This window comes from Acanthopagrus latus, chromosome 21, assembly GCF_904848185.1.
Source record: "Acanthopagrus latus isolate v.2019 chromosome 21, fAcaLat1.1, whole genome shotgun sequence".
Lineage (NCBI taxonomy): Eukaryota > Metazoa > Chordata > Actinopteri > Spariformes > Sparidae > Acanthopagrus > Acanthopagrus latus.
This window is the reverse complement of record NC_051059.1, coordinates 17,931,321-18,002,094: the sequence shown is the minus strand read 5'-3', so window position 1 is coordinate 18,002,094 and position 70,774 is coordinate 17,931,321. Positions and strand designations below refer to the sequence as shown.

The following is a 70,774-nucleotide window of genomic DNA, read 5'->3' as shown; positions in this document are numbered from 1 at the left end:
CTCCCAGCTGCAGCATGCACAGACGCCTGCCATCAACCTTTTTCCGCATATGGACACAAACAAATGAGATTCCTCAAGAGGCTGTACAATGCACATGAAAAAGTGTGATCATGCTTTTTCTAAACAGCCTTCCTCGCTCCACACAGCCTCATCATCGACAAAACCATGCACTGTAACCTGCTCCATCTGTTTTCACCCAAGCAATTCATAGAACGACACAAGCAAATGAGCCCTTTAATGATACTCAACCCTCTTGAATAGCCTGTGAACACAGCTCCTGGTGTCCATGGTTGTGCCCTTCTCACAGACAGCGGAACTCTGATTTTTACACTAGACATCCAGCTGAGTATGTAATCAAACACTAGTCTCTTTGCAATAGCATTAGCTCGCCACAACACTTGTTAATATGGATAACGAATTCCATGGTTTGTTTGTTTGTTTGTTTTGTAAGAACTTACCATATCTTTTAATGTGAAAAGCAGTGAAGTTGCTGAAAGAACTTTTTAAAAACAGAGACACATAATCTTTTTATTATCAATGAACTATGTCGAATGGTACACCAGTAATACCACACTTAACTGTTGTAGATAGGGCACTTAAAATACTGTATTTCTTCAGTAAATCATGGCTCTTGGCCCGTAAAATGGCATAGAAATTTTTTGTAGAAATTTTAAATACTAACTCCTAGGAGTTGCATACTCTTTATGGTGACTCAGTCACTTTTACTAATCTTCTCTGAGAGAAATGGTGATTTTTTTTTTTTTCCAATGACTGTAAATAAGAGAAAATGTTGTATACTGATGCTTTTTAAAGGAACTGCGTACCTGTATGTCGGTGAAGGTTTTTAGTGGCGGGGGAGGATGTGAGGTTCACTAAGAGTTTGCTGTTATGGAGGCGTCACCCCCGTTTTTATCCTACAACGTAGACCCACAAATACACATGCACGCACACACACACACACACACACACACACACACACACACACACACACACAAACCCACACGCATACAAATGTACGTATATGTGCAATTGCAGGTCAGAAACAACATTCCATGCAATTTAACTTTCACGGCTGCGATGGTTTGCTCCACTTTGTTTGATTGTGATGTCCTGTAGTCATCACTGTATCTACTGAACACTAATCAGATGGAACTTTGCATGCACGCACGAACACACACACAGACACACACAACCACACATACATGCACACTCAATATTAGTCCCACCTCCCTCCTACAGTAACTGTTATCACCGGCATGACTGTGTCAAGTTCAGTAATACAAACAAATATATCCACAAGGAAAAGAGACAACACAGATGTTCCTGTCTTTGGTATAATAAATTTTAAATTTGTGAATATAAGACATGGTGTCTGGGGTTTGCTTTTTAATAATTCGTATTCACATTTGATTGTAAAAATTGTTCACATAAAACTTTAGAATTACACAATAATCTTATTTACAATAACATTCTTAGTTTGCGTTTTTTCCACTGGATGACCAGAGGGGGGCACTCTCATACAATGTTGTGATCTGAAGTTTATGATGGGTTAGGGTTAACGCTTGAGCTAAACATCTCTGAATCCAAAACCCGCTCTACAAGATATTCAGCATATTCAACAGGTGGCACCAGTGTTTCTCATGATGACACCGTCATCATTGGCACGTTTCTTATACTTCTTCTTCAAACAGATGACAGTGACTAATGTGATGATCAGCATTGCTGCCAGCACAGACAGAGAGGAGGCAAGTGCAAGGGTGGTCTTATCCTTGATGGAGCCCTTGTTCTGACAGCGGTTTCCATAGTACCACCAGTCATCACCCACATCACACCTGGAGAGTGAAGAAAAAGGATGAGAGGGCGAAAAAAATCAGACTTGAACATATTCCCTTACAGCATCTACAGAGTGATGGAAATCTCTTCTGGGGTTTCATCTAGATGAAGTGCATTATTGGAGGGTCAAATAGGTGATACACAAACAAAACTTCTTTCTAATATTGGATGGCAGAAGGCCTTTGGAGGAATAGTTTGACATTTTGTAAACTACAGTGTTTATGCATAAAGTATCCCAAAGCCATACTAGTAAAGTAAAGATATGGTGTAAGAATATAACTTTGATAAAAGTGAAAGTCATCCATGCAAATAGTATTTAAGAAAAGAATGAAAGTACCTGATATATTCTTGCCATAAATGTACAAGTATCAAAAGTAAAAAGTCAATTAAACATATATTTAAATGTATGTATGTATAAACTGTATACTTGGTGTTGGCATTATTGGTCTGTTCAGTTATCAGATCTGATATTCAGCATTTTTCTGATTAGGACCAGTGTTTTTATTAAGGCTAGCTGTTTCCCCCAGTTCCTTTTCTTTATGCTGCACTGTAACATTTCAATTTAGCCTCCCGATTTTTCATTTATTTAACGCTACATAAACATATAAGCTGTTCATATTACATAATGTAGTTAAAGGCTGCATCTGGACACTGGCAAGTATTTTCACCAAAAAAAAAATCTCCTATTAAGACATATTTTATATAATTACAACAATTACTTGTCATTATCTATGATATACCAGCCTTCAGTGATGGGGAATCTGCATGGGGGATTAAAGTTATTGAAAACTACACTGATGAACACTTAAAGCACTTAAGTCAGACAGGACCCTTTTGATTGCACCTCGAGAACCTTAGTAGCCAAATGGTTACACTGCGCGCTGCGTCATCACAACCATTACTGGTTCAATTTCAGACCTCTGTCACACGCCATACCCATCTCTGTCTCTCAGTTTCCAAAGAGCACACACCTGCATTCAGGCATCCCCCCGTCCACCACGCAGACTCCATTATTCAGACATTCCACATTTGAGCAGACGCCAGGGGCTGCAGTGGTGCCGGGGGCGGGGCTTACTGACGGTGGAGGCTGCACCCCTGTCAGATGAGACACATCTGAAGAGGGACAGAAGATGAGAAATTGGTCAAGTGGATCCATGTGGAGGAGCATGGAACAACAGGCAATGATTGTATCGCATGATTGACTGTAGTGTTTTTTTTCTGACAAGAGGGCATTTGAATCATGGATGGTAGAGATGAGTTTATAGCATACTGATGAAGTGATTCATATAATGTCTGACAGGATGAATGGCTTGCTTTTCGGGCATGGTGATTTGATGTCTTTGAACAAAATATCTTTTATGTGATCTGGAGCTTTTACCCTCCATGGTGAGGAGAAAGATGGCGTCTCCTCCTTTTATAAAATCCCTGCTCTTTGCTCTGAGGTGGGTGAGATACACCGGGGTGCCGGCGCCTGGCCCTCGGAAGTACTTGGACCCATCTGTGTCTGTGACCTCGACCCCCACCTTGCGCGGGTCATCCCAGAAAAACTGGTTGGAGTCTGTTGAGAAGGATATTGTTACATTATCACAGCAAAACAGCATTTTTTTATTGTCTGAATTTGTTTTTTTACGTAAAGAACAATTTAAATAGTTTTAACACCTGTTGCCGTCATGTTGGGGTCAGTGGTGACACTGCGCTGGTTAGACATGCGCTTTTGGATGTGTGGGTGCTGGTCCATCAGCATCATGGTGATCTGTTTCCAGGGACATGGCCATGTCTGTCCGGTGTCACCTTCACGGGCCACCAGATGAGCGTAGGCCGACAACTCACCAGGGTAGTCTGCCTTACCGCTGGGGTAGAGCCCCATTTGGAAGGTGTAACCCTCCTTTGAGGTGAACGGGGGGCTGAAGATAGGTGTGTCTGCCGGGGTCTTATCCATGACATCACTGAAGTTCTTCACTCGCCATACAAACTCTGGGCAGGTGGTCTCAGAGAGGTTGATATCATCCAGGGACATTCCTCCTGTCGAGGGCCCCGAACCCTCTTTGGCCCCTTGGAAGACAACGCGGAATTTCTTTTTGGCGTCTAGACTGACGTGGTGCAGCTGCCAAAGCTCCTGAGGGGATCCTGTTACAGCACATCAGGTGAAGCACAGAATTGATCGAACAGCAAGTTGACAATCACTTGAATTCAGAATTGAAATTGTTGTTTTGAGCTCCAGTAGAATTTTAAGTCACCATCTATGGTCTTTATAAGACGTAGTGTTCCACTGAGGTTAGCGCTGTCGTACTCTCGCACGTAGATCTTCAGTGTGTCGCTGGGGCCGGCGCTGTTGTAGTAGAAGAACTGAAGACACTGATATCCTCTTTTGGGGTAAACAAGCCTGCTCTCCAGTAGAGCTGTATCCCCAGTGTTTGCGGTGCCGGTGTTGAAGTGCATAAAATACCCCGAGCCTAAAGATCAGAGTTTCACTTGATTAATAATCTCATACCTCAGCATTATTTCGCTACACTTTGCACAGTGGATGATTAGACGGACCAATAGAACACATAGCAGTGAAACTCTGAAGTCTGTTTCAAAACAACCGTCACGTTCCTTATTGTACACCGAAACAGTTTTTTGGTAGCTCCGGCTCATACTGGCTGTGAAGGGCGCCCCTCCTAGTCAGAACATAAAGGTGCAATATGAAACAATTTGATTTGAAAACAACCAAACCCTACAACCCAAACTGAAGTTATCCTCAGAGGTCAATACAAAAAAAAAACAAAAAACAATTTTGATGTATTTTTGCAGATATTTACAGAGGATACCATGCTAACCAGCTAGCACAGGCCTGTCACAGTCCACAGTCCAGGCCACTAGCTACATGGCTAACTGGACTAACTAGCTACTGGTAGCTACAGCAATTAATGTTCACTCTGGTGATATGCTTTGGTTAGGAGTAGGCTAATTCATTAATGTGAGAGAAGGGGGGCATAATCCTTACTGCTTGATTTGTTTTAAACTGGAAAGAGACAACTTTGTTGCTTCTCCTTATCATTCTGAAGTAAATACTGATTTTACAGTGTAATGGCCTTAAAAAACATGACATCATCTGCATAAAGATTGGTCCTCTATAAACTATGCTAGTCGGCCTGCCACCAGGCTCAATTTATCCCACAAAAATTAAGGCAAAATCAGAAAGTGTAATTATTTTCCCTGATCTCCATCCCCATGTGACAGTGGATCAACTGAATTAACTGTGGATGCTGTACACTGGAAAAGAAAACAAACCCTGCTGATGGAGGAGGCGCCGGTGTTGTGTCAAAGCCTGAACCCCCTCAGTATGTGTTCCTCTGTACCGCCAGGACATGAGAAGGTTCAAAACTGGCAATGAGGGAACTTAATACAAAAAAATTTCTAAATATAAAAGATGCCCACTTGATTTGATTTGGGCTCCTGATGTCTTCTTTGATGATTCATTGCCCACCTACGTAGTTATTGCCCTTGAAACATATTTTGTTGGGGGGGAGCCAGTGCTGAACGAAGCAAAAATTGCAGTAGGCGAAAACTTTATCAATATACATCTGTGAATTATGGGCTTGTGTGTGTTGTTCTTAGATAAACGTGGTAAATGTCTCAACTAATCCGTCAGTGCAAACATTTGTATCTGTCATGTGCATTCCTGAAAGATCATTCTCACCAGTGCATTTGCCCATGTTGGAGTAGTCGGTGCTGGGCCCTCCAGCAGCTGTGGAGACTCTGATCCAGTCTGCCTTATCCCCCGGGCCCTGGATCATACCGCAGATGTTCTCGCGTTCAAAGTCACATGAGTCCAGGAACGTGGAGCCTTTTGCTGGAAGACGTTTCATAAACACATTCACAGGTGTGAGACTTTGAACCTCTATAAAGCGGTTGCGCAATAAAGAGAAATCCACTCAATTGCTCATCCACACTTTTCCACGTGGCATGAAATAAGAAGATAAAGCATCTGACTGACAGCTGATATTAACTGAACTATTAATCTATTAACTATTAATCATAATTAGCTGACAGAGCACTTCTTCCTGACACGTGTTGGTGGTTGACGCTTACTGCAGTTGTAGAGGCGGTGCAGCTTGAGCAGGTCGCTGTCACTGAACTCCATGCGCTGGCCGATGACGTCACTGAAAGCGGGGATCTTGGTAACGATGGTGGGCTCGGTGCCATTGCGGAAGGCGTTTTTACTGTAGTGCATCATGGATCCGTAGTCGTAGGGCACGCCCAGGGAGCTTGAGGTGGTGTCATCGTAGGTGTTAAAGTTGTGCTCCTTCCCTGCAGATCGGATGTATGCAGAGGTGTCGGCGAGGTTTGAATTCAATATCGCATCGTCTAATTCCATTCCTCAAACGTGGGACTTGTAAAAGTTGCTTATTAACAGTTGACAGTTGTAAAACGATTAAAAAAAAATACTGCTGACATATCCAAGCCCTCTTTAATCACACTTTGATTTGACGATTTGTTGAGCATAGGTCAATGCTACTCATACACGAAGTGTGATATTCCTTTATTTGCTGATAATATCTTTAGTTTATCTTTTGTTCAGATAATGCAGGCAGGCTAACAACACATGCACATGTTTATCACACAAGCAATAAATCAGTAGCTGCATGAAGTGCTCTCCATTGAGTCCTGGAAAACAGGCCTCTTGAAAAACTGCGTGAACTGAAGTGATTATTCTGATTGATTAGAATGTGAACTTTGTGAAAAGCCTTTCAATCTGACATGCAAGTGGATGTCATGAAGTAAGCACGGCATGGAGTGATAAATGATATGAGGGAGCATGAATGAAAAAAAAAAAAAAAGAATTATAATTCAGCTGGCTGAGACGCAGCAAAGAGGTTCAGTACCCTCTGAGATGCGGTCCCACATGATTTCGACGTAATCGTCGCGGTCGGCCCTGGACTGCTCATGCCAGAAACCAAGAGCGTGAAGGAACTCGTGTTCGATGGTGGCGATGCGGTCACAGTTTTTCCCTATTGACAATCTCTGCTTCCCAACTTTACGGTTTCCAACAGAGGAGAAGCAGCTTTTGAAAGGAAAAGAAAAGAAAACAACACGGTGTATACAACGCATCAGTTCTTGAGAAATTACAGCTTGTCTGGCCATCTGGTCGCACGAAGAAAAGATGAGGTTTTTGTTCCTACCCACTCCCTTTAAAGATGGAGATGTAGTTTTCCTCTCCGCTCCAAGGCTTGAAGTCGATGCAGGTCTTGAGCCGGTACTGCTCGAAGGCCTTCAGAATCACACCTTTGGCATTGATCTCTGCAGAAAAAGAAGACGTATCAAAGGTGGAAAAATATGTCTTCCAAATTCCCTTTCAAGATCGATCACGGTGCAGCGTAAATTCATAAAAGACCTATTGAGGCGGAGGATTACCTCCATGGGCCCCACATGTAAGTGGCTGAACATCAAACATAGTATAGACCCAGTGGCGCACGTGTTACACGTCTTCTCAACTGACGTCTCTGAGGTGAATTTGAGTCAGTGCGGGTTGATATGTACAGTAACGGAAAACAAGGTTGCACCACTGAGATACAAAGTTGCTAGTAACAACATGCACTCAAAGAGGAAGAATGTCACTGTCACTGCTATATAATGGTATAATTCCATTATTTCTGATGCGATGAGCTGCGGTTTAACATTCAATTCATAATATTTTGATATGTAAAACTTGACATGAAACTTAACTATGAAATGAAAATACTGAAGTTATAACACCTGCAGTTAATGCCCAGCACTGCCAGCACTAGACAAATAAAGGTGAATGTTTTGTATAAGTCCATCTGTGTTCCCCAACAGGCTGTCTTACCCAGGTCATCCTCCATGTAGTATGGGATCGTCTTCGGCCACCTGTACTGATCCCCAATAATGGAATTCCGTGTTTGCGTCTGTGGCATTCGATGAAAGCAATCACAAAGATTGGAACAACATAATGAGGTAACGGTAGGTGGTGAAAACTAAATTGCACAGGAAAGGATGAAAAAAAAGCAGTTAAATTAACATACCTCATCAAGCACGATGTCTCCCTCCACAAGATTCAGGCCTGCCTCTGTGGAGACCAACCACAAAAAACATTGGTTTATAGGTTTATATATATATAAAAAAACAAGTCTGGACACTTTTGTATATTTTCCCTACTTTTTACACACCTTCGTTGATGTCAAAAATGTCGAGATCCCTTCCACCATCGACATCATAGTCTGGGTGAGTGGATATGACAAACAAATGTGAAGACACTTAAACTTAAAGCGACAATAGGTTTAGTCTTAACCATTCTTGGGTGAAAAATCAACCACTTACCTGGTAGTTTTGCTCTGGGCTATACAAAAGACAATTAAAATGTAAACGTTATTGAAGTGTATAAAGTTCATGTCAATGTTTTCTTGCATTCTCACGACAGTATCTTAACAAAACAAACACACGTTTTCTCACCGAGCAAAGGGTAGAGCCACATAAGAGGAGGACGATGTGAAGAACGAGTCCACCAGTAGATTTTCTCCCCGCCATGTCCTAACAGTGTCCCTCTGCCTGGGACAGTGCGCTTGACACCTAATGAGCTCTGACAGACGCTCAGAAGAAAATTGGAGAGAAGCATACAGGGAAATAAAATAAAAGACACGTGATTACAGGTTGATAATTGACAGAGGTGTGAAGGGTCTGAGTTATAGAGCAACTTCAATCCTCTCTATCTGCTCACACATCTTTACACATTTGCAGATTACGGCATGGCGCAGTGAGTCGACAGCCACAGAGCCTGCTGAGCTGCCAGAGAAGGTAGTAACGTGCTTCATCTGCCTGGAGTCCAACAAGATCCACTTTGAGTACAATCTGAAACTGTAATGTTTTGTTTTTATGGAACCCTTTCGTGGTTATTACAGTGATAAACTGATGCTGTTTGGAAAATACAGTCCCCATCTTTGCAGCATGCCAATAATACGCATCCAAAAGCAACAGAGCTACTACCACTTCCTGCATATTGATCCAGAATAAATCGATGTGTGTTCTTTCTTTCCACTGTAATCGTTCGCTGTGCAAATGAAAACGCAGCCTCCTGTCGGAGCAGTTCTGTTTTATTCTCAGTGGCTCCTGCGACAGTTCAAAGTTTTTCCTCGTCGTAGATAACCATTACCTCAAACCCCATCAGAGCAATACTTCATAAGCGTTCTGGTAAAAGGCAGCTGCATCAACACATAGTCTATCCTAAAAAAAAAATCACAACATGGATTTGTCAAATTCCTCTACACTGCCAGACTACACTCCCCTGCCGTCCTGGTAGTAAAAGCTTGTGACAGCTGTTTGTAGAGTTTTTTGTTTTTTTTTCAGTTTCCTTGTGCGACATTGACTTTTTTGAATGCTGAGACAAATTGAGATGCTCCAATCCAGGTAAACATGCTGAGAAACACAAAAGAATTACGTCAAGACAGTCACCACCAACACTGTACCGACTCCACGACTCAACAGCACAAGTCATTGAACAGAGAATGACATTCACCCAATCTGACAAAGAATCCTGCTGATTCAACCTTGAAAAGCTATTGTCTACGTACAGTTCAGTGAATGCGGTGACAACCTGTAGTGGACCTATTGACTGTTCTTCTTCTTTGTCTTGTTGCAGCTGCATTAGAAAATGTTCTCCTGAAGTGCTCAAGATAAGTTGATTACAAAGTCCTGTAATGTAAATGACGTTAGTAGAAGTATGTAGGGTATTGAAAGTACGGAGGTAGCACTCACTCATATTATTGTCCATTGCTGCAGCACCTCTATTCATCTTCTGCTGTCTCTTTAACGTGCTTCTATATTGCTCTGATTGGTCAGCTCTCACAGGCCTGAGCACACATCGACCAACCATGTTTTTCAACATGAGCTCCACTGGTGTTTTTGCACCCAGGGCTGTGGCTGAGGGTGATGACTGTACAGTTACGACATCATAATGTCACAGAGGTCCTGACAGCTCGTTTGAAGGAAGAGTTTCTAAACACGACCAACACGACCTGCTTTACTAAATACAAAAACATGGAACTCAACTACAATATAGTGCCTTTAAAATAGCCATGCACCACCTACTGGGTGTGAATGCTACTACTGTATTTCTACTAGTGTGTATGAAACCTGCACCACCTGTTTAACTAGATGGTGCACATCATCTCCACATCTGCACATCTAACTGACCACTTTTGTTTGGCCAGTAGGTGGCGCAGGTTAGACTGGAAGAACAGCAGCTCTGTGAAAGGTGATGGCTGGGCTGGTTTTGGATGCCTCTTAGTTCTTAATGTCTCCACAGCAAATGCGTGTTATATCTGTACTGACCTGCAGATGGTAGTAGGGATAATATCAACCTGTTATGCTGATCATAATGGCTCCTTCATACTAACCCAAATTACATTTTGTCTCAACCACTTTGGTCCAAGGAACAACAGCACACACACTCCTGTGTGCTCTCTTAGCCCCGCAGGCCCACAAGGATTAGTCGATTCTTTCCGATCAAAAAGACGACCGCAGCATCAATTCCAAGCGCTGACATGGCTGGTGATGATCCAACTCTTTCTACTTAAAAGCTTTTGTCTCTGACGCTACGATTCATTGTGCCCTTGATTACAGTGGAACTGGGACAAAGCAGGAGGAAACGATCAAACACAGCTGTCACATTCAAACAAACTCTGGGTGGTTTGGTGGTGTCATATTTTAGGCTTTGGTGATTACTTATTGATATTTCCTGGCCTCTGCTTTATAATACTTATAAAATTGATTCAAGGAATAGATGGGGGCTAATGGAGCTGAACTGATGCTGTTCAGGCTCAGGCCATATTTTTTCCAACCACCGAGAGGATTTGATACACATACATATTTTAGAGCACCTGCGAAGATTTGACAAGAATAAGAAGAATATAAACATGATACACAGTGCTGGGATGGAATCTGAGTGCACGTTACTCACCAAAGAGGTTCAATATGTAAAGCAAAGCATTATTTCATTTGTTACATTAAAGGGGCACTATGTAGTTTAGGAGAAGAAATTCAAACTCAGAATCTTGATATTTACAGTATTATTGAGGTGATAACACAAACTCATACCGATAAAGAAACACGCTGTTCTCAGAGGGAAATAAGGTCCCCAGAACACTGTTTGAAGCTAAAAAGGTGGCCGGGTCCGCCAAATATAAACAAAGTAAAACAGTATGAGATTGTGTTGTCCTGTTTAAGCATTAAAAAAATCAAGCTTTCTCTTCCAATACCTGTGAGGAGATATGTGACCTTTTTCTTACAGTGGACTCTCGTCCTGCCCAGAGCACATTTCTTGTGATTTACTCAATTTCACACCTCTGATAATTTATTTTCCCTGAGTATTTTTCACATTTTTCTTCCGCTGGGGAAAAAAACCCCCAGCATGCTCGTGGATGAGGTGCGTCACGATCGCACGGTACCGAAAATTGTACCATGGCCACTTCAGCAGACGATCTCCATTTACTGGCTTCACGACTTGAGCGTTTAACGGCCAGCTGCTGGATCAGATGTGGCCTCAAGGGGAGGGTGGAAAATGTTGGTATGATACATTTTTAATCAAGTTCTGCTCTCTGGTTCTATACGTGACGGCTGTAAAACATCAGCACTGTATATATACATATATAGCATATACATGCCTGCAGGGGGGTTAACTGAATGGATTTATTGCTGTGCTATAGGCCTCTCTCCTGTATTATTTACTGTTCATACCTGCATAGATTTATGACATTTTTTTTATTGCCAAAGAAGACGGAGCTTTTTATTCATATGCTTTTTGATAGAAGCTTGAATGGTGCAGGTGCAGCTTTACACCCCAGTGACTGCAGAGACGTTCATATCTCAGTGCAAACACACTGCACTGGTCTGTAATTACTTAAGCTTCATCACAGTTCGCGCCCAAGCTCTTAAGATGTTAAAGATAAAATCAAACATTTATTAAATCTAAACTCATTCCAGGACATTAATACGATGCTAATGTTATCACACCCACCCATCACATGGGCATGTGTGACTTGTGTAGTCATATGTGTGTGCAGGCGAGGAGGGAGGGAGCACTCCCTGAATACAAATTCACTGTCATTTCTGCTGGTCTCCTGCGCCAATTCTCTGTCACAGCTAATTAAGCTTAAACATGAGCGCAGGTATACACATGGCAAGAAGAAAACCAAGAAGAATGAATTTCACAATGCAACTTTCTGTGTGAGAACAGGAGTTAAAGAAGATGATATGAATTCAGTGACAAAAGACCAAGGTTGAGTCAACAGCAGAGAGCAGAAGGCCGCTTTTTAAATGAGCTCATCTGACCCTCTGTTTCCACCCTTTAAAACTTCCTCACATTCTCCTCAGATTAAAAACTGCCCTGGTGTTTGAATTTGAATTCATGTGCAGTAACACCGGCTGTTCTCTGGCACATCAGTCCTGCTGTGCGCAGCTTGAGCGCAGCGAGGCTTCAGTCCCGACACCACCACATTATTAACAGGCTCGCTGTTCTCATTGATCTCAAGATCAGTGGACGCTTGTCCTCCGTTCATTTCTACAGCCTTTGTGTTTTGTAGTTTAGGTATAGATTGAAAACTCACGCAGAGTGCGGCACTGAAGGCTACAGCAACACGGCATTTTGTTACGTCGTCACATTCAAGTCCACTCAAGTTCTTGGAGCTTCCGGCTATTTCTTGGTACTTGATGATGCAGATTGCCGGAATAACTGGATGAATCAGAGTCATTATTCACTGTTCACTTGAGCTCAACTGCTGCATGTTTTCATTCATCATTTAGCTTGGGTTTTGTTTGTGAACATTATGTTTTCAGTCATGCATGGTCTTATTGATTAGCTGTTCTACCTTTCATGCTTTTTTTTATTCACTGTCTGTTGGGACTGAGATCAACGTGATAAGAAACAACTGTGATTTACTGGACCACACGCCTGGCAGCTCAGTCTTCAGTGTAGAGGTGAGGCAGGTGAGCCGAGGGAGAAGTGACACAAGCGTGACAAGAGACAGGAGAGGAGTTTCAAACACAGCACGCAGGTTAGCCCGGAGTTATAAGACCGACGGTACCAGAATGGACACAGAGGCAGAGGTACCTCAGTGCATGTTACAGACTAATGCTGGTTAGAGAACGTCACACTGTTGTATTGATCTGAGCTTGTTTGCCATCAAAACTGAAGTCTCACCTCAAGGAGCTGAAAAAAGGGAGTGCAGAGGAAACATAGAGCTATTGATTCTGTGTGTGTACTTACTCACACACAGTTGAATATCAGGTTCAGAAACACACTTCGGTGTAGGCCTTCCTACAATCCCAGAGCGTCATCATTTGATAAGTTGGGAATGAGACCGATAAGACCTTTACTCACACTGCCAAAAGAAAACACTGCTGCGGACAGACTAAAGTGCTTTTGTAGTTACAATACCACAAGGCAATGCAAACAAATTGCATTAAAAACCATCACAAACCACGGCATGACCGCGTGGTTGGATGAGCCATAAAGAAACATTTGCTGTGGTTCTGGGAAAGGTGTTAATTCAATCTGAGCTGGAGATCAGAAAATGCTGTGACGTAAAGAGCTCCAGTCGGGTGTGCATTAAACTTTTATTGAACGAGCTGCAAAACTGTGGTAGTGAGAACAAATGTCAGAAGAAATCTGTGTAACACAGGTTAAATGAGAGATGGACCATCCTGAAGTTGTGAATAAATTCCCTTTAAAGTGGGAGACAAATGGTCAGATTGTGAAGTAACAACTGCGGTAACTTTAAGGATAAACTGGTAATGGACATGATGACAAAAGCTCTGTCCAACCAAAGGTTTACAATTAGGTAGAATCCACTTAACCTGCTAGTGCAAGCGGCATGGCTCTTGGGATGGCAGTGCTGGTCGATCTAGCACTTTGGCTCAGACTGAAATGGCTTGACAACATGATGGGTTGCCATGATATACAGCACAGATACCATGTTCGCCAAAGTCCCTAATGACTCTGCTGCTCGCATGAGGTTGGCATTTGCTGCTCTGAGTGATGTAGATGGAATCATGCCATGGAATCATGCGCTCACAGTCTGAGTGCCGTGATTGTTCCAATAAAGCGAGAGTTCAGCCGATATCTCCAAAACTTGAAGACACCAAAACAATCTAGACAGATAAACAGCACTACAGGTAAGAAGGAAAATATGTTTGATTTTGGGGTGAACTGTCCCTTTTCCAGTTTGTCACCCCATTTCTGGACTTGTTTATCAATAAGTCCTTGTGGTTACTGTCAGCTATTTATTTTCCCCACATTTTCTTTTTTATAAGCAGCGTCTTTTATAATTGAACTGAATGACGTGTGTTACAATACTTATTATATTTCCTTTTGTTCTATTTATTTCCAAGGCTGCTGATGTCATTACTCCCCAACATAAACTCGAGCTGTATCTACAACACAAGTTTTTGTTTAGTGTAAGACATTATGGTGAGCCGTTTGTAGCTACACAATGTAACACCAGCCTTGGGTTTGTGTTTCAGAGTCCCAGCTCCAGTGATTTCCAATAGGTAAATGGAAGGACATTTACTGCGTTTGCTCCCGATCCATCCCACACTATGTGATCAGCCCGCATACTGTAAATTAAGAGTATTCTTCAACAGATATGCCCATTGGTTCTTTTGTTCGGCATCCAGCTGGAGAGCGTTATGCAGTAAATGCATTCATCTACCACAACAACTCAAAATGGAGGATGCATGACAGTGACGGCGACGTCCCTGAAACTGTTGAAGGTCGATGTGCTGAAGAGCAAACGATAAATAACACAGGTGCAATACACAATATTCAAGACTCCTGTTGCTGGTAAGAAAGCTGAAGTGCCTGGCTAAAGGTGTTGATCCTGCTGCTGCTGCTGCTCCTGCAGCCATTGAGTCTGCTGGAGGTGGCGCAGCGAGGTGATGGTGAGCAAACAGAGCTGTGGGCCATCAGGCCACACATCACGCACTGGAAAAAAAAGGAAAAAAACACAACTTGACTGGCTCACACAGGTTGAGCACACCTCAGCAGAGTCCTTGGTCGGAGTGGTTTAAGTCACCTCGATTGGATGCTACTGATTGGTGACTTTTGTATTCCTATTTCGAGGTTGCAATGGCAGAATCAACATACGGTCTTTCTTTAATGTAGGTTTTCTAAATGTGCCAATGACAGAACAAATGTATTTTTTTGTATCTTCTCTTATGGAGCCACCACATGTGCACAAACACCGTTAGTAATAAAAGGCACCATGTTTTTTAAAGAAGGAGTGATTCATATTCTGCCCGTTTCTCCGCAGGCATGACTATCTACAAGCGAGGCGAGGTTTGTGTGAAATGCTTATTCTGTATTCCCATCAGGCCACTTTGATGTTCACGCTGTGTTTTATCTTATTGTGGACACTCGTTTCTTTCTACCCTCTGTGGCCATCACAATTAAATCTTTGACAACACCGTTACACCTCCAATACAGCTTTCATCTTGAGCTTTTGACTCAATCTGTTCCAGCCCCCAATCTGTGTGTGTGTGTGTGAATATTCACATGTAAGAAAAGAGGGAGAGCAAGGCAATATTTTCACTACGTGTAATCCTTTTGAAGATAATTCATCTCTGCTTTTAAGGTGTGTGTTTTTCTTTTTCTTTTTTTTTTTTTTGCCTTTTCTGAGAGAAACTCAAAATTAATTTTTAAAGTGCCACCACATGTGCCTTTGACTCACTGCGAATGATCGTGCGTGGGATTTAGGATATCAAGTTTGTAATTAAAAGCAGCACGCCATCGCTGACACGACGTCACAACTCATGCTAGAAAAGAAAGGGGTGTTTTACGCCGCTGAAAGTGACACTGATCCCACTAAGCACCACACTGTGAAAACAATAAAAAATTCATATTCAACTCTTTGAGACCCTTCGGCAAGTCCAGTGATACAAATGTGTGTGTGCAGAAGAGGACCGCTCATACTAAAAAAAATCAAAGTAGATTCTATTAAAAACTGCAAGGTCTCCGAAGATGACACATTACATGCTTATTTTGTGCTGAATTACCGAAGAATGTGCAGAAATGGACCTAAAAAAACATAAAAATTTAGTTTTGGCTTTGAATGTTTCACCCGTGTACAGTGTGCAGCGTTTGTTGCTGCAATTTAAAGCAGCATTATGCAACTTTTTCCTTTAAAATAACAGTTTCAGAATTATTTTGATGATACAGTGTCTTTGTTACAGGGTGAATGGTGTCTCTATCTCTGCCACTCCACATCCATGTGACTTGTTTCTGCATTACGTAACTTCAGTGAGAGGGTGGGATCACAGCCTTACACACACGTTTACTTCAACGTACAGGTTTTAAACATATAACATTTTCATGACGCAATGAGTTTTGTTTGTAGTCAGCACCTACATTATCTGTAGTCTGACAAATGCCGCTTTTCCACCACAACGTGCGGGTCTACACAGTTTTTTCAATCATGGGTGCGATTTTATCCCCATTCAAGTTAGCCGGGCGCTCAGTTGGTGATCCAGGTGTTTTCATAGCCGGGGAGTTGAGTTTTTTTTAAAAAAAAAATTTGATTCAAGTTTTTTTTCCTTCTGTGCCCTTATGTCCCCACCACTTTTCTTGGCAACTGTTATATATCTGATATTTGAGTTTTTAAATGACCTGTTTTTAATATCATGTATTTATATTAGATAATTGTATTATTTTTGTTCAGCTATACTCTCTGAATCAACTCTTAACATGAACGATAAAGCACACTATGTTTGAGCCATGTTTGAGTCGTGAGAATGCACAGCACTTCCAAAATCAAATAAAACTCCCGTGGGAAAAGAGAGTGCAGGTCTACATGGCGTCAGGTGTGAATGGGGGGGAACCAGAGCATGTGGCTTTAGTGAATACCTGAATAAAAAAAAACAAATAAAGACGCACTTTCAAGCGTGATGGCATTTTAGCTTTGAAGACTTTTGCGCCACTACAACATCTACTATCATCCCACGTGACTGAATGTGTGGTGCGTTTTGAATGAATGAATTATAACCTGACGTCATTAATTGATCAGAGCAGCTCAGTTGTGCGGGTCCGGCTCATCACTGTGAAGCCCGCTGCCTCTCTGTCTACACACGCAGCGGCGTCCAGTGCGATCCGCTGTCTGACTTCATGTGTCTGTGAGTGACTGTGGAGAAGCTGAAAAGTGGCAGTGGACACTTACCGGGACCTTAATTGGATCAAGCACCGCATTGGGTAATTCAGACCTTAATCGCCAAGGTAAGGCAGTTTTATTCGTCTTTAACTAAAATCTATTAGAGGAAGTGGTGTTGTAGGCAAACTCTAAGTGTAAAGTCTAAATTTTGTGGGTCGTTGACCCAGATAATGTGCGCAAAATACGCAACACTTTACTCATTAATAGTAACAAGGCCAGTTTTGAGATAGTTAAAGGGTGTCACACACAGAACACATAAATCTGATCATAAACGACGACTCTTTTCTTTGGGGATCTGTCAATAGGCTCAAGGTAAACCACCTAAAAGTTCGGGGTAAAAAAACAAAAAACAAAACAAAAACAAAACAAAAAGCCAGTCTGACCAGTTGCCACTGTGATCGCGTGTATAGTAGCTCACAGATGCGAGTGACACAAACTCTGTGATCTCTGTTCTTTTTCTTTTGTTAAAACCATTTAACCAAATCAAATCTCTCAAACATTCGGCTAAATAAAGCGTGCGTAACAGCGCGTCTGGATGAGCTTTACGCGTCGTCTGTTATACTTGGCTGCATTTAAACGGAGAATAAAGAGAACACGCTGTGACACAGTCAGATTCATCATCCGCGACGACGATTAACACGTTTTAAATCTTGATCCCCTGATTTGATCCTTTAATAAAAACAGTCCGGAACCGATTTGCAGCTCTGTCTCAATTTGTAATGTTTGAAGGGTCATTCAGACATTCCGCTAAAAACAAAGAAAGAAAATGAAAACAGAGAAATAAAAAATGATTGCGCTGTGCTTTCTGATGCACACAGCATGTGCGGTTCAGCAGCCTATAGCTAACCACAGAGCGACAAATTGAGACAGATGCTGAAGAGGCTGCAGCTTGGTGTGAGTGTGTCTCCTGTGTGCTGATATATATATATATATATATATATATATATATATATATATATATATATATATATATATATATATATATATATATATATATATCCCAGAAGAGACAGAAGAGAGAGTTTGTCAAACGGTGAGAATAAGTCAGTTTGTATTGTAATCCCTGCTAATCTGACATCTGGAAAAGAGTTTAAAAAGGAGTATAAATACAAAGATTCAGCACAATACGTTTGTTTGAATGTAGTAAACGTGCCACATATCAGGAACTGTGTTTCTGTCAGTACACATTACTGTTTTGCTGTAACAATCGGTTAAGGTTACACCGGGATGTGTTTGAGGTGCATTTCCCCATAACCTATTATTAAACCACCTGTTTATTGACCCTTATGCCATTTATTGATCTATGACTGTCAGTCACCATCTGACTTGAGCTGCTGAAGCAGAATGAACACATAAAAATAGACTGTGCTTATGTCATCAGACAGCTTTAAGGCACAGTAAAGCATCAGCCCGCTCCTTTAAGTTAGAGACACTTATTCAGGTAAGGACAATGGAAAGGTAATACACTTATTCAAAGACGTGACAGCCCTCTGACCTCATTAGCTACCTGTTCACATGTGAAACATGCGGCAAGTTTCTTTTGTCTGAGGTTTAAACAACTAAAAAGAGGAATTACAACTGTGGAATCAACATTTAGACCCTTGTCAACGTAAACATCTCACAACTCAAGAGAGCTTTTGAGCAAATGAACAGAGTTTAGTCAAATTTGCAACGCTTTAAAAGGAAACTCATCCAAAAATGTACATTTATTGATTATCTTCTCACTCCTATGCCCATGGAAAGCAGTGTGAAGTTTCCTAGAGGCCTTGAATACACAGATCATAAGTAACTGCATTATCCTTAACATTGCTCTTGAAAAACGGATCGTTTTTCAGATGGCGCTGTTAGATGAAGACGTTGCTTTCCACTCCAGCATACCTGTTCCACTGGATATAACGGTGGCTGTGGTCTACTCCGTGTTTGGTGAGTAACAGAAATTTAAACACATTTTTTTGTATTCCTTAACAGTCGATATAAAGAGTTAGTGACACTAATGACGCTGTCAATTAATTTTCCACATGTTCTGTTCGGGCTGAGACGAACAGCATCAAACAAAAGCGGCACACTGTGAAGCCTTGCCGGCATGTTTTTGAAGGAGCTACTAAGTGACATGCAGTCCTCCTTCACTTAGAATACATAACTAATGAGTGTGGTGCTTTACCCATATTAATTGTATGTATATATGTATAAATTCCATATTCTCTTGGACATACATCAATGTACAGATCCCCGTGAGGCAGTCAGTGTGTCAGCTGTTTCCTTACTATTGGTGCCTCTAATACAACCACATAAAGGGCCTCTGATAATTAATTCTATGGTGGGCCAATGACCTGGACTTCATCTTTTCATCTCAGTCTTTGATCTTTGGCAGCATTACCGGAGAATTCTTACATTAGCAGGCTGCACACTGTAGGAAGGAAACCAAATAGACACAGTTTCAACATGAGATTTATTTTTCTGAGTACCCCTTGACTTTACTCATTTTAAAATGAGTGGGCCACTAGAGCTGTTAAAAGCTTTCACAGATTTCTAGTATATCAAAAGTTACATGTAGTCCATTTCCAAAGCGCAGACTGCCCTGTCGCAAAAATAACAAACTAAAATTCATGACTGAGATCATAACTTAAACATTAAATGAGCGGTCTCATTGCCTATACAACAAAGCTTTAGTCTAACAAATGTCCAAATTAACCAAGAGGGACTTGTTAATCTAGGTGGACAACCCTGAAGGTTTACATGTTGGGCTAACATGATGGTTTTAAACTCTTGTTTTTTCTTGAAGGAGAAACCTAAACTTGATGTGATTTTTCTTAAAGGAATAGTTCAACCTTCTGCAATATATGTATATTTGCTTTCTTGCCTCTGAGATGAGAAGATGGGTGACAGTGACGTCTGCAGCCACCTAGCTTAGAATGGGGAAAGAACTAGCTTGACGTATCTCATAGTTACAAATGCTCACCAGTTAACACGTTACATCTCATTTCTATAATCCAGTGTAAAAAAACAGCTCCCCGTTTACAGAATGTGTCAGGTGACGGGAGCAGTAACTTCATCTGTAACCTTTTTGCCTTAAGATGAAGCAAGGCTAGCTGTTTCCAGTTGCGATGCTAAACTGACCGGAATAAATGTGAGCAATGTGTTTCTGCAAACCACAGATATGTTCAATCTCCACATTTCTGTATGTTGCAACTTTTTGTTTCTTTCGCTGCAATTTTCAACATTATCATTTATATTTGTGCTGATGGAGAAACAGCTTGGTTAGGGTTGGCAGAAGTTCATGTTTCAGATTTAAATACCTGCTGTGGTTGCCATAAACACAGTTGGAGATTTCCCAATATATTGTCAAAAATATCATTTTTTTGTTGCCACAAACACAGCTGGAAGCTATCCAAAGGTCTGTTGTTGAAATGTTGAAATGCACTCCTGAACTGCGATTACTCTTCACCTAACCCCACCATCATTCCCTCCGCCTCCAGATATGAAAGTCAGGTCTTTAACATGTAATCTAAATGTGATCTGACAAATATTTTAGAAATGTAATTTACAGACGTGAACGTATCCATAGTTTGCAGAACTTTTAACCAGGGCTGCATTCTGTTATAAAGGTATCTTCTCTTCTCAGTCTTTACAAGAAAGCAAATAAGTGAATATTCTAAAAAGTTACATAACTATCGCTCTATATACACAATGTGATTCTGACATTAGCACATCTGCCTTGTGAGCCACAATCAGCACTCCCTCACATTCAGGGGTCGGGGTCTGTTTTCCCCTGCAGGAGTGTGTTCACTGTTTGGCAACAGCACACTTTTGTACATTTCCTACAAGAAAAAGCACCTTCTGAAACCCGCCGAGTACTTCATCATCAACCTCGCCGTCAGTGACTTGGGCCTGACTCTGTCCCTCTACCCCATGGCGATAACGTCGAGCTTCTACCACAGGTACCGCACGTGAACCGACTGCAGCATTGAATCAAAGTGGAAAAACAAAGACAAAGTGGCTGTTCTCACCACCAGAGAACAGGGCACTTTCATGTGCTGTAGGGAAGATTGTTTATAGGTATTGCCTTTTTAAATCAGACTCCCTTTCATATTTCATGGTTCATTAAAGTGTACTGTACGGTTGGTTAGCAGTATGATTGCCTGTGAGTTCGCACATACGGAGTGTCACGCTCATGCTATTCTGCTCTTTGCCCTCCTTCACCCTGTCCCTCATTGATCTTCTGTCTCTGTCTTTGCTTTGCACTTCCGTCTTTTTCTTTCTCACACCCCCTTACCCTCCTACACAGGTGGCTGTTTGGGAAAACGGTCTGCTCCATATACGCTTTTTGCGGCATGTTGTTCGGCCTCTGCAGTCTGACCACTCTAACCCTGCTAAGCATGGTGTGCTTCGTGAAAGTGTGTTATCCGCTCTATGGTACGTCTTCAAAGAAGCTATTTTTTGCCCAATGAAATGACACAGGATTAACCATCACATCCCTAAGTGGCTGATTGTTGATTTATCTGTGCGAGGAAACGGAGTGATAATCCCCCCATAAGGGACTGCACATCAGCCTTCCTTTGATGCCTGACACGTTCAGGGGCTGCACTCAATAAGAATTACGTGTGATGTTGGGTAATGCAGTGTGATAGGACCTCCTGTATGACCCCAAGAATTTGCATTTTCCCAGGCAGTGTGTCACAAAAAGGTCTCTCAATTAGAAGCATTTCGTTTGCTTACCCAAGCCACACTTCAATGACCTGGTGACCCAACTCAATAACTCACAAAATTTAGTGATTGTTGAGGGAGTCTGGGGACACAGAAGTAGTTTGTATTAGTTACTGTTGACTTATATGTGGATTTAGTTGATTTAAGAAGGGACAGAATACAATAACAGAAAGGCTATTTTTCATCTGATGTCCCATGGCCAAGGTATTAAAAAGGCTTTAAAAACAAAAATAAAGCAAAACAAAACTATCAGGGAGGGTTGTGTTTTCATCAGTTACACAAGCCAGCATGCAAACTGATAATCTGATGATGCACCTCTCTCTGTGACTGCAACACATACTCCTTGATCTGTTATCCAAGTCACAGCATTCACCATTCTTTGGCCCAGCCCACAAAACTCTCAGACTGGAAGCACTTGCACACGAGAGGCCTTGCATTCTTTACTCTGCCTCTGTTCAGAGTTGGTGGAAAGACCACAATCTGCCAAGCACACCAGCTTCTGACTGCAAATGACCAATTACAAGAGAGTATGCACGGTTCAAATTTATGATTCTTCACTCTTCACGCCTTCCAGGAAAGACTGAAAATTACGTCCGTTTGAATGAGTAGCTCACCTCCCCCTCTATAATGGTAGGTTTTTATAAAAACTCTTTTGTTTCCAGCAGATCCAGTACTTAAGTGAGGTAAGTGCCTCTGAGAACATGCCTAGGAGGGCCTCAGCATGGTGAAACATCTCACTCATACTACTCGGAAAACCAGGGTTTCACACAACCTAATAATGTCAATCCCCTAATTGTGTCAGAATCCTTTATCTACATGAATTATAAAATATAAACTTAATGTGTTTTCGCAGGAAACAGGTTCAGCCCTGTTCACGGCCGTCTGCTCGTTGCCTGTGCTTGGCTTTATGCCCTGTTGTTTGCCTGCTCCCCACTGGCCCACTGGGGGAAATACGGACCGGAGCCTTATGGCACTGCCTGTTGCATTGACTGGCGCTTGTCCAATCAGCACACCACAGCACGATCTTACACCGTGGCACTATTCATCTTCTGCTACATCCTCCCATGCTGTGTTATTGTAGCATCCTACACAGGCATTCTGGTCACAGTGCAGGCATCTCGCAAGAATATGGAGCAGCACACATCAAGGCAGACGCACATGAGCAGCATCCAGATAATTATTGTTAAGGTAAGAAGAAAGTTTGATAACAACAATTATCACCTCTACCATGCCAGAGATACCATTTAGCTCATATGCTATTAAGTGACCTTACTCTGTCCACTAGAGTCTCAATTTGAAGTATGATTTGATGATAATAGTTCTGAAAAACCTTAGAACAAAAGCACCACTGTGGTGGCAAAGACATTTGAGTGCTTTGCTTCACTTCTGCAATCTGGCGCTCGCAATCTCTTTATACCTGCCCTCATTGTCTATAATCACATCTACACTATCATTAATCCACTGGCACTCTTTGAACTTCATACAAACATATACACCTAAATTAGTCCTTAGCCTGAAAGGTAACTCTCCTCTAAGAGTCATTTGATTGCACCTGCGGTTGCAAATAGAAATCTGTTACTCTTCACCCACCAAATTTAAAGGCCGACTGTAACTTTTAAACAAATGCAAGAAAACCCCTCACATAGTTGTACAGATACAGTAACGTGGTAGTGGTTCAGGGGTAAAATATCTAAGAGCCTCCTTTGAGACAAGTTCTCTGGAGAGCTCCTCACTCCTCCATTTGTGAAGACATTGGCAGTGACCTCAATAGATACTCCAGTGATGCAGCTTCTCATTAGCTGGAATTGGCTCTGGCTGGACTGTGATGGATGAAAAGCTCCTGCTGCCTTTGCTGATAAATGGTGATCATCATATACCCTTCCTCTTAAGAATAACTCTGACTCATGCAAAAAAAAAGGATCACAAAAATTGTAGCATCTGACTGACGTTGGTCAATACACCTTTCACATAGTGAAGATACATGCTCAAAGATACATGCTCAAACAATCAGTCATAACTGCCAGTCTGAGGATATTCTGTATATCCGTCATCAAATACCCTGAAAAGACCAAACCCAAAGATGAATTAATCCAAAGTACTGGGTGTTTGGCCATGCACTGCAGAATCAAGGTCTCATAGACCTAGTCTGAAGAATGTGACCAAGAGCTCAAGGTCTTGACCGATCAAATGCAATCCCACCTTACATCCCACATGACTCAATCCACCACCATCACCCTGGTGATGAGACATGACAGGACACCCTCAGAGGTCCTGTGTCCATTTCTTGATGGGTCAAGTCCAAGCCTGATCTTGGTGGCCACCATGGATTGGATTCTTCTAACACACCCCCATAGGATCATGCTCGGGTCTGGGGAATTTGGAGGCCAAGTCAATGCTTTGAGCTGTATATCACATACATTGGGATGCAAGTTTCCCAATATAACACTGACTTTTAGATAAATGTTAACCACTTCACCTGTCAGTGGTTATCATGTTTTGACTGATTGGTGTCTACCATCCTGCAGCCGTAAGTACTCATTAGAGCATGAAATGAGAGATAATCTGTGACTGACAATCGTCCCAAAAAATACACTAATTAACAAATTCTTGTGTTTACTTTGACTGACATGTTTTAGGAAGCTTCTTGGCCTCTTTGAAACATTAATGAATGTGTTCACTCTATGATCCATCTTAAAAGACGTACTTGTTAGAAATGTGTGTGCTTGGGGCTGAGAGCCACAAACAGGCTGGGAGAAGTCGAAAAGTATTGACAAATGCATTAGTGGTTTTCTTGGCAATGTTTTTTCAATATCAATGACACTTTTCTCCACCGTGCTTTATTTCCTGCAAGCTAAGTGTTGCCGTCTGCATCGGTTTCTTTGCGGCATGGAGTCCATACGCTGTGGTGTCAATGTGGGCTGCCTTCGGACACATTGAGAACATCCCCCCTCTGGCATTTGCGATGCCAGCCATGTTTGCCAAATCCTCCACCATCTACAACCCAATCATCTACCTGATGCTGAGGCCGAACTTCCGCAGGGGGGTGTGCAGGGACCTGGGTACTCTACGCCACACCTGTCTGAAGGGCTGCCTCTGCTCCGACGGGCTGGCTAAGTGCTGCTGCAAGCCAGAGATCAGGGTCAGACTTCGCACAATCCACGGACAGACCAACCAATTCCCTTTATCCAACTCATCTCCTCAACCTCCTATGGTAGCATTACAGAACCACAGCTGTGAGAAGTGCAAGGATGCTTTCGAATGCTTCAGACGCTACCCTCAAATATGCGGTGTCAATAACCCTGCAGCCAATGGAGACTCGTCTAATCCATCTAAGGATCAAGACACTCTAGTTTCTCAAACACATAAGCAAAAGACCCAAAGCATGAGCCACAAAAGGTCTCTGCTGGCCACCATGTGCGCAAAAAGAACTTCAGAAATAGACAACTTCCATATTAATTTAGAGATGGTTCCAGGGCAGGCAAAAGTGGCTTGGCCCTGACATTTTCTTTCCATTTCTATGTTTATAGAATATCTCTGGACATATTTAGCAGGTTGTGTTCTGTGAGATGTAAAACGACAGTACTTAATCTATTTTCAGGAATTCAGGAATGCACCATATGCTCCCTAAGCATTTGGGCAGCAGCCATGCAATTTATTTATTTTTGTGCAGCCCACTGTGCTTTATTTTGGTTAATGTGACAGAACAGCTTTGAAGTTAAACACTGACAGCTATAATTTGAATGGTATTTTGTTTGCAACCTAGTTTGCAAGCCATAAACAATCTAATTAAGTTGCTATTGTAATATATGCACTTAATGTATCTCTGAAACGTTATTTGTGGCTTGGCATTGAGCAGCGTATTGCTTTTTGAGTCGAACAATCCTCTAAATCATTGTGCCAGGGCTACGTAACTTAAGACAGACAGGTCTGGGAGTTTTCCAACTATTCCCTTCCAAATCAAAGTTGTCAGTGCCAGTGCTTAAGCCCTTGTTCACATTTATAAAAGGTCTGTAAGTATTCAATCCAATTGGTGGAGTTTAAGGTGTTGCAGCAACTAATGTTCTGTTTAAATCAAATGTGTCCTAACTTAAACCTTCCTTGAAGCACTGCTGGCAGCATCATATGCCTGAAAATGTATACATTTATCTATAACCTTAACACAGTTCTATTTCAGGAGGCCTCCCCATTTTACTTTAAGAACACAAGAAAAACATTAATTTAACTTAACAAATTCTCATATTCTTAATTAGGACTGTGTAGATGTTGTTTGCAGGAATCATGTTATCCTAAATGTGAATAAATCAAACCTGTTTTAATTTTGTAAAAAAAAAAACAAAAACAGAAAAAAAGTATTATAAAAAAAAGAGTAATGTTTCAGCTGTTAAAACAGCAATTAAAGTTGGCCCCTCCTTCTCGGCTTCATGGGCGAGACAGAGAGAAAGAGCAGCGGTGGTTCAAGAGCTAGAGAGGGAGCAATGATTAGTGGGAACAAGGTGTGAATCAACATGGACACATCCCTGCACAACCCTCCAGATTTTGTATGATTTCATCCAATCTACTGTGTGTGTGTGTGTGTGTGTGTGTGTGTGTGTCCAGAGCTCAGCCCCACCCCCTGTCAAACAGAAACACAGACTGCAGCTCTTCATGATGGACCAAGAACTGAAAAAGGAGGAGGGGCAGCTATGTGACCCTGTGTTTATTCCGTCCCAACCTCACACTGTTATTGGCTGGGGGCTACATGCCTCTGCCCAAAAGTTGACACAAAGAAAACATCCTGAACACGGCAAAATATTAATCAGAAAGAGCAGGCAGAAGGCAGGGTCTCCTCAGAGATACACAGTCACATAGCTCTAGTAGCTTGTAAGTGATTACTGAGAGAAAAACTTTTTTTTTATGAGTCTTTAATTTGTTTTTATGGGATCTCCTGCATATCATGCCTTTAAAGCTGGCATTCTGCACTTTCAACATATGTTTTTGTTATTATTATCGTTGTTTTTTACTTAGTAAAACCTGAGTTCAGCCTCAGGGAATCACACTGGCTGGGAACAAAATATGATAGTCACTGATGTACATATTTTGGTTTCAATATTACAATGGCCTACAGGTAAGTTTACTTGAGAGCTGAGCACCACCTCCTTTCTAAAACTGGTAACAATTCCTTTACTATGCCAGCCCAAGTATTGTTTACACTTGACAATTGCAGGTATATCACTCATGGTGCTTTTTCAGTCATCTAACTACACACTGTACAGTATAGCACACAACACTGTTGCATAATGCCATTATCATGGCATTGCACACTAGGTCTATCTAAACACGTGAGAACTTTGAGTCCTTCTTTATGAAGTGTACAGTGAAAATGTGGTATTTCTTGTCTTCACTGCCCAAAACATGGTACAGATTTATTAACAGGGGGAAAGAGAAGAAAGCTAGATAAAAACAAACCCAAATAATGCAGCTGTATATAAATGCATTAGTGGATCACATCCATGCTGTTTGTATCTGTTGTTGTAACTGTGCCTACTGTGTAAAGTAAACATGACTTGAATGGGATTTGGGCAATCACTCAGGAGCAAATGCGTCTTAGGTGACTTCATTGTTTCAATTTCTCAGGCACTGACAGAAGTGTTACACTCATAAGAGTGTGTAACCAAAAAGCGTACTGCCATTTCATCTGATCTAATTAAGAAATGTATTGTTGTTTTATCATTTTTCCTAATTACTGTTCTATTGTAAATGTTTCATGTTGCACTTTATTAGATTTTATCTATCAATCAACAGGGTGCCACATTAACAGCGTCTCTGAATCTGATAGTAAATGGATGTAATTACTGTTGAGAAACTGGAAAACTTAATCATTCATCAGTGATGGCATGGAGGGGATTAATTTTCTTGCAGTTGGCAAGGAGATTATTAAACTCATCAGGTGAAAAATGACTGGCTGTTTGATTTGCATAAGCATACTACTGTCACATATGCAATCCATTAAAAGGCCTATTAAAATGTAATTTAAACAAGTCTTTTCAATGACAATGGTGAAAGGGAAAATGTGTCTTCCTGTCAGATGTAAACAGATCATCTGGAAAAATCTTGGTTACTATATGCAAAGTGTTTCAGGGTCTAATTATTGTCCATATTAGGTCAGAATATAAACATCATATCTGGCCGTACTGCAGTCTTTCATAGTGTTAATTCACTTTCAGACATTACTGGGCTGTAATTGATGGAAACTGACAGGGGTGACCAAAATACATTTTGAGCACTAATACTAATTGTATATTGTAAGTACCAATTGTCTTAATGTTTTGTCTTTGTAGGTTTTATACAAGAATATCAACATCAAGTCAAACAGGAACTTCCGATATGCCAACTAAATTCCCCAGTACATCAAGACTTAAAAAAAACCTTTTCTGTGCTCAAATGTTATGTTTCTGTGCACACCTTAACATTTCCTTTGTGCATTGCATTGTGGGAGAATAGTGTCCAGTTTCTTAATTTGACTACTAAGATTTTCCACTAAAATATATTTTTTACAACACAAACTTGACTTTAGTCTGTAGTGTGGATTTGGGATATGAACTATTGTCTTGTATGTCATGTGTTCAGTATCTTGATATCCAATAATGTGTAACCAATTAAGATCTGAAGATAATATTAGACAAGAAACAATACCAGCTCAAGTTATGTAGTGACATCTATGACAGCCATAAAATATGGATTATTTGGGGATTTTATAAACACATGTGAATGTCTGTATGTCAAAACGGATTTTCCGGTAGATCAAGGTTTGGGTAAACAGTGAAGAAAGAAAAATGCGAAAAGTTTTTTTTTTTTTTTTTTTTTGATGCAGGCATATCAGTCTTATATTGTATAAAGAGAAATACATTCCACATGTGAGACCCAGAACACATACATACAATTAATTTTGTAATGAAATATAATCACACATAAACATTTTGCCAGGACAACGTGATCTTCAGATTGGTAAAAAAAGTAACCTGTAATCCAAAAATGCTCGATCCAGTACAGCACAGCAGCTCATCATTAGAGAGAATACTCTATACTGAACACAAGTGGCTATGTAGCAATAACTCATGCACTTTGTTGTATTTACAGACAATGAAAGCCCGTCATCTACACCACCAGGTCCAAAATTAACGGATACAGAGTTTGATTTACTCGTGAGCATATTATCTGCTGACCCCTATTGGACACATGAATCACAGCAATAATGCACATTGATTTAAAACTACACAGAGGTTTATGTCCATTATTGACCTTACCTTATCTGTGTTTGAAGTCATAATGTTTGTGTTGTGCTGCAATAAAGGTTGTAAATGAAAATCTTAATTCACATGAATTACATATAACCAACCTAGTCGTCCACAGCTGTGATAAATGTTTACAACCCACCATTTGATTTGATTTGTCCCCGAATAGGAATCTGTTATTCAGTTAAAGCTACAGTATCAATGTACTCTTTACCCAAACATCATCACACTAAGATCAGTTTCTTATAAAACAAATACTTCACCATGTTTGTATTCAAAATATTACCTTTGAAATAATTCTTGTTTTGACATGCTACACGTCACTATAGAGGAATCTGAACACTGACCATATTCATCTGTACTTGCCATTAAAGATTTGGTTTGGTAGATTGAAATGTCAAAATAATAGACAGATCGATCATTCAGTTCAGTACGGATTATGAAGTTTTCCCAGCTAATTTCCCCATGGAAATGGTTGACAGCAAGCTTTTTCATGAGAAACTGTGATATCTTGCTTGGAAAGGTACAGTTCGGTTGAGTGGTTCAGTTTTCCATTTGCTGTTTTGAACACTGCAAGTAACACAGAAAACATTCAGTGTCACTTGTAGTGCACTTGTTTGAGATGACATCTCAAACCGGTAGCACATAAAACCAAAATGATGTTTTGGTTTTGCAGCCTTTAAATTTTACAGACAGCTCAGAAAAAGTCATTTAGAGAGGATGAGGCAAAACTGCCCAAGTTCATCAGATCTGGGAGGAAAAACCACAGGTGTCCAATATTTTCTGGATGACGTCTACCTTGATGTGGCCATCCAGTGCTCGACACAGCTTCCCAATTGTGCAGCCGATGCTTCCCTCCTTCATTTTCCAACGATCCAGCATCTGGTACACCATCTCCGGAAGGCCATCGCGGTGATAATCATGCTCAATGGTCTCTATTTCCACATTAGTCAGGCCCAGTCGCCGCCCACAATGCTTCCATTTGTTCCCGATGTTTTCCCTCAACAGATCCAGGTGCTCCTCAGTCACAGTGTGGTCCTCTAAATAACACATAAGATACACCTGATAGATGCTGTTTTTTCAACTCTATTTGTTGAACTAAAAAATGGACAAGTGTGGACATATTTACTGATCCACAACATGAACTTGTAAAAGTTATGAATTCTGGGGTGCGTTTGCATGGAATCAAGCTCATGTGAAAAAAAAAGTTGTTCTGGCTTACCGTATTTCATGATGCCTTCTTTGATGGGAGAGAAAGCCGAGCCGTTACCAGGTTGAGACAATAAACTATGTGAGGAGTCGTAGCCTCTAATACTCATCATGTTGTTGCTTCCAATCTGGATCCCACTGGCATTTTGAATGTAAAGGGACGCTGAAAACAAGCACAAGGCAAGCATGAAAGCATAACATATATGTCAGTCAAGGTTGAAAGAAGCAGCTGTGAACATCAGAGGCAAATGTGTGTACCTGGATCTTGTGGAATGCTGCTCTTGGAAGGAGCCAGCAGATGCCCAGGGCTGACTTCAGGAGCAGATGTCTCAGATACTGGGTAAGTTGGCCAGGACTGCTGGCGGCCGTAATGAGACTGTGGATGTTGCTGGTTAAACTGTGGTAGACACGAGGTGCTGGCAGACATTGGCAAGTGTGATGGAATAGGTGTGGGACAGTTCACGGACTCATAAAGGTCAGGAGTATGATACCTAGCCTCCTCCTGGCTCGTGGGCTGCACTGCCTCAGCTTTGGTCCAGGAATGGACAGAGGATATATAAGAGGGTCTGTCCTGTTCCGGTTGCCTTATGATGTGATCTGACGTGACGTTTTGCAGGAAAGGATTTGAGTTACTGTGTAGGTGGCAGTAGGCGCCGTCAGGCTGGTTCTCATGGTTATAGCTACCATGTTTGTGGTACTGAAGCTCCCGATCCAGTTTCTCCTCCAAAGGTGAAGGGATGCTGACTGCCCTTGCGTCTGTCTGGACAGACCCCCCAGACGGCTCATAGTCGATGTCATGCAGGTCCTCAATACTGGCTTCAACTGGCACAGATGCACTTCTGTCTGAACTCACCAAAGAAGCTGGGTTATCTGCAAGGTAAATATGTATATATGTATATATATAAAATACATTTTTAACTTTTGAAACATTAGAACATTAAAGGTAATACAGTCTAATGGACATTAGAGTAAGTACAGCAGCCCCAGGCCATCGTGATTATCAACAGTGCTCACCTGCTGAATAACATTCAGGGGTCAGTGATAAAGATTTCATCTTCTCAACAAGGTCATCTGGGCCTTCATATAGTTTCTGCAAAAAAAATCACATGGGAGAATCATGACACAAAATGCTCAGAGTGTGTATTTATTTGGCTTCAAATATACTGCTTGGTGTAAATAGTCTCACATAAAATCCTAAAGAAAATATATGTGGGGCACCCATTAGCTCAGTTGGTAGGCTGGGCCTCTCATGTGCAGAGGCCTCGCTGCGGCAGATGTGGGATTTGAGTCCGATCTGTGGCTCTATGCTGACATCTCTGAGCTGTCCTATCAATAAAGTCATAAAAATACTTGAAAAAAGAAACATATTCACCATCAGCTCCAGTAAATCTTCCTCTACATGAGGTTCAAGTTTTTCCATGTAGAAAGGAAGGAAGAATTCGTAGCTCTCTGCAAAAAAAAAAGGAAAAGGGGAGGGAAAAGGTGATAAAACAATTTGCATAATCCAGTGAAGGATTGTGCACACACACACACACACACACACAGAAAGTGCACCTTTAAATGTTGGCCGTTGCTTCGGATTGTGCTCCCAGCACCTCTTCATCAGCTGAATTATCTCTGCAGGCGTGTCGTCTGGAATCAGGTCCTCTGCCGGTCGGTCACCATTTCGTACACACTGGCAGATGTGGTCTTCACACCTGGCATCTTACAGCAACGTAGACAATACACTTATTTAGTTGTCTGCATGCAGGTGGTAACCCAGAAAAAGACCCTATTCCTGGATAAGATGTGTCTGTCTGTTGACCACCCAACTCACTTGCATATGGCTCTCCCCCTGTGAGGATGACCCAAACCACAATTGCAAAGCTGTAGACGTCAGACTTCTCAGTGGAGGGGGTGTGTATACTCTCCAGGTGCTCAGGGGCCATGTAGCTCAGTGTGCCGGCACCCCTTGCTCCAGCCGATCGCCCCTTACGGCTCTTCCTGCGAGACTCCTCCTTCGTGAGTCTACTCCATGCCCGGCAGGTGGCCAGGCCAAGGTCAGCAATCTTTTTTCCACAAGGGAAGAAAAATATATAAATCATCAAATGAGGGATTCGATGCCCTCTGCAATTAGGTGGAAAAAGTTTGCATATATATATTTATCTCACGAGCCATAGTGTATGATATACCTTAATGTGAAAGTCCTTGTCCACTAAAATGTTTTCTGGCTTGATGTCCTTGTGTATGATGTGTCTCTCTGTGAGGTACACCATCGCTTCCAAAATCTCCACAATGACTCTGCCCTTGATGGAAGTTGGTACAGAGACCTGGAAATAATTTTAGCATATCAATCCATTAAAAAAAACTGGTGGAACTCCTGATGTTCTCACAGACATGAGTTCTGAAACGTTCCCTAATCAGTGTCATTATTATAGACATTGAAGCTGCTGACCGTCTCCAGCATGACCAGCAGGTTGCCTCTGGGGATGAGTTCCATGACTAGTGAGCAGTCTCTATCCTCCATGATCACACCCAGCAACTTGACCACCCGCTCATGGTTCAAGCTCGCCATAATGTTCCCTTCCTCCAGCAGTGACCGTTTACTCTCCCTGGAAAAAACATTCAAAAATAATGAGAAACAGATATCCGCCAGACAATTGCCATAACTTGCATCTTGTTTAGTCTTATAGTGTGGCAAGCTGTTGTGCCCAGCTCTCTTCCTGCAATATTTTAGACAGAGGATGTGGTTCACTGTACAGATTCTGAAGCCCACTGAGGTGGTGTGATTTCTGGCTGTATAAATACAACTGATTTGATAATTCTCCGTCTATTAGGATCCATGTACATGTAGCTGGTGTCATTATAAAAAAAACAGCAACAAACATTCAGAGGAGTTGTGCCTGCAACTAACTTTCAAGTGCCACATACACCCACGTCCTCATGTCATAGTTCCACAAAGTGAAGTGAAGATTTCACATTGAGGAACAAGGAGCACCTGTATCAGATCCGCACACGAGAAATATCCTAATGTTTAGCTACAGCATCAGGGAAATAAAAAGTTGGATTGATGCAGGCCTTGCAGGATAAACAGTGAGGCCACAATCATACAATTTTAGGGCAGAGGGGGGCTTTAAACGCAAGTAGTGCTCCAACACAATACAACACTGTTCTGAAAAACAGATGATTGCCCTACATCCGCATTTCATGTGGACCCATGTCTCCTTTCTGTCTGTTACAAGGAAGTAGTGAGGAATCAGTGCATGTGTCATGGACATACATTGTTATGTAACGCCAAACTAGACGTACACATCATAATGTTAATACATGGAACATCGTGTTACATTACATGAGGAATTTTACTTTCTAAGGTTCAAAACACATCAGAGTTTTGTGTGGGGAGGCTGCCTGAAGTGTCGTGTCTGGACACATGACTCAAGTTAGCATCAGGAGACGGGGAATACCCCGCAAACTCCATACAAAAAGAGATACACAAGAGGACTTACTCGTTACGAAGAGGGCCAGTGTATATAGTCTTTAGAACCACCTGGCCGAGGGTGACATGGTAGCACAGGTAAACGTCTCCGAACCCTCCGTAGTCCAGCGGCTCTTTTTTAATGAGATCCGTCGATCTCATGTGAAGCGAAGGCTGCGGCGCGGTGGCCATCCCTGTTAATAAGGTCACAGTAAAACAGCTTAACAACACATAAAACACATCAATAAACATGCGAAACGTGACTAGAACGCTGTATAATGTCAAATACAGCAAGACTAAAATGAATGACAGAAGAGGCGAATCAATCATCCGTAACTTTCAAAACACTCCCACAGGACAGATGTGAGCTAGCTTAACATGTCCGAAAGTTTCGGCTACGCTACAAACTTTAGCCGTCGCGCCGTTAGCCAAAGTCTTCGCCCTAAAAACAACAATGTACACATAATTATATGTCAATGTCGACAACAGCTGGAGTAAAACGGTTACCATAAAGTGATGTTCAGCCCAAACGGAGCACTTTCTTTGTAGTTCCGGGGTTTCCTCGACGTCGTTCAAAAGTGAAACCTGCCGGGGGACGTAAAAACTACAGACAGCCTCACGAGTCGATGACAGAGCAGGACGGCTAGCAGATACTCGACACATTTGTGACTGATAATCAGCACTAAAAACGCCTTCTGTGACCAACACAAAAGTGCTGGGAGTTATGTCACGTTGCATTCGTTCTGGGGTTTGTAATTGTTAATTGTATTCATGGCGTAAAGAAATGCTCGGAGGTAGGAAAGTTGTGAATCTTGTCGTGTGGCGTTGTCGCCACCTACTGGTGTAATTAAGTATCGCACAGTAAACACACTTGCATTGCTCAGCAGCGGTTGGATTCAAGATGTGGTGGTGACAGACTGTTCTAGTTGCTGTACTGCCACACACACACACACACACACACACACACACACACACACACACACACACACACACACACACACTTTCCAGCTACATCTAAACCTCATCAGTTTTTTTCTAGAGACCAAATCTTTTACTGGAAGCAAACTGTGATGGTTTGATATTTTGGAAGTAGAGCAACAAACCAGCTAAAGTGATGCTTAGGCCTAAGGGAGGGGAGAAAAAAAAGGAAAAGTTCATTGATAAAACAAGCATTTATGTGAAACTAGAGCGGGAAACCACCTGAAGTGTAGCCTCTGACAGCGTGGGCGATGTATGAAATGAAGGCCTACTTCTTGGGCAGCCTATCTGAGAGCACCCACACAATAAATTCCTCCCTTTGCACACTAAAGCCACAACAAAGTAGTATCATATGTACCTGTCGTATATTGTCTCGACAGTTTTTTTTCTCTCTTTCTCCTTCTCTATTATTCATGCCTGTTGCTGGTAATCTTCAGGTTATTTCGAAAAAAGTTTCCAGCTTATTGAATACTGTGACATAATTACAGACAAAATTGATGAGTCACATTACCTCATTTACAATCTTGAATAATGAATGATTTATGACCAGATCAAGTGGTCAGACCCATTTTCATTAAGGGTGCTGTATTAGTCAGCTTTGGCGTAAACTGCTCCCAAATATGTTGGCAAATTAAGAGTCCCTCAGTCATTTTAAAAACTAATCGAGGCACGAGTAAGAGGAGTGCTCATTCAAGCTGTTGTCTGGTGGTCTCACACGCTGTGCAGAGCAACAATAGCTCACCGGGAAGTTAAACCAACTGGCGTCTGCGGTGTGAATGTGCTACCATTGTGGGCAAGTGGGTAGCAGTGCTTCCTGTTGATGTTTTTAACATGACGATGATCAGTTCAGAACTGCCAGGTGCCATCGTTTCTCTGTAAAAAAAACAAAAAAAACAAAAAAAAAAGGGCCATCCATTGGCTTTTCCCAGGTAATTTTGCTGGTTGGTTTTTCTGTTCAGCTGCCTCTTGGCTGGAAGAGTTATTGGCGATGGTGGTGGATGAAAAGTGCCTCCACAGAGTTGGCGTCCTGCAATAGGCTGGTCTGAGTGTCTGAACTTGTAAGGTCGACGAGAAAATCCCCGGAGATGGGTCCAGGTTGTAATTCTCACTGGTACCACTGTCTGTTTCTGTCCCTGAGGTTTGATAAGCTTCTCAACGGAGGTCCTGATGTCCCGTTCTCATACAGCCGCGCTGACAGCTGGATTTTCACCCGCTGTTGGGAATGTCCCTTGGGCAAGGCCTGCGTCTGGACGACCCTTTCCGATGGTGTCAAGTCACAGATGATGCTCTGATGGTGGAGTGGGCGACCATCCAGGGTGCAGGGAAGGTAAAGGCCCTGAGTGTGGCTGATGTGACCAATCCTCCCCATCTCCTCACTGACACTAGATTCATTTCCCTGCTCCTGAGAACTTCAGGGTGCTGAAGGGGGCGGACCCTGGTGCCCTCACATCCTTCAGGCAGATGCATCATCAGGGAGTTTGGAAGACTCTTAAAGATGGTTGAAGATGAAAGCTAATCTCATCCTCTGAAGCTGGCATTGCCTTAAATGCATATTCCTTTTAATGTCATTACAATATTACATCATATTTTGGCCAGTTTTCTATTCTATTTTATATTTTGCTTTTAGCTTAATTTTATATTTTACGGTGCTATTGTTTTATACCAATATACCGAGGAAAATTCTTTGTATGTGAAAACCTTCTTGGCAATAAACCCGATTATGATTCATACCTGAACCAAAAGCTCATCGTCTCTTCCCGTCTGGGTCATGGCGAGAAAAACATTAAAGATCAGATCCTTTCAGACTTTTACTAAAGTGGCATTTGTATGGGTGACTTTCACTTTTTCCAAACTACTAGTTTAACACGATATTGTTACTTTTACTTATAGGTACTTTTTACAGCACTACTCACAACCCTGTAACTGCTTTTATTTCTTATTTTCGCTTTGTTCTTTTCTTGTTTCGTATCTCACATTCTCACATGGTTTTGGCTTTATTTTCTGTAAATGGCCGTGTGGAGTTGGACGGGAGGGATGGGGGATACAACCACTCAGTGTAGACCTGCTATGATGCTGGTTTATCCACTGATGCTCATTGGAATAGGTCACATGATTGTATTTAAGTGTAGAGATTTACTGGTAACCTTGTCTGGTTGAATGCAAAGACAATTTCAGATGGGCAGAAGGTTCATATCTTACTGTTTGTGCATTTCCTCAAAAACATTTCTTAAAAGTAATAATCCCATTTCTTTTCCACCTCCCTCCAGGGTGGCCCAGCATGTCATATATTCCCACTGGGTGGTTGGTACATTTTGCTTTTGAGTATTTGCTGTCATGCCACGGGAGCAGGAGGTTTATGTTCTCATCATATATAAATATGAGCCATTGTTGGGATTAGAGCCACACCTGTATCCACACGACACTCGTATTTAAAAAACAAAACAAAAAAACTACAGGAAACTACAACTCCCAGAGTTCCGCACGGGCGAGCTCGGACAGCAGTGCTCGGCTCTCCCTGGACGTGGAGCTGCTCCTGCAGCATTCGAGCCCCTACAGCGGGTCTGGGAAGCCGTCGATCCGCCGGGAGAAGCGGGGTTTTTTTTTTTTTTTGAAGCGACGAGGAAACACAGCGTGGCGTTTCTCTCTCAGCGTCTCCCTGACGGGCTGCTTCAGGATGGGGAATGGCATCAACAAGGTACGACTGTCATCTGTTGCATGCGACTGTTGTAGTGCTGAGTTGACGCACCCGAGTGGCGCACGGTGTTTTTTTTTCTTTTTTCTTTTCTTTTTTTTTTTTTTGAGTGGATTTGAGGAGGTGATACACACCTGTCGTCTTCAGTGGAGACTTTGAGATGTGCGGTAAAGAGTCCGCCTGACATAACTGAACATCAACCTCGTTAATTTTAAGTGTTCTGCCCATAAATATCGTGGTTATTTTTTATCCAACTCGCATGATCTGAAGTTTAGATTTAAACCATGAAGCTGTTATTTTCTAATTAGCACCTCATGTATGCAGGGTGTCATTTGAGTCTGCTGTTTGCTGTTCACTCAGCTGTTGTGTCACCTCACTGTATATATATATATATGTAGCTTTGAGTATGCATGCTCCAAACTTCTGCACTGATCTCTGTCCCTGCAGGTCCTGCCTGACTTGTACTTGGGAAATTTTAAAGGTGTGTATAAGTGTTTTTTTTTTTTTCCCCCTCTTGAATCATTTGGATTTCCTTCATATGACAGCACATATCCACAGTCACTCCATCATTCTTTCATTCTGTCTGCCTTTGTGTCTTCGCTTCTTCAGACGCGAGAGACCGAGAACAGTTAGCCAGGAACAACATCACGCACATCCTGTCCATCCACGACAGCGCGGCTCCCATCCTCCAGGTGAAACTCCCTCCATCTCCTCCTCCATGACGACCTTTCTCCCCCCCCCCCACACCTCTCGTATTTCTCATCAATTTTTTAAGGAGAGTGATGAAGCAAGGGGCCCAAACAGATCTGATTGGTTGAGCCCCGACCCTCCTCCCTCCTCGTATCAGTGCACATGACTGGAGCTCTGACACAGTCCCATGAACCGGTGTGTCAGGTTTGCTCAGGAGGAAGCTGCGTCTTTAACAAGCCAATCTGTCCCCACAGTGAACAAACAACAAGCAGTTTCTCTTCCTCGCTCATGTGATTGTTGGGGGAATGAAATGCCAGTCAGCAACAGTTGGTTAGGTCAGTGTGCCGAGTTGTGTAGGCTACTTGTGTGGGTTTTGCAGAGTAGGCGGTTGTTCTTGCCTCAGCCACTGTGGACTGTGCAAGTCTCGCTTCATTGTTATATATTTTTTTTCCAGGTTATTGATGCGGATGTAAAACTTTCTGCGTGAGAGCAGCGTCTGTTATCAGTCATTTAACAAAAAAAAGGGATGTGAACAAATCTGACTGCGAATCAGCTCAAAAACGCCTTTTTTTAAAATACAGAAGTGCTGAAACACAATATACTGAAGCCGTCGCTGTGCAGTGGCATTTATCACCTGCTGCTTATTGATTTGTGCTGAATGCATTGAGAGCAAGTGACTGCCGACTGTGTAACCAGTGTGCTTTGTCCCCTCAGGAGATGACCTATCTCTGCATTTCAGCAGCTGACCTGCCCACACAAAACCTGTAAGTACCAAACTGTGTAGCACAGAACAATGAAAGGCTGAGGCGCACACACACACACACACACACACACACACACACACACACACACACACACACACACACACACACAGAGGGAGGGAGGCTGTGCTGCGTGGGCGTCTGAGGTTCATTTTCTTCAAGCTAACGTGTAAATGATATGCTTTCACCCAGACTCAACGTTTAACTGTGAACTTGTTGTCTGACTGGATCACAGTAGCGCGGCTCTCGTTTGTTCTTTTGACAGGCACAAGCACACGCGGGGGCTTTTACCTTTTTTATGTAACGTGAGAAACTGGCAGAGAAAGGAAAAACATGAAGGGTGGTTCGTGCAATTGCCAAGGGATACCCTGGTTTTGACACATACAAATCTTCTTTGACCAAATTTCAGGCGGCCTTTTTCAGCAGGAAGGAAGTCTCGCAGCTCCGTTTCTGCAGAACCCCCTCACCCCTACACACGCATGAACACACACATGCCCTTTTCACTCTTTATGCTCTGGTTGCTTCTTACGCTCAGTCTCGGAGGCATTTGAAACCTGTTTTGTGACATATGATACCAACCCTCTCAAACCTGAGCAGAGCACACACCCCCACCCTGATCCATCCAGGATAAGGAATAAGACGGTCAGGTTCAAAAACATACACAACAATACACAACCAGGTAGATGCATACAGGAGCTGTAAGCCAGGAGTCAGTGAAGACAAAGTAACAGCACGTAGTCGCAGTTCTTGCAGGGTTCTTGCTGTGTTTAATGTGGTCACGACCTATTCTAACAAGCAGTTCTTTATGCTCCACAGGTCTCAGCACTTTAAACAAAGTATAATGTTCATGCACGAGTCCCGCCTGAAAGGAGAAGGCTGCCTCGTTCACTGGTGAGAGAACATGACCGCTGCGAACCGAGCAGTCGTAGACATGTTGGATGTGTAAGATCGACCAAGTACATGGGTGAAGCCATGTGTAACTGCTGCACAGACGAGATTGAATGATAAGCAAAAGCCTATTCTTGAACTTCCCAAAACAGAGTACAGTAACACAATACAGTCACATTGTGAGTTTGCAGCGTGGTAGCTGACCATATGTTCACAGGGGAAAGTTATATTTGGTTAGACGGAGGGTCTTCTCAGAACTACAGGGGAACAAGAGGCTATTTATAGGACCCGCGCCGCCACAGATGTCTCTACAATAACTAATAACCACAGAATGTAGGTTTTATATTATACCTCACAGCATTGTATTCTCTGTCCATCTGTCACTGTATTCTGGTTGATGTTACCTACAGTGTCACCTACACCCAGGGAGGAACAAGTCTGTATCCCAAAGCTACGATAATGGCTCCAACCGATGATTGTTTTCATTAGCTATTAATCTCTAATCTAATTTAAATATGTCAAAAAAGTGTGGAAAATGCTCATCACAATATTCCAGAGCCCAAAGTGATGTCTGTGAAGTCCTTTTTCTGTCCAACTAACAGCCCAAAGCCCCAAAATCTCCTCAATTACAAACATAAATCATCAAGAAAAGCAGCATGTCCTCACATTAAGAAGCTGGAACCAGCAAATGTTTGACATTTATGCTTGAAAATGACTCGGACTACAAATCGATCATCAACACAGTTGGCAGTTCATTTTCTTGGGAGCTGGATAAGGTGTTTACAGTACATGTTGCAGTATCCTGGTTTCTGGCGTAGGATATAAATGCTTTTCATCCTTTCTGAAATGAGTATGTGAACATAGTGACATATTCTGAACTTAACCAGAATACACAAAAACACGATCATGACTTATACGTTTATGTGCATGTTGACATCCTTACTGATAACTGTGTATTTAAACACATTACACTAACATCTAAAAGTGCTGAGGAAAAATTATCATGTCAAGTAATGTAAAAGTTCAACTGTCCATCCTTTGCCCTCTTACAGTTTGGCAGGTGTGTCCCGCAGTGTCACCCTGGTGGTGGCCTACATCATGACGGTCACAGGTCTGGGCTGGCAGGAGGCGCTGGCTGCGGTGAAGGTGGCTCGGCCCTGTGCCGGCCCCAACCTGGGCTTCCAGCGACAGCTCCAGGAGTTTGAGGCCACTCAAGCCGATCAGGTGAGGGGAAAGATGGAGAGTGTGGAATATATAACTGCTTTACGGAATAGATGTGGTTTCATTAAAGTCGTAATATGTAAGATATGGCCAGATGGTCAGATGATATCTGAAGTTAGCATGCTAGCCAGTTAGCCCCGGCCTGTCCTGTGAGATGTGCGCAAGCCGTATCTAATAAATAAACAAAATAAACTTGCAACATTTCCAAAAAGAGTTATTTTTAGATCTGTGCATCTGAAACACCCTTTGAATTCCAGATCTCTCTTTTGCCAAACTAAGGCGGGGCTCATTGCTTTCTTAAGTCATCGTACAAGATACTTCGTTCAGACTCAACACACACCAAAACACTTAATCAGAGGTCAGAGCTGCTGTAAATCACCTCTATACTGTGCCTGCCATTTTCAAACTGGTACCCAGAGGCTGCGTTTAGTCCCAGTCCAGGTTGTAGTCAGATCTTCCCAGTCATCCAAGGTTGCAATCCAGGCAGACTAGGCCCACTCAGCTGCATGAATAGCTGTCAACAGCTTGCTAACGGCAGCTATTCTTTACAGCTAAAGATAGCTGCAGCAAAGATGGATATGGATAGTTGGCAGCAGTATTTCTGGAGCTACATCTTACAAGTTACACCTTTTTATGAATGAGTAAACTATTTTCCTATTTGGCGAAATGTGTATCTTTTCTTTTCGTGTAGTTCAGAAAATGGCTCCAGACGGAATATAAGGACAACCCCTTCAATGACGAGGCTGATATACGTGACTTGCTCATAAGGGCCTCGAAAATCAACAGAGAGGAGGAGGAGAAACAGCCATCCCCCCCGTCTGGAAGCGTCTGATCACACCTGTTGATACGTTTTGCAGCTCGGTCTGGAGGATCACACCACTCAGGATCTAGCTGAAGGTCTGAGTGGACTAAAGTCAGGAATGATCCTCTAAACATCACGGACGTGAACACTGGAAGAAACCATTAAAATGTGCAGCACATATAAATTTTTTCTAAGCACCTATTGATGTTTCTGGTTGTTTTGTTTTTTTTTTTTTAATTTATGAATGTTGTGAACTTTTTTTTTGTACTGTGTGGCGACAATTTCAAACACTTAAATAAAAAAAAGAGTGGAGTCAAGTGCTGTTGTGAGTTTGTCGGTCGGTGGGCTGCCATATCGAAGGTGATAAAACACATTCTGCTCTGTGTTTATATCTGTGTTTCCTGGTTGTCTTCCTGTTTGTCTAATGTGCAGGGGAGGTCATGCATAGTGACACCAAAAACAACCAAGATCACGTTCATTTGTCACCCTCAGTCTCGTCGACTGTCCTTAGAGACTTTAAAGCATTAAGATACTTTAATTTCAGAAATGTGAGATATTATATAGTAGTCTTTTTAAATACTGCAGATCTCTGGGTATGTGCATGGATAGCCACTGGAGGGCGGTAATGAAGTAGAAGAAAAAGGCCTTTTCTGACATGAGCTCATCATTTCGCACCAGAACATCATAAAAAAAAAAAAAAAAAAAAATACACTGTACAAGTTCCTTGTCAGCAGTTTGTCACTGGAAATTAGGCTGAACTCAGGCTTTTTCAGAAAAACAAAAACATGTAGGGGGAACATTTTAGTGTCACAGGTACCATACAGGTTCCATTTCGTCCCAGTGTCTGCTCAGGGTGTCACTAGAGGGATTCCCCACCGCAGTGCTGCTTGTGTGGGCGCTGAATTTCAGAGAAATGAGCGCCTGACTGCTGCGCATCTCCTCTTGAACTTCTCAGAGCACTTCTCAGAGGCTCCTCCTTGTCAAAAATCAAGATGTGATAACATTTAAGAGTAGGACACTGAGAGAGCTTGAAAACAGATTTCAGCGGGGGAGCTCATATGATCAAAGGTAAGCAGCAGCAGCTCCTTCTTTTCTTTCTTTTTAAAGTCATAAGTAAGAAATAACCTGTAGCAACCTGTCACTCGAGAATCTTAAGCTGTCATTAAGTCTAATAAAAAAGTTTGTCACAGTTTACACAGTTTTTTTTTTTATTATCCGGTCACAGTAAGTTAAAGGAACAAGTGATATGGTGTCATTAGAATCTGTTCCGCCATGCATTGTGGTTGAGTCAAAACTCTTTCCTGTATTTTAATTATATCTACACGACTGGTGGTGTTGCTATTCGTGCATGTATCTCAAATGAGTCACATTTCTTTTCTCTGGCAGAAATGAAAACAGATAAACGTGATTAAGACAGTTTGAGTATATACACTCATGCCCTTGCTCCTTGCTTTCTAAATGAGTATAGCCAAAAATGTCACAATCATGGCTAGATTACAAGATAAAAATGTATTTAAAAATGATTATTACAGCTGCAGGGAAGCAGCCAAGTTGCGCACTAATGAACCCTTTCTCAAGCAATTTTGAGCTGAACCTAACATTTGTCTTCTCAGGTGCATTTAAATGAACAAATCTTCCATTAGAGAAAGAGTACAATCAAACATCTGTGTATTAGCATCTCAGTTAACAGGCTCTGTTTTAACCTGTCTTGGATAGATGAACCTGGATGAGGACAGCGGCCTGACAGTCAGCTGTGGCAACGGCAAACTGAGACAGTGGCTGATCGACCAGATCGACAGCCGGAGATATCCCGGCCTGATTTGGGAAAACGAGGAAAAAACCATCTTTAGGATCCCGTGGAAACATGCAGGGAAACAAGACTACAACAGAGAGGAGGATGCTGCACTCTTCAAGGTCAGAACATCCCACCTGTCTTCGCCTCTGACAACTGCATGTTAAACTCGCCACTTGCATACATAGTTAGATTTTGTTTCATTAACTTTTTTGGCACATATGCACGACTCAATAGGAAGCGTAGATGAATGTGATCAATGCTTGTTTTCAGGCATGGGCAATGTTTAAGGGAAAATATAAGGAAGGAGTGGACAAGCCAGATCCCCCCACATGGAAGACCAGACTACGCTGTGCTCTTAATAAAAGCAATGACTTTGATGAGATAGTGGCGAGGAGCCAACTGGACATCTCAGACCCGTATAAAGTCTACAGAATCATTCCAGAGGAAGCCAAAAAAGGTGAGTGCATGTAAATGTAGTTTGTATAGTGTATATGTATATATAGTTAGTCTAGTTTGTCAGTGTTTCATTCAGCCCCCCAAGTATGTGGTGACAGATGAGGTAGTAAAATGGTTTATTGCTTGAAATGTGATACCAGACAGCAATGGTGCACTCACACAGCGTTTCACAGAGCATCTCACATTGTTTATAGACTATTGGCATTTTTTTCACACACACATGCACCACTGCAGTTGATCTTGATGAGGCAGGAAGCACAAAGGAAGCCAAAGCATGTACCAAAAAGGCCGTAGTGCTTTTTTTAGAGGGCTTCGGTTACCAAGTGCAGGGTGCACATAACACAGGCAGACGACCTCCAGCCTTGCATAAGTAAGTATCTGCCATCGTACCGTTTGTCGCAGCAGAGCACTTCTTGCTATCAGTGCTCGCACTTGCTTTCTGGAAATGAACACGATTCAGATTAGGTTTTGTTGTCAGCTGCACTCACTTTGCAAAAAAACAAAAAACAAAACAACCCCCCCCCCCTGTCACATGTATGAAGATAGCAGGACCTCGCAAGTGCATGAGGCATATTCACAGTTTGAATTAGGTTAGCTGTGTTCACACAAATTAGGGCCTCATATATTCTTCGTTTAGTGTTAATCTGTACACAAAAAGCTGTTATGATAAAGATGTTCTTGCTTTTTATGGAACATATGAGCTGTAATTGTGTAGAAGCACTGTCTCCACAGCAAAGCATGGGACCAAATATCTGACAAATGTGCCTTTTTGGTTGTGTGCATTTACAGGGATGAAGATGGGCAGTATGGAGGAGACACCATCACATGTGAATTCCCTCAGCTACATTCCTCCATACACGTCTCTGCACAACCAGGTCAGCATGTGGGCCCGGGCACACGATCTGCAACAGCGGCAAGTGTCTTGATTTAATGACACCTTCCCTTCGCTGTGCTCCTTCTCTCAGGTGTCCGGTTACATGCTCTCTCAGGAGAGGAGGGACTGGAGGGATTACTCGCCTCCAGAACAACAGCCTCTCCCTCCATCACATCACCACGGGCCACATGCGGAAGTGCAGTATGGTCAGTGCCACTACCAGTCACCGTTCGGCCGGGCCTGGCCTGGGTCACACACAGAAAACGGTAAGATGTGACGGCACACACGTTGCTGATACAATGCTTGTAGCTCTTAAACTGTATAGATAGATGTTGGCCGTGCATAAGAAGTGTGACTGTAAGGCTCAGCAGGTACACAGTAAGATACACGGTCTATCTTACGTTTGATTTAATTTAACTAATGAAAGTTTGCACAGTTTTTCACTTGTCACAAATTTCTAAATAACGTCATCAATTTCCAACCACAGACGCTTCACTGTGACATCCTGTCAGTGTGTTTATAAAGCAGGCCTGAAGAGGGAATTAAATTGTGACTTTAATGACGCAAAATATAAAGAGTGTGTGACACCGCGCTGATTGTTTTGCATCATGTAACTCTCGATTCTGTCTATGTACCGAGGCTATACAGGTCAAAAAGTAGTGTCATCAGCACTCTTTGACACAAACGAAACACAAACAAGAACAAGGCTTCGGTTTGACAAGCCTGTGTGAACCATTACAGCAATAACAAGATAGAAATTACTATAGATATATTTACAAACCCACTCTTTATACCTTACAGCACATTAGAAAACAATGTATATTTGTATGTATATATGTGTGTAGATTCAAATGTAAACACTTGATCTTTTCATATTGACAAAAACTGATCATAACCATTATTTATTATTATTTTTGCAGAAACAGCACAGAATTAAAAGCAACTGACCTAGAGTCAGCTAGCAACAGCAGAGCAGCCAATACACTATATGTAAAAATCAAAGTGTGGTGAACAGAATCAGCATGACAGAAACAATAAGCACATGCGATGACATTTTTGTGCTCGTTTTAACCAAAACCTCAAAGCTGGTTTTAAACTGCCTCGAGTTTCTCTACTGTTTGTAGGTATACAGTTCCACTTCTCCACAACTGCAGTCAAGAAAGCAGATTGACCGAAGGCTGTCTTTCTGAAATTCTCTCTCCCAGTCACCCCTAGTAGATGCTCTAGTCTGCTAGGATTAGCCAGGCGTTCTTTCTAAGAGGGATGGTTGTGAGATTATGAACAATTTCATGAACCAACCATCATAAATCATCCATCAGCCATTAATATCAGACATGTATCAGAGGGAAATCATCCACATCAAGGAAATTGTATTCAGTGCTTAAACAAGACAGCACAGCGTACTGTATTTGCACATGTGGTTGTAAACGCTGATATATTCATGCTGAGGGCGTGGCAGGAGTGAAATAGCTGGGAAACATGCAGTTGTTTATGCAGCAGCCATGCAGAGCTGATCAGCGGTCTGTGCAGAAAACAGTGCAAAATTTGTTTAATGCGGACGCTCTGGTTGTTTGAGTTGCTGGGCCATGTGACATCTGCGCCTGCCTGATTCTAAACAAAATGAGACTTTAATGAGAACAACAATCATCCTTCACGTTCAAATTCTCGAATTATGGATTTTTGGAGTTATAAATGAGAGTGCTGCAGCTTCACTGATTTTACATTTAAGATGAAATGACGGCTAAAATCAACCCAATCATGTATCCATCGCGCATGAAAGCAAACACTTATGTGTTATGAAAATCTGATTGTTATTGTTGTGCATTTATGGTCTAAAATCTTGTTGCTGTTGTTGTTGTTGGGGTTACTGATGTTGTTCTGTGTATTGTCTTGTAACTATCTTTCTCTTGCCCAGGGACTAGAGATGTAAATGACCTTACAGCCAACTCTGGTACAGCTAAGAAGCTGTGCACTGTCAGAAACACAAACAAACAAATACATGTTATTTATTCTGTGCAGGTTTTCAGCTCTCCTTCCACACCTACCTTTCAGAGTCCCAACAGCCCATGTATACAATGGACCACAACAATGCCATGACTGGTAAAGAACCGTCTCTGTCTCATTTACAGACATGCTTGAAAATCCTTGACTGCATTTGCATGTACAGATAAGAAACTACAAACACCTACTTACTTCCCCATTCTGAGCAGCAGGCCAAGATAGAAAGTTTCTTATCTCTCGTGTGATGGCAGAAAAAATATTGGTTAAAATGATGCTTGGGTTGATAACAGAGAAGTGTGTAATACTCCGAGAACTGTGTTTTTATTAAGCTTGACATTTTCAGGGCCTTCTTCTGCTCAGGCTCAAACTGTGATGTGTGTTTCCCGCAGTGCTATATCTGCTAAATGTTTCCTCTCTTTCTTCCAGATTGCAGCCTGCTTGTGTCCCTATACTACAGAGAGTCTTTGGTGAAGGAGGTCACCACCACCAGCCCAGAGGGTTGTCGTATCACCTCTTCTTCCTCCTCCTCGCCATCCTCTTCCTCCTCTTCTTCCCCATGCCAAGAGGACAAGTTCCACAGCGGGGCAGAAGTGATCCTTTTCCCATTCCCGTACCCCGAGTCTCACAGGCAGGGTGCTGACATGCTTCCTAACGTACTGGAGAGGGGGGTGCTTCTGTGGATGGCGCCCGATGGGTTATACGCTAAGCGCCTCTGCCAGGGACGAGTGTACTGGGAGGGACCTCTGGCTCCATATTTGGATAAACCCAACAAGCTGGAGAAGGAGCAACCATGCAAACTGTTTGACACCCAGCAATTCCTTCTTGGTAAGCGCTGATATGTTTCTGTCGACGCTCACGTCATCCAGTTTGATACTATATCTCTGCAATAAAACTGCCTGATTATCCTTACCAAAGTAGCGATATTGTAATATAAAGGTTGACTCTTACAGATAAAAGTCCTGTGTTTAAAATTGTGTTCATCAGTCAACAGGCATAGTGTTAAACACCTGTATCTGCTGACAGCACTATAAATTGACATTATTAATTGTTTGTATACTGCTTTCGCATGCTAAGTAAGGTATTAAAGTAAAGTGTGACCATGTAAGCAGCTCACTGAGTGGAATCAATTCATGGAACTTAAAGCAGCTCCAAGGGACTTTAATTCTGTGGATTTTGGCGGTCCCTATGGTCAAAAGCGGTATGAGCACCATTGGCTCCTGTCAAGATCCTGATTGGGGTAGCATATACATTTGTTTTGGAACTGAGTGAAAGAGAAACGCAATTTCTAATATTTAATACACACAGCTGCTTGCAGGGATGCATGATGATGTTATGTATTTATTTGTGGCTGTGTAGGATCAATAACTGTACAATGATGGTGAAGAACAACGTGTTGTGTCATTCGTGCACCTAGCTTACATATTTGGTTGCTCTATGATATTGATTTTAGTGAGCTAAAGCTTAAGTTATTAGTGCTTCCTAGTAATGTCACTATGTCTTAGAAATAATAATCCAACAGCAAGATAAAGCTCAGCAGCAAGGCCATCGTAAACTGTTACATTATAAATGTTAAGCCAGTTGTTCTGCTGGCCGCTGTGTGGCATTACAGAAAACAACAGCCACCGTACCATCAGACTATAGAGTAGCTGCTTTTTTTTCTGTCTGCAATTTGTCTGAAAAAAAAAAAAAAAAGAATTTAATTTTCAGTGGCAGGCATTTAGAAAACTATACAGAAGTAGCCAATCTTCTCACTGACTTACAATCTTCGCACTCTTTTTGACTTGTTCCCCAACCAGTTCCTTTAAGTTTCTATGTTTAATACACAGTGTGGTAGTTCGATATCTTTGTCAGTAAAATTGAACTAGAAGCTCAGGCCGCCTGATAAAGTACAAGGGTAAAAAGCACAATAGTTCCCCCTAAAATCATAAAAGTATGAAGTGTATGGACTCCAATAAATTACAAGCGATTTAATTGAATGAAGGAAGTGATTAAATGAATAGACATATTTTCTATCTGACAAAGCTGGTGATCCTGTTCGTCAAACAGAACAATTCAGAGTGCACTGATAACCGCTCTGCTTCGGGCGTTTACAGTAAGACAACGATTGTTCTCATGTCGATAATTCCTGTGATGTTAATGATGATAGGAGAGGCTGCAGGTGGTTTAGCTGGGTAAGTCCCTCTCAATATCAAGGTAGCACTAAGAAGCAGATTCTCAGCAGGGGGGCAAGAGTGTCCCCACCCACCACCTGTGGTCCACCACACAGCATGACGAGGTGGTGTTCTCTCTGTGCCATTTCACACCGAAATTTCCACCATCCTCGTCTATGGTTTCCAGACATGTCATGATCAAGGAAAATGTCGTGTGAGCAATTTGGAGTTTTCTTAATGTTTATTTAAATGTGACATGCTGGGGTGTGTGAGAAGTAGCACATGCTTTGTTTGTTATGACGGATGTCCCTCATTCCCCCTCTTTTGTCTTCTTCTTCAATCAGAGCTGCAAGACTTTGTCCACAATGGCCGGCATTTACCGAGACACCAGGTGGTGCTGTGTTTTGGAGACGAGTACCCCGACCCACAGAGGCCGAGGAAGATGATCACAGCACAGGTACTGAAACATCTTTACCTGGTAGTTGGATGCATTTTGTGGTGGGGGAAAATGTGTTATCATTACTCTAACGGCCATATACGCCCCATATTAATACTGTCTTACTAACATAAAATACGGTAACTAGCCAACTTATTTAGACCGAAATTTAGCTGAGACCTATAACGTCTACTGCAGCTGCCATTAGCTGGTTAGCTTGATAAGCCGTGCGGTCTGGACTGGAAGCGCGGGGCTCTGGGCGAGTGTTGGTGTTTACACAGCTAGCATATGAGCTTGGCACAGAGAAGGGCCAGAGTTAGCTGTTTAGCATGCTAACTTTAGGAGCTATCTCACAATATACAGACGTCATAATGCCAAAAGTGGTTAATTCTTCACATTTTGTTATTCATTTTAGTTTATTTTTAAATGTTTTCAACTACAGTTCTTACGTACTGCACCTTTAAATTTAACTATGGTATTCATAGTAGTAGAGTCAGACAGACGGACACATAGCAAAACAGAGGGACATTAATTTTACAGTTAATTCCTCTCCATCGGCCGTAAATAATCAAGTTAAAGTTTATTTTCCTTTAGATTGTGGCTAGAAAGCTGAAAGAGATATAGAACAACAACACGATGAAGATATTACAATCTTTGTTACGCAGCTTGCTAGCAAACCTAAAACCTTTAAACACCCTTTTGTTCCCCGAGACAGTCATGTCTGTGAGAACTGATCTCTTCCTTCGTAGGGCACAGTGGTATAACATGATTCAGCAGCCACACACACATTTCATACAAAGGCCTAATTTCATTCTTAGGTGGAGCCGGTGTTTGCCAGAAAACTGGTGCACTATTACCAGCAGAACAATGGCCACTACCTGCGGGCCTACGACCACATCCAGGAACAGAACACACCTCCAACAGTCGACTATCCCTCTCAGAGACCTCTGCAGCATATCCAGGAGTGACATGCACACACAGACACACACACACACACACACGTGCAGGATGGGATAAATGTGAACATAAAACCACTGCCTGTATGACTGCAGTGCTGTGTACTGTAAATGATAGCAGCAGCTGTCATGGTTCTGAGGGGTAGAGATGGGGAAGACCCTGTCGATTTCACTCGCACACCTTTGTGTCGTAGTCTTTGTGTCAGTGACTGTGGAGGAATGTGTGTATGTGTTTGCGTGTTTTTCTTTTTTTTTCTTCTTCACTCTACAAGTATTATTGTGACAATGTGAAGGAAGCGGTTTGAGGGTGGGGGGATGAGGGGAGTGGAGAGCGACTGAGACAGGAAGTACTAGCACAGGTGCACAGGAAGAATGGCCCCTAAGACAAACACTGATATGTAAAAAGGGACAAAACACACCATGAATGAATAGTTGTTGTAATTGTATTTATTGTATTGAACCGGGTACTTAACTTTCACTTAGATGAGCAAGTGACCTGTCAACGGTGTCATTCGTCACTTATTACAGATGTCAATTCTGTTTTTTTTTTGTTGTTTTTTTAAAAAAAACAAAAACAAAAACAAAAGAAAACGGAGAAACTGATGTTATCGCTGGTCTGGTGGTGTTGTAGAGGAAGCTGTTATCACACATCTCTTACCTCTGGGCTGCTACACGTATTGCAGGGCACACTTCTACTAAATCTGTTTTCTGCTAAATCTGATCAGCCTAAATGCATCTGATTCCTTCTAATTATATAGAATTGATCAAACCAAAAATGCGGTTTGCAGGCGGTGATCGAGATGATTGATTTCGCTTGCAGAGTCGTCGTATGTACAGTTTTGAGTATTGATGGTGATTTTAGGCCAGTACAGGTTTGTCTTCATATGTATCTAGTGGTTGTTGGCATTGGAAATGAAAACCGTGTGTTAGGCTTTAAGTGGAGACAATTTTTTTTTTTTTTTTAACTTTTTATTTTCTAATGTACAGATGAAAATGCAAATCATAGAATACAACAGTGGTTTCCAGCCTGGCGCTTGGGACCTCATGTAAGAATACCTTTAAAGTCACCAGATGATTACAGAGATAGTACAAATATATATTTTTATTTGCTACATGAAATTATCTTTGATTCTGCTTTTTTTTCTTGCTTTGTCTTATAAAATATTGTACAGGTTTATGTTTTCAAGTTTCTGAAAATTATTTAAATGAAACATCACATTTTGAAATACGTTTTTTGATAACTTTGCCAGCTTGCAGCTGGATTTTTCAAGATCACGAGATCACGTTCAAGCTGCATGTTGTGTTGCCAAACACATGGGGCAAAGTCCTGCTCCTCCCATGGGAAATTATTTGGGAAACAATTTGAACAGAGTTAAGGGGGAGCGACAAATACACTTTTGATCATGTTTGAATTACTTATCTGACATTTGTCAATTTAAAAGATCATTTTGCAGGTCGAGAACGTTGCAGTTTGTCTGAGTGATCGTAAAATACCTGTTAAAAGGTGAAACTCGCAACAGATTTTGCAATATTGCCAACTGTTAAGGGAACGAAGAGTTGGTCAGTTCTGTGAGCTAGTTTATAAATACGGGACTGGCTCTACGTGGTGTCGGTTTGTGGTTTTGTTGAGAGTTAAACAAAAAGATGTCACAAACGCAACTTGCGTTTTCTAACTTCGTATTTACGCAGCGTTATATTTCATTAGTTTTATGACAAACTGTTAAAAAAACAAAACATTTAAATGTGATATATAAGTATGTGATGGCACAGTTCAAACAGGATCAAAACAATGATTTGTCTCTTGCCCTTCACGACCATAAATGGTTTGAGAGAGGAGGCGCAACATTGCCTTTCTACGAGGAACTACTGGCAGCTATGACCCTGTTTCGAGTGTAATGACCAGCGAGTAACGGGGCTGTTTGTTTGAAAAAAAGGAGCAAAGAACGGTGATGAAGGCTTCTGTCGTTGGAGAAGATATGTTTGCTCTTCTTTTGATCGGTGTCAATAAGCCTTGACTTGACTTAACTGAAGAGGGCTGACAGGAAAAGTCACACTCATCCCGTAACTTGCGAGGAATCAGTACCTGTTCCTCTTGACCTGAAACTAGTGGCCTCACAAATGAGAAGAAAAACTACCTGCAGGATTTGGCCTGCGAGGAGATTTTTGGTTCCCATGCCAGAGGAGCTACTGAAGGTTCACACACTGGATGTAACATCCGCACGAGAACTGTCCTAGAGCTCCTGAGAACCCGCTTAGGAACGTGTATACATAATACATCCAAATCTGATCAGTCAGAAAAATTCCTTGTGACGGTTAGCTGTTAATGGCTGCTAATGATGCAGTAAGAGGGATGAAGGTTTTGTTATGTTTTTCATCTGTGGTCCAGAGTTTCGATCTGTGCGTTTACTTCCTTCACACTTAAACCACATCACTTTCACAATGGCTTGAAAAGTCTGACCAAAATCTCAGACGGGAATGTTTTTCTGTTTCTCTGAGTGCGTGTGTGTGTGTGTGTGTGTGTGTGTGAGAGAGAACCAAAAATCCTTTTCCCCTCCCTCAAACATCTCGTCAGTCCCAATAATTATGTGCTTGGCGAAATTTTGTTTCACATTATATCACAGTCAGACATCTGACTCATTCAAATGTAAATAAAAATGCGAAAAATGTGAAAATGTGAAAACGTTACCGGCTCCATGTACAGTGCATAAGAAGTGTGTGTGTGCGTGTGTGTGTGTGTGTGTGTGTGTGTGTGTGTGTGTGTGTGTGTGTGTGTGTGTGGTGAACGACCATGTGTGAGCATGTGTGTGGGTGGGTACAGGCTATGTGTCACACTGTTGCACTATTACTGTTATCAGGAATTGACATTTGTGGACTCTGGATAAAGCATGTGACTCCCCCACCTACAGCATCAGTGACTCAAACACAGACACGCACACCCATTTCACATCACTCGTTACAGTTACAGTAAAACATTCAGAAGAAGGTACAGAAGAAATATCAATGTAAGTGAGAAATACTGAAAATAAATGAACTGTACAATAAATCTTGATTATGACAACGACTGGAGATCATAAGGAGGGTGATTAATATAAAATCGCCTTGTGGATAAGTGATTTATTTTGAAATAAAGTTATCAGTCTTCATCCGCTCTTGTCTGCTGTGCCGTTTCATCTTTGAGCTCTTTTTTGATTTTCAGTCGAAGGGAGGGAGAGCGAGAGAGTCATATTGGTAAGAAAAGGACGAAAAAGGTGGTGGTGGTGGGGGGGGGAGAGAAAAGCACATTCACACATTTGCCATGGTGTTTCCCCCTCTGCAGGAAGCCACATCATTTGTAGTCAGGCCTCAGTTTTTCCGCCCCGCGTGAGCCGTTACTCCAGGCGACGTCGCCTTAGCCCTTCACTCGAAAGCTTTGGACCAGACGGTTTAGTCAGCCGATGCCCTGAGGGTCACACAGAAAAACTTTATTTTCTGAGAAATGAAACTAACACTTTTTGTTCTTTAAAAGAAAGTGATGTTGGTTCCGTCTTGACTCAGTGACTATGATTAATCATACCAACCATCAGGCCAAAATGGATCAATCATTCTCATGGTACTGTGTCAGTCTTTCTGCTTATTTATTCCTCCTGAAAAAAGATCAAAAACTCTGATACCCTCATCCTGTTCTTGCCTGTTCTTTGATTTGATTACATCAATCACACTTACTACAAAACTCACTTAGACTTTTGAGCCGACGTTCTCTGATGCTACAGTTTGAATCAAAAGCAGTATGATTTATACATATATTAATGTATCACCTCCGTACACAATGAGTCTCTGAGTCGAGAAACAAATGAGGATTGAGTCACAAGCACACAGGAGCAATATTCTGCTGACATCTGCTGGTCAAACAAAAAGAGAGCTGTGGCTCTCGAGGACGAATCTTAGTGGAAGTTAGAAAAAGAAGAACAAAAAGTTAGAAAAGAAGAACAACAACTTTCCTCGCTTTTACCTTTCTTTACGATACCAAAGATTTACCTTTTCTTCCTTTTTCTTTCTCTTCTAAAATACGTGTCCTCTTGAATAGTTTTACCTGTTCAGGCCTCTGTAAATGATTTAACAATCAGAGAAGGTAACAATGGCTCAGAGTTCATAGAAATATGAAATATATATTCAAAAATATGTTTGATCCCAATCCAAAAATGTATCCACTGTCAGTTCCTACAGTAAGAGTTAAATCATGCTTAAAGATATAATTTGTGACATTTCTGCTTTAAAATGTGTTGAAAAAATGACAAGACATTGTTGTGTATCTTGTTGAGTTGTGTACTTTTTTGTAAAAAAAAAAAACAAAAACAAAAGAAAAAGCAGAACATTTTTAATTTATTCCAGGTAATGGTACGTTTCATTTGGTGGCATGTTAATATAACTTTAGGGACAGAGTCACAGACTGAGGGAGTTACATTACATTACTTTTAATACAGCACATTACCTCGTCTGTGAACATATCTGCCTGAGTCACGTAAATCAATTTCCATCGGCAATGGTGGCTGTTTCACAGTGGAGAAAACAACTCCCATGAGCCCACGCTGCTTACGTGTTTTGTTTTGACGAAGTAAAACTACAACAATCCTAGCATCGAAATATACTTAAGGTACCAAAAGTAAAAGCAATCATTATCATCTCAGAAAAAAATTACAATGTTAGTGAATAGTAATTATTAATGCATCATACATGTCACTTTAATGTCGCAGCAGAACAGGTAAGACAGAGTTAATATTCATTACTTTATATATTAACGGATAGCTTATCCTATACTAATGTATAATCATTTATTTGTTGACTTATTTGTAATTAATAATCTGAATCTGCAAAGTAACTAATAACTAATGAAGTGGAGTACAAAATACAATAATTGACTAAAAGTATAAAGAAGCATTCCACCACTCTTCATATATCATTCTTATTGTAGCCTCCATTGTAGTCCATGAGGAAACTTCACACCAAACTGTTCATAAAAGACAGTCCCGGAGTGAGAAGCAAGTCTGTATCAAGACGAGACAACTAACAAGTATCAAAAATAACCTTTTTCTGCACACTGTATAGACATTACATTCTTGAAATCGCTCAACTCAGCTTGCAGATTGGATGAGTGCCTGGTCAGATCTCCTTCCTTTTTTAAACCCTCCTCCCTGAGAACATACCTGCGGTAACTCTACACTAGACTCAGAGTTCCCGACCCCATAATGTTTAGGGTCAGACCCCTGCCTGGGAGTTGATGACAGTCCTGTTTAACCCTGTCAACTCTGGCTGATCCCACTGTTTAGGAAGGTGATGACCTCATTCTCCTTTTTTTTTTTTTTTTTAAACCAAGTTTGACCCTCAAAACATCTCTACAAATCTACCAGTCACCACTCACAGGCGGCGTAGCAACTCATGGGAGCACTGTTAACGAATGATCATGTCAAGACTTTTTTCTAATAATAACACACACATTTCATCCTGTTCATGCAAGACGTTATCACTTCATTATCATAATAGTTTACCTCACTGACCCGCACAAGGCATGAGAGTTCTTCTCCATCGCCAGTAAATAAAAATGTCATTGGCACAATTAACCGTCGTGAATTGTTTTCAGATGTCTGTGTTTATCTGAGGCTCTTCAGATAACAATGCACTTGACCCGGTACGTTGTGATGGCAGGAAAGCAATAACAGTTGTCGGATAAGGAGACGCAAAGTAATGGAAAACAATCGGATGAGCTAGGACACGAGTGTAAACAGATAAGGCTTGATAAGCCGAACAATATGGTGGTCTGCCTGGCACCGATGTGATGGGTCGGGCTGCCTGTTTAGTTTGGCGGGCAACTAACAGAAGTTTTGGAGATAGGAGATGTTGTGAAATCATTAGACAAAGTAGGAAATGATGTATTTTCGCCATAATCTAGATTTCCTCCAGAGAAACACAATAAACAGTGAATAATTTCTACCAAACCAAGAGCATGGAAAATGTGACTACGATGCAGTAAATGTAAATGACCAGCAGGGAGTGATGTGTCATTGGTTGGTTGATGCACTTGAAGAACTGGATTGAGTGGAGTGAATTCTTGTCATGTTCACACATTTGGGGGGTCAGACTGCAGTAATGGGTGCGTTCACAGACCCCTTTGATCCCTCTTAATGGCCCCGAGACGTGACTCCCTGTAACACCCCTGCTTTAACATGCGAGCACACATCTGCACATGCAGAAATCCACACACACAGACACAAACACAATTGTATAACTTATTTCCCTCCTCTTAACATAATCGAATCTTCCCTTTGGATTTACTGCATTTCTATTTTTTATTTTTTGGGACTTCCCTTCACCAGTTTTTCAGAAAAACTTGTGACACGCAGAACCGGCGTTGACAGAGAGACGGAGGCGGTCAGAGTGACAGCTCGTGGGCTGAGTTGCGTGAGAGTGACTCGGGCTGTTCTCAGACTCTGTGTGGTCTGGGTGTGTGGTCTGCAGCTGACGGGCAGGGAGGAGGACAGGAGAGCCCTGTGAGTGCATGTGTGTGAGTGCATGTGTGTGTGTGTGTGTGTGTGTGTGTGTGTGTGTGTGTGTGTGTGTGTGTGTGTGTGTGCTCGTGTGTTTACTTTATCCCGAGTCAGGTCCAGGCTCTCTGAAGCCATGTCCTGACTAGAAAGCTCTGCCTTCCGCCACTCAACAGCCCCGGTTCTGGAAGATAAACACACACTGCCACCACTTCTGACATGGCTCATCTAAGGGATCATTCTTATCCTTGTGTACTTACAGGACCTGAGAGACCTTCAGGTTTGAGGGTCTTAGGCGAGTGTGTAATTTCTGAAACTACAGCCTTGTAAAGTCATTTTCCTAACAGCGGTAGATTAGAGATTACACAGTTCTTTAATCTTGTTAGACATTTTGCACTAAACACAGTTCTGATGCAAGAAATATGTGCATTTTTCATTTTTTTTAAATTCTTGAGCCCGGCGGAGACCGGACTTTTGGGGCGATACAATTATCTCCCAAATGTGGTTTGTTAAACTTGTCTGACAAAGATGTGTATGTAATGCAGGCAGGATATTTAGAAGTTTATGAGTAAAACACATTGGTGCTCTGACACAGGGAATTTAACAATTATACATTATCAAGCATCTTTTTCTGCATTATCAAAGTCTCTATTGAAGCATAGTGGACAAAAAACTGATACCAAAATATCTGTGATTGGCCAGTCTAGTTTACTCATAATTTGTTAACTTGAAAGCTTATTCTTCTTTACATTTCTTTTTTTTCTTCTCCTAATTCATAGTTTTCCAGCAGTACTGATGTGAATTCCAGCTCCAGATGTTGATTTGACTCAGATCAGCTCAGCATAAAGGTCCGGCGCTTTCAGCTCCCAAACAGCTCTTAATTCAGTGCCACTCCTGGCTTTTACAATTCACCCAAATGTAGCAAAATTTGGACCTATGATGTGTATATGTGCTCAGTATATCAGCTGACTTATTCAGCGTGATCATATAAAACCTTATCATTTCCAGAGCACCATAATTCCACATTACATTTGGTATAAATATTTTAACCTCCTGAGACCCAGAGGAAAAATAAGTTTTGATATTTAGATAATTTTTTCAGATAATAAAGTATATGTGGTTGAAAGGAAGATATTACATCAAAAGACCAATTTAAAAAATGTTATTTATAGATATTTTATCTTCTGTCCCTTGTACTGGATATCAGGTCTTGTCTGATCACAAAATGTAATGATGTAATTTTGCATTCCTTTTCCTGTGGATTGGCATTAACATTTCTTTATCATTTCATGAACATTAAAACAAGTTAGATGAAGGAAACATATCAGAACACAAAGCATCATTTTAACAAACACTTCATGGTGCTGCGTTTTGATTAAACTGCTTTCTGCACACTTGACAATCACTTAAAGCTGTTGGATGTTAATGTAATGTAAAAACTGCAAACACTATGATGTTTATTGAACATTTTATTAATATTGAACTGTGTTTTATATGACGCGATCAAACAGAAGTCTCATCATGCCTGGGTTGTAATTTGACCAAAGTCAGATGTTTCTCGACACTTTTTTTTTAAAATAGTCATCATCCTGTCTTGTATTAATTCATTTAAAAAACAAACAAACAAACAAAAAGGTTTTTGACAGACAAAATCATGTTCATCACAACTTTAAGAGAAAAACATTCAGCATTGCACCGCACTTATTATTTGAATATATGATATCTCAATCTTGTGGATGACCAGATTATTTTTTTCATTAATGTCCTTTACAAGTAAGACATGCATAAACGATGGTTCTCTGAACTAGTGCGATCAAATACTAAATGGTTATAGGATTTCTGCTGCTCTAAAAGGGAAATGCTCAGTTTTACAGTCAATTTATTATTTTTTATACCGTCTCAAATATTTGTCCCATGTTGGAGGTTGAATCTGTTTTTTTATCTTTTTTTTTTGTGTGAATATTTGGCATGGCGTGTGTTATGTGTATGTTGACTTTATGATATTGTTTTGTAGTGTCTTGTTCCTTTTGATTTAGTCTGCAGATTAGACCCCAATTAAAACAATAAAGTCAACAGAGATAATTCAAAGGTCTTACCTTAATATCATTAAATGCAGATTCACAGCAAAGGAAATTAGACCTCAAACAGTCTTCACCACGCTCCCCTCCTGCACACACACACACACACACACACACACACACTCACGCGCACACACACGCACACACACACACACACACACACACACACACACACACACACACACACACACACACACACACACACACACACACACACACACACACACACTCTTAACCACTGGACTTCTCTCCCTCTCCCACAGCGATCTCAGGGGAAGGCTATGTAATGCAGCACTGCTGAGAACGCGCCATGAAAATATAAATACAACCTCGCTGCATTTCAACCATGTAAATAAACAGGGCCACCCAAATTTCCAATTAGAGCTGGTGTGGAAGGCAGGAAATGGGGTAGACAAGAGGAGACCACACCCCCTTTCTCTGTTCTCCGTTCCTGCAAAGAGTCCGGGTCCGGATCCAGGTCCAGGTCCAGGTCCAGGTCAGGAACAGCAGTAGAGAAGGGGAACGCAGCATTGAGCAGCATGATAAGGCCGTTTTTGCACCACCTCCTCCTGCACCACTGTGCTCCTCCTCCCATCGTTACCTCTCAAGGATGGGTCTCACACAAGCTTCCACAAATTTCAGATATGGGCATGGAACGAATGCCTGGGATTTGATATTTGGATCTATGATATCACTAGAATATTGGTAATAATACATGGACAAAATTTTTTTCTTTTTTTTGTGCTTCTCCACCTTCCCAACATTTAATTTACTTCGCTCTGAGAAACAAAGCCTTACAACAGCTTGCCTTATCAGTCCAATCAAGGTTATCAGGTGATCCCTATCCAGCTGAAATGAAGCATTCTCGCTGTATTCCCCGTCTTCTTGGAACAGCTAGGCACCGTTATTACGCAGCTTAGCCCTGAGACCACCCAGGAGCCGGGGTCCAGTTGTGCGAAGCGGAGGCAGGGTCCTTGTTGTGATAAGAAAGACAAGCCTTCTCTGAGCGGAGATGGTGCTTGGATAAGAGTCGCAAGGTTTGCCTGATAGCTGCCTGATCAAAGTCCGGTAGGCTCGCCTGGCATCCGCCGGGCCGAGCTCATGTGCCTCATGGTCGATCAGTGCGTCAGCTGTGGTCAGTCAGCAAACATCATGGGCCTTATTAGTGAACATAAACATACAACTTAGTGTAATTGCCCCAGAGAGTCAAAGAGCTGTGTCATTAAGGTCACTTTCACTCCAGATATGACTATAACTCATCCGGAGAGGGCAGAGCTCATTAAGACTGAGTCTGAGAGACGAGTCTGAGGTAGGATCTGCCCTCACTGTAAATATATATGTATAGAAAAAAGTTGTCCTGAGATGGCACCATCACCGATACCCCGAACACTTTGTCTTTAGAGCAAATCCTCCTCCGTCCATCACCTATTGTTCAGTGTTTATGTCTGATTGGTCTGTGACTGCAGTGTCCTCTCCCCCCACAGGCTCCCAAACAGCCCTACAGGAAGCAGACAGTGTAAACATCAGGGCTCGGGAGATCCTCTCTTGCCTTGTCTCTGAGCTGCAGAACCCCAGCGTAAACACCCGGAGACACTGGCTACTCATTTGGAGAAAGTCTGTAAAACTATCAGCTATCACTTAAGTAGAATTTTGACTTCTGGTGGGCTGTAGACCACGTGTTCCCTCTTTTACCTTATAATCAAATATGACACATTTCACTGACATGGAAATGTTTAACAGGCAATTATGTAAGCTGAACCAGAACCAACTCCGCATTAGCACCTGGTATTATAATGGGATATGTTTTTCCAGATAGTGAACGCTCTGATCTGTCCTTTGCATTTTGCACCTGGTATTTTTTATGCATTCTTGCTATCCTCGCTGAAATCGGATCTCTTTCCTCCAGTGCAAAAACCTGAGCATGAGTAATTGAGGTTAGGGCAAAACAGGCCCAGTCTCCCTTAGATATCAATTTGGCGCATTGTTGAGTTCGGGGAAACTTTAAAAACACATGAAAAGCTCTTTTCTTTTCCCTCCTTGTGAATTCTTGCTCTATAAATTTGAACAGATCGATATCTTTATCAATGTTATGCTGTAAAACTATGCAAGGTCCTTGCACAGGTTGCGTTTACACCCACCAGATCGAAACACAGTGCCAGCCTCCAGATGAGGTCTGGCAGATCCAGTCAACATGCTCAGCCTGCTAACAGGCTCAAGGTGACAATGCTTTCTGAGGTTATGTTAAATGTCCATCATGTTCACCCTTTTATTTTAGGTTATTCCTGCACTTACATTTTCTTATTAGCTCTGTAAACATCCGTTTGATTGTGAACCGATGTATCCAGTGAGTTGGTGAAATATTCCACATCTCTGCGCCTACCATAGCTAAAAAGCTAAATTAGATGAGGATAATCGCATGAACGTTAAAACAAACAGAACAGTGGTTCTCATAGATTGGTGAAATTGTCTGTGTATTTACTGTGGGGTAAAACGCACACGTTTCAGCAAGGAGCCATCAGTGCTGATGATCTTAGCAGGAATTAGCAATCTTAGCAAAGGAATGATTTTTGCAAAAACAATAGCAGTGATCTTGGCCAAGCTTAAATCCATTCTAGATTAACGTGTTTGTTTTTGCCCACAATAAATAAAAAGACTACATCTGTGAGGACCAGTGTGTTATTTGTTTTGATCTTCACTAACAAACACAGTGTGAAAGATTCAGAGGTGTGCGTGCCACTCCTTTTCACATGTGAAGTTAGCCATGGAGTTAATTAAGAATCAGAAAGCTGTGAATCATCTCTAAATGCATGAAGTAAACCACAGTTCAGAGCTTCCATGACTCATGCAGCAGGCAAATCCCGGAGACCTACAGTCCATTAGGCCTCTCACTTTCTACTCTATGTTCCACAGTTCAGGATTCACACTGCCAGACTGGATCTGGAAGATGTGAAAACACAATAACGCCACATTAATTCCTAAGTGCACTGCCGCAATTACATTCTTCGAGGTGTAAAAATGAAAACGAATGTATCGCAAACTTTACACTAATATTGACCTTCCATTAAATGAGACTTAAATCTTTCTGTCCTGCTTAAATGTTAAGACCTCTGCGAGTCCTCTGGGGAATGTATTTTTAACAGCAGCGCAGTGGTTTGAACAACCTCGGTTAGAACAACACGCTGCAGACTGGTACAGCAGGGAAACACCCCTGCGCTGGATTAAATGGCCTGCTGAACATCAGTGGGAACAACATCAAGGTATTTTTGCCAAGAGAATATTCATTTGCTGTGTGATAATAAAGATTAGCGACAAGCTGGTCTGTCAATAGAAAATGAATGGAGCTCTTGTGTGCTGCAGCTTTAATATTATTTCAGTCAATCTAGTCCAAGTTCTGACTTTGTCTCTCGGAGCAGGTTGGAAATAAGCAGTCTACTGTCGTCGTGACCATAGAAGGCAATAATTTAATTTGATATATTTCAACTGAGTGTTACGTTTTGTAAATATGTCAAACTTAGTTTTATTTTTATTTCATAAACATTTTATACGTCAACTTTAGTACTGAACATATTTTAAATTCTATGTGGTTTGAAAATAGAAATGAATCACAATTTCAGCCACTATTTTTCTGTAAATGCTGCTTTAATTGTTTTATTCAGATCTATTTACAAAGTATATGTAAATAGTCTTTGTAAATAATGTAAATAATGACTTCATCATTTTTTGTTGTATTATGTTTGGAGATGGAGGGAAAATGTCAATCGTAGCTACATTTATCTAAATAAAATACATTACCGAGCAAAAAACTTTAAGGCAATTGAAACAAAATTGTTCAGATACTATTTGTTGTGTTATCTTTTTTAATCTGTGGTCTGATTTTGTGATACCATCTGTATGTGTGTGTGTGTGTGTGTGTGTGTGTGTGTGTGTGTTTATTATTGTTTTAGACAACTAGTTTCCACTGGAAATGCATCAAACTTTGCAGTATGGTACAATCTAACTCAAAATAATACCCACTAAATTTCTCGATGTGAACCCAAATGCATTTTTCCCCCCTTTTTTTGAGACGAGCATGTTTTTTAAATGACTATGAAAAGTCCGTAACAGCTTCTGCATACATTTCAGTGAAACTGTTAAACCTTTCACTTTTCTAATGAATTTATTTGTGAGGGAGAACCAATGAAACATTTCCTCCTCTGACTACATGGATATACCGTAGGCTGCAGGCTGATCAGGGCATGCTTGCATTTTGAATTAAATTTGAACATTACCCAGCTGAACTACATCTTTCCACAAAAGTATGGGAAGTTACTTCTGGCTGTAGATGTTTTTTATGCTGATGAATGTTCTGATATGTTATGACTCATTTTACTTCTAATTTGTCTTTGCTTTAATTGTTGTTTGTTTTATGCATGTAACGTCTGTGCTGCTGCCTGTCTTGACCAGAACTCCATTAAAAAACAGGTTTCATCTCAGCGATACTTCAATGCTGATTAACTAAATGTTAAAAAATAATGCAGAAAAAATAAATACATGTACAATGTTCTGTACAGAAATCTTACTTTATTAATGTAAAAAAGCTCTTTAGATTTTATTTCTGCCATGCCTTTTTCCCCCTATTTTTTGCACATTGATGTTTTGAAATCGTCCATCAGTGATCAAGTACTATGCCAAGAATCTTTAATGTACATTAAACTGTAATATAAAACTCCTCTAGCTTTGGCACTTTCAGTAACATGAATACAAATTTCTATACTATGTTACATATCAGATTTCAGGACTTCTCACCAACACATGCTGTAAGCCAGCAGTGGACAAACACACTGGTTTGGTTTGAATAAAAGCAATAGGAAAGTGATTTTCAGTGGATTCTTTGCTTTGCTTACAGGTGTATTATTACAAAAACTACTCCACAAAAAAACAAATATTTGAACATCAGTAGTTACACGACATATTACAGATTAGTCCGCTGTCATTTAAAATAACATTTCCAGTGTGAGGAGTATCAATTCAACACTTAATCACTGGAATCACTTCAGAGTGTTTGACAACAGTTTAGTGTATGTTCTGCCTCATTTTCCAAGTCACTTTACACATAATGTAGATTCAGCAGGTCACCAGATCTGTCCAGCTAAGGCTCATGGGGTCATCCTATCTCTTCTGCCCAGCAGGGGGCATGGTTGAACTCACCTCTGTGACCATTTTTTGAAATGACATTTGGCTTACTGTACGCTCATTACTGTAACATACTACAAAGGGTGATTGTAGATTAGCAGATGCATGATACAACTATAAATCAGACTGGTCACATTAAATCTGATATGTCAATAAAAGCTAATGGATCCCAAAAGAGCGCATGAATGTTATCATTGGCATTTGATTAGGAATTTGAATGAGCTGCCCTCTGCACACTGAACCACCCACTTGATGTTTGGTGTGTGTGCGTGCTGTGGTATTTGAGTTTGGACAGCATCAGACCTTTGATCCTCCCACTGTCTGCCTCTCTGTGGCACAAACAAAGCTTATCTCTTCTTAGTGCCACATTGCTGCTCCTTCCTTAAGCACTCTCATGAGATTTCTCTTCATTGGGAGCTCATTTGCATTGCCTGCACAATCAGACATGACCTTGCGAGCTCATTTACAATGTTTGCCCATTTCCCAAATACTCACCCGACACTCAATCATTATTCAAATGCTTTACGAAGGATTCTCTTTCAGGAAGTAATAAACATTTGTCAAGTGGCTGTTAATCAGGCTTTGTTTAAGCCAGCCCCGCCTGATGCAAATTCAGTTACAGCCGGGCCCAGCAGGATTTCATAAGCATAAAACACTCGAGCAAATGTGCATAGAGACATTATGATATAAACTACTAAAGGATACTGCACATTGCACTGATTCTGGAGAAAGATACTGCTGTTGAATGTGTAAATGTCATTTTTCAGAGCTGTAAACTGTAAATAGAATCAGTTCACCTTCATGTGACATGAGTCAAGACAAAAATCACAGACATAGTGACTTGAAAACCTCCTGAAATCAACACTATCGTGAGACTGGACACTACACTGTGAGGAATTGCTGTATATTTACGGTGGATTTACAACCGTATCCTACTGTATTTTATAATAATTGTAAAATACTGTGAAATATATTAATCCCTCACATGTAAATTAACAGTTAAATCAGTCATTTAACAATTACACCAGATAACTGTAATTTAACAGCATAAAACAGTATTTGTAATGCATTGCTGTAAATTTATGGTGGACTACAACATTATCTTGCGGTATTTTAAAATAATTGTAAGATGCTGTTAAATATTCATCCCTCACATGTAAATTAACAGTTAAATCAGTCATTTAACAATTAGAGTAGATAACTGTAATTTAACAGCATAAAACAGTATTTGTAATGCATTGCTACAAATTTATGGTGGATTACTGCACATGCTGTAAAATTACCCTAACCCACACTTCTCCTACTGTACTGTACTGTGTTCCAAAATATGGTAATATACTGTCAAATAAATTATGGTAGATGCGCTGTAAATTTACCATAACCCAGTTATCCTGCAATTATGTTCTGTAATCCAAAAAACAGTATTATACTGTTAAATAAATTGCGGTAGATGGCCTGTAAAATAACCACAACATCCACCGTTATTCTACAGTCAATATACTGTAATCCAAAATGGTAATATACTGTTAAAATAAACAACAGTAGTTGCATTGTAAAATAACAGAAAAACACTAGCGTCCCTGCTGCCAGTATTTTACTGTTTTTTTTTTTTTACAGTGAAATTCTTGACAGTGTAACCAGTGACAGGTGAGAAACACACTTTGTTTTAACAAGTGTGTGACGCCTCGACCTGACTCTGGATTTTAATTAATAACGCAAACTCGAGTTCAGAAAGATAAATATCTTGGAATGGGTTCAATCTAAACAGTTCAGGAGTGCCAGTAGTTTCAACTCTCCGTGGTGCTTATTGTAAACATTATGTCATGCGGAAGTATATCTTTACAGGCACTTAGCTGTTCCTGTAATCGACCAGCTGACTATAATAAAACAATTGCAGTGCAAACACAATTTTTCCTATTAGAAGGGCTTTTGAGGGGAGTTCCATTTTTCCAAATCACTTGTCTCATAATAGCGGCTGAATTATCCTAGACAGATTGTAAAATTTGTGATAGTGGGCTATACCAATGAAAAATAAATAAAACAATTTGACTTGACTACTGTATCTTTCATCATCTCACCACACAATTTTCATAAAGGACTAATGTGACATTTAACTTAGTATAAAACCTTTATGGTGCGTGTCAAAGCTACACCCTCTCAGGTGAATATGCCACTAATTGGTCATTAAATGGTGTTAAATGAATGTCTTGCCAACACAAAAATAGGACAGATGCCTTCCTGATGTTAGATCCAGTGAAGACCTATCACTGACCCTGCTCCCCTTCTTCTTAAGCTGCTGATTTCAGTTTATCAGGTGTAAACTTGTGATTAATAACCTAATCCACTGTTGAGTTTCAGTCGTTTGATTGATAAGCAGGGTAAGTTGATTTTTTGTTGTTGTTCATTTAACGTATCATTTTACTTTTGTTTTATTTTTATGCAGGATCGCAGTCTTCTCGCTCTCTCTGTCTCTCTTCATTCTCTCACTGACTGTTCTTTATAACTTGATCCTACAAACAATAGCTTGTTTGTAGAGAGATTACTCGCTGATTGTTGGTAATTTATCATGCAACCAACGCAGCCATGTGGGGACAATGGAGCAGCCCTGAGTTAAACCAGGAAACATGGATTATATTAGTCACATTATCAAAGTCATTGTTTGAAAGAGTAGGAGCGTCGCTTTGGCACTAAGTACCTTGTTGCAATGTTGTAACATCGACAGCATAGATGTCTGCCCATTGCCTTATTAATTGATTGACTGTGGTCCAGGTATTACATAGAAGGTTTTAGTCTGACATGGTGTCACTTTTTCAGGTGGCGAATTTATCATCTGAGAGCACGACTCTTCATTTGTAAGCCCCAACTGTAAAGGGCCCTTGTAGTCAGAAGTGGAGACCACTGCTGTGCCTCTGTAGTATAGCGTGACTGGGCAGAACACAGCTGTCAAGAGGTGTGGAAATGCCTCTCTGCTGCTCTCAGCTGTGAAAACAGTTAACAAGGAGCCTATCTCACTCACATGAACACCCGCACAAACAAAAGCAGACACAGATAGATTTGTTAACGTATGATACCTAGTGACCAATGTATAAATCTTGATTATGTCAATATAATAATCTATAATATATCAATATTCTCGAAAGGCCTTTGTGCATTGTAAAACGAGAAATTACTGTAGATTAAAGTTCAGTCTGACTAACTCTTTTAATACGTCTGGAGCTGATTATTATTTTTTTTTTTTTTATCAGTTAGCCGCAATGCAGCACATAAACATTTATTCACGTGGTTGTAGATATCACACCAGCTCAACAGTAGCTATATGGCATAAACCACGCTAGGATAGGTTAAACCACAGTGCTGAGGCAGTGAGTTTATCGAATAGTCACACGTATAACATGATATGGGAGTTCACAGGTAAAACACCCAAAAATTGGTGGAAGACCTGCAGCTGAAATTCAAATATAGTATATCATGATACAATTATATGGACAGATTTCACAGCAACAACCCAACAAACAATGCAAGACGTTGCTCAGAAAATCTGCGCTTTTTAATTTACGGTACACATTGTCCTTGCTGATATGGGTATTCCAGCCTCTAAAAAAGAAGGTGACATATTTCACATAATGACAGAGGTGTAACTGGGACATTCCGTCATGTGGGTTGTAAAGTGGAAATTGTTTCACCATTTATTGTTCCAGGCAGTACAGTCACTCTACAATTACTTGATAGTATCAAATAAACTCCGTTTAAAGTTTAACCACGGCACAGCCCGTAAGACAAGTCATTTGAACAGGTGAGAAAAGGCTCCCTGACAGGGAAAGGGAGAAGGAGAGAAAAAACAGGCATCAATAAATGTCATCACCAGAGCAAGGGTGATCCAAATCTCGAGATGCTCATCCAATTTGATGGCACACTTTTGATGCGCATTTAAAAGTATGCGACCTCCTGCAGAGCAAGGATTTGATTTTGAATCATTTATGTGATTTCACTTATTGATTTTTGGACTCTTGAAGACTACAGAACACCAAACATTGACATATTATCTCATTATAAAGGTGATATTCAGAATCCGGAGTCAGAGTTTGCATCGTGGGAAGCTATTAGTACCTGGTGATTGTTACAAGGAAGTAGTTATTCTGAGCAAAACCATGATGTTTTTTCTGGGGGGTGCTGAAACTGTTTTTGGTGTCTTAATTTAGAGAGTGTAATCCAATATTGCATATTTATAATTGCTGACTTGACCCTGAAATGAAACTGTGTTGTGTTTAGGCAGGTAAGCGTTTTTTTGAGAACGGCTGTCTGGTCCTGATGGCAACAAGGATGATAACAGCAGTGAGGCTGAACTGAAACTGTTTAGTCTAGTTTAGTACAAAATCAAAACAGTGAGCTGAAAGGTGCTCAAATGCTCCACATTTGAGTGGGATTGCAGTTGGACAATAGACTGAATCCTCTGTGGGTTTGATACTGTTGTTGCCAACAGGATAGATCAGAGTATTGTAAGTTTTAGTGGTCAGTCTCTAAGTATTTTTAGACCTGGATTTTCCCCAAAAATGATCCAAGTCTTTAACAAGTGGATGGACTGTGACGGTGTGCCATTGCTCGCCTACATTGCAGCCTGTTTTGAAGTTTTGACTGCTTCAGAAAAACTGCTCTACCCATTAATCATTCAGACCCAATGACATGGGACAAAAGGGTCCGGGCTGAAAAAATACCGGAATGCCAGTAAATGTAAATTCTCTGCTAATAGTTGACATTATTGACAGAATCCCTCAGGATTATTGTCTAATGAGACAGAGTTCTTGGTTTTTTTTGGTCTCTGATAGTTCATACATGGGACCAGTCCCCACGCCGACACACTGGAACGTTCCTGTATGGGAACAGTTGTGCTCCCGATCACGGGGTGGAGTCAGACGCAGGTTTGTTTACGTCCTTAAGCCCACATCGCGTGCCAGACGGGAGTCACACATGTCAACACAGATCCCAAAGCATAGAATTCGCTTCCATAGAGACATTAGTCATTACTGTTTACTATGGGCACTGTCATTACTTTGTGTCTTAGTCATCAGTTAGCTTATTAAGTAAGCTTCAAAATTCCCCAAAAGAATAACACAGAGGAATGTCAGCGCTGTTTGTGAGTGTGCGCTTCGCTGCTTCTCCTGTGATTGTTTAGATATGGGCCTCACCCCAACTGACAGCTTTCATTCAACTAATGCTGCTTTTACTGTGGAACTAACCAGTCGCCACTAAAAGCTTATCTGTATACAAGTGCGAGACAGGTTTAGTGTTTTTATCTGACATGACAAACTTCACGTGAGGCATTTAAAATCCTCCAATATACACACAGAAATTTTATTATGAGACACTTGTTTCCCCTTTTTCTCAGGTTATAAACGAAGATAAAAGTGGCAACAATGACACGCTAAATACAGCTTTGCATGTTACAAGGGCTGGTTTAAAGGTGTCAGCATTTTGCCAAAAACCCTAACGAGAAGGTGTCCATGAGCACAGTTAACTTAACATCTTTTCAGTTCGAGTAAGAGCTGTTGCCTAGCAGCATGTGTGTTGACACTCGTGAAAAACAGCAGTAAAACATAATTTAGTGTTCATGGACAGCAATGATTAACGTTTCTAAAGAGAGATTATTACATAGACAGAGACGCTGTACAATTACAAGCGTCATTCTTAAACTGTAAGAAAAAAACACTGAGAACCTTTCCCCTACTGTCCAAAGGCTAAGCATCAACTTGTACAAATCTCTGAGTGTGTGTGTGTGTGGGTGTGTGTGTATGATCAGAGCAAATTGTGGTCCAGTTGTAGCAGGACCCACCACAAAGTGAGGCAGGTTTAAATACTTTGCCAGGTGTTCATATGTTGCAATTATGACACCCCCACTGTCTTCTTACCCACGATCGACATCATTTTCATGCAGTCAGGATGTTTTATTGGTGTGTAGTTGAGATCAAAATTAAGTTGGGTGTAGTCCGACTGATTACTGTTAAACACTCCTATGTCTGCATGAAACTAAGATGCAAGTTGTGATAAACTGAAATTGTCCTAAAAAGACATATTCCCTCAAACTAAGAGCTCCAGTTACTCATGTGGTGTAACCACCTGTTCAAATACATTCTTAAGAAGCTTCTTTATCTCCTCTGTTCATGCAATTTTAATTTCATGACCGTATTTGCATTTAGGGCTACGTTCGCAGTTAGTCAAGTCTTAAAACGGTTGTAGTTGAATAAAACACTGAAGCTGGTTTCACTTTGTAATCAACCCTGTTGTTCATCCTGGTCGCTGAGAGATCCGTCCCTTGCATGCTTCTAGTTTAAGGGATGATGGCACCGATCTGTTTGTCGTTGTGGTCAAAAGCATAATCTTTTAAGATATTTGATGCTTATTTTCTCGAGTTTATATCTGGCGCTGTGACGTATTGTGTGAGGATAGTGATTGTTAAGGTGCTACGACAAAGGACAAACTGTTGTTACATAAAAACAACCTCTATTCGTCACAATGCACCCTATGTTCCTGTCTTCTTTAGTCGGAACACGTTACCCTTTACCATCTTATCTGCATGGCTTGCTCACTAAAGGGGAACCACCGAGGAGGATTTACAAAATTGTTTTTCTAAAGTGGGCATTATGTGTCAT

At 41.3% G+C, this 70,774-nt stretch overlaps 6 protein-coding genes across 6 annotated transcripts in view; 4 read left to right on the top strand and 2 right to left on the bottom strand.

The window, feature by feature from the left end:
• Positions 1 to 997, top strand: part of phlpp1 (PH domain and leucine rich repeat protein phosphatase 1) — a 51,165-nt gene extending 50,168 nt beyond the window's left edge. The window contains exon 17 of the mRNA XM_037083343.1: positions 1 to 997. This exon is cut by the window's left edge and continues 1,361 nt beyond it. The gene's annotated coding sequence lies outside the window, so the exon portion shown is untranslated.
• Positions 998 to 1,320: 323 nt separating this feature from the next.
• Positions 1,321 to 8,439, bottom strand: si:ch73-40a17.3 (meprin A subunit beta). The gene is made up of 14 exons (XM_037083344.1): positions 8,287 to 8,439; positions 8,155 to 8,173; positions 8,004 to 8,054; positions 7,860 to 7,903; positions 7,664 to 7,742; positions 6,999 to 7,116; positions 6,702 to 6,880; positions 5,908 to 6,126; positions 5,516 to 5,668; positions 4,071 to 4,286; positions 3,493 to 3,960; positions 3,212 to 3,391; positions 2,805 to 2,946; positions 1,321 to 1,832 (listed from the first exon to the last, which is right to left on the bottom strand). The coding sequence occupies exons 1-14, from the start codon at positions 8,359 to 8,361 to the stop codon at positions 1,616 to 1,618; spliced, it is 2,160 nt and encodes a 719-aa protein (XP_036939239.1). The 5' UTR covers positions 8,362 to 8,439; the 3' UTR covers positions 1,321 to 1,615.
• An 8,345-nt stretch (positions 8,440 to 16,784) lies between these two features.
• On the top strand, positions 16,785 to 27,284 carry opn7a (opsin 7, group member a). The gene is made up of 6 exons (XM_037084690.1): positions 16,785 to 17,092; positions 18,863 to 18,950; positions 20,803 to 20,965; positions 21,313 to 21,440; positions 22,585 to 22,919; positions 24,583 to 27,284. The coding sequence occupies exons 2-6, from the start codon at positions 18,863 to 18,865 to the stop codon at positions 25,228 to 25,230; spliced, it is 1,362 nt and encodes a 453-aa protein (XP_036940585.1). The 5' UTR covers positions 16,785 to 17,092; the 3' UTR covers positions 25,231 to 27,284.
• Positions 27,285 to 28,549: 1,265 nt separating this feature from the next.
• On the bottom strand, positions 28,550 to 34,472 carry ripk1l (receptor (TNFRSF)-interacting serine-threonine kinase 1, like). Its single transcript, XM_037084689.1, has 11 exons — positions 34,173 to 34,472; positions 33,697 to 33,859; positions 32,646 to 32,802; positions 32,383 to 32,520; positions 32,028 to 32,259; positions 31,766 to 31,915; positions 31,584 to 31,660; positions 31,226 to 31,301; positions 30,470 to 31,081; positions 30,225 to 30,374; positions 28,550 to 30,042 (listed from the first exon to the last, which is right to left on the bottom strand). The coding sequence occupies exons 2-11, from the start codon at positions 33,855 to 33,857 to the stop codon at positions 29,747 to 29,749; spliced, it is 2,049 nt and encodes a 682-aa protein (XP_036940584.1). The 5' UTR covers positions 33,858 to 33,859; positions 34,173 to 34,472; the 3' UTR covers positions 28,550 to 29,746.
• A 2,648-nt stretch (positions 34,473 to 37,120) lies between these two features.
• dusp22b (dual specificity phosphatase 22b) lies at positions 37,121 to 42,014 on the top strand. The gene is made up of 7 exons (XM_037082644.1): positions 37,121 to 37,338; positions 37,783 to 37,816; positions 37,945 to 38,027; positions 38,740 to 38,789; positions 39,603 to 39,677; positions 40,727 to 40,898; positions 41,587 to 42,014. The coding sequence occupies exons 1-7, from the start codon at positions 37,318 to 37,320 to the stop codon at positions 41,725 to 41,727; spliced, it is 576 nt and encodes a 191-aa protein (XP_036938539.1). The 5' UTR covers positions 37,121 to 37,317; the 3' UTR covers positions 41,728 to 42,014.
• A 532-nt stretch (positions 42,015 to 42,546) lies between these two features.
• irf4a (interferon regulatory factor 4a) lies at positions 42,547 to 53,507 on the top strand. The gene is made up of 9 exons (XM_037085248.1): positions 42,547 to 42,765; positions 43,414 to 43,611; positions 43,763 to 43,949; positions 44,738 to 44,823; positions 44,914 to 45,088; positions 46,842 to 46,922; positions 47,250 to 47,648; positions 49,318 to 49,430; positions 50,228 to 53,507. Exons 2-9 carry the CDS (start codon positions 43,414 to 43,416, stop codon positions 50,375 to 50,377), a joined length of 1,389 nt encoding a protein of 462 aa, XP_036941143.1. The 5' UTR covers positions 42,547 to 42,765; the 3' UTR covers positions 50,378 to 53,507.
• Positions 53,508 to 70,774: the final 17,267 nt, after the last annotated feature.

Excerpts from the sequence above, each read along its gene's own strand:
- si:ch73-40a17.3 (XM_037083344.1), bottom strand. The coding sequence starts at position 8,361 with ATGGCGGGGAGAAAATCTACTGGTGGACTCGTTCTTCACATCGTCCTC. Across the intron at positions 7,117-7,663 it reads CTACATGGAGGATGACCTGG|AGATCAATGCCAAAGGTGTG; the intron begins GTAAGACAGCCT and ends CTTTTTCTGCAG. Across the intron at positions 1,833-2,804 it reads GGGGGGATGCCTGAATGCAG|GTGTGATGTGGGTGATGACT; the intron begins GTGTGTGCTCTT and ends TTCACTCTCCAG.
- opn7a (XM_037084690.1), top strand. The coding sequence starts at position 18,863 with ATGGCGCTGTTAGATGAAGACGTTGCTTTCCACTCCAGCATACCTGTT. Across the intron at positions 18,951-20,802 it reads TGTGGTCTACTCCGTGTTTG|GAGTGTGTTCACTGTTTGGC; the intron begins GTGAGTAACAGA and ends TTTCCCCTGCAG. Across the intron at positions 21,441-22,584 it reads AGTGTGTTATCCGCTCTATG|GAAACAGGTTCAGCCCTGTT; the intron begins GTACGTCTTCAA and ends GTGTTTTCGCAG.
- ripk1l (XM_037084689.1), bottom strand. The coding sequence starts at position 33,857 with ATGGCCACCGCGCCGCAGCCTTCGCTTCACATGAGATCGACGGATCTC. Across the intron at positions 31,661-31,765 it reads GCAACGGCCAACATTTAAAG|AGAGCTACGAATTCTTCCTT; the intron begins GTGCACTTTCTG and ends TTTTTTTTGCAG. Across the intron at positions 31,302-31,583 it reads AAGATTTACTGGAGCTGATG|AAACTATATGAAGGCCCAGA; the intron begins GTGAATATGTTT and ends TTTTTTTTGCAG.
- dusp22b (XM_037082644.1), top strand. The coding sequence starts at position 37,318 with ATGGGGAATGGCATCAACAAG. Across the intron at positions 37,339-37,782 it reads TGGGGAATGGCATCAACAAG|GTCCTGCCTGACTTGTACTT; the intron begins GTACGACTGTCA and ends CTGTCCCTGCAG. Across the intron at positions 40,899-41,586 it reads AGGCCACTCAAGCCGATCAG|TTCAGAAAATGGCTCCAGAC; the intron begins GTGAGGGGAAAG and ends CTTTTCGTGTAG.
- irf4a (XM_037085248.1), top strand. The coding sequence starts at position 43,414 with ATGAACCTGGATGAGGACAGCGGCCTGACAGTCAGCTGTGGCAACGGC. Across the intron at positions 43,612-43,762 it reads AGGATGCTGCACTCTTCAAG|GCATGGGCAATGTTTAAGGG; the intron begins GTCAGAACATCC and ends GCTTGTTTTCAG. Across the intron at positions 44,824-44,913 it reads ACACGTCTCTGCACAACCAG|GTGTCCGGTTACATGCTCTC; the intron begins GTCAGCATGTGG and ends TCCTTCTCTCAG.